Below are 68,361 nucleotides of genomic sequence, written 5' to 3'. Positions count from 1 at the left end.
CAATGCATTGCGCAATGGTCGGTAGCCATTTCTGTTTTGGCACTCGCCTTCCCTCTTACACATACAGAAGCCTGAGGGGTATAATACAAACCAGAATCAATGAGTTAGCCAGCTAACTTGCCTAAATATTCAGAAATAACTTTAAAAACAAAAAGATATGATAGACATTGTCATGGTCTAATTAACTCAACAACCAAAAACATATCTAAGTTCACATTTCTTAATGAACCAGATATTCAATAGCTATTTCGGGTTGTTTATCAAAGTTAGCTGACTAACTCATTGCTTTGTAGTTTACCCCTCTGAACCAAAGAGGTTGTTAGCCTGAAATTACCTGAGTCCCTGCCATCCTCTCGCTCTTCCTCCTCCCCCTCATCGATTTCTCTCTCCTCCTCCTCCTCTTTGACAATCACATTGAGTTCCACTGTTTGATTGCAGTCACCCAGCTTCACTGACAGCATCTCTGGAGCCCGCTGTGAGCTTCTCTGGGCCGGAACACCACAACCAGAACCTGGTTCAGACATGGTAGGCTGGATAGATCTAAAAGAGGAGACCGAAAGAGTTGAGTGTGAGACTTTCAAACCTAGATTGTGTTACATTTTGGTATTTTCCAGAGCTATATCTAAGCTAGCTAACCACACATCCCGTCCAGCAGGAACACTTTTTCCATAAAAAAAAAAAGATCTGACAGCATCAGACAAGCTAAATTAATGAAGTTGATTTGATTAAAACATAGTATATGTCTACAGTGGGGAGAACAAGTATTTGATACACTACCGATTTTGAAGGTTTTCCTACTTACAAAGCATGTAGAGGTCTGTAATTTTTATCATAGGTACACTTCAACTGTGAGAGACGGAATCTAAAACAAAAATCCAGAAAATCACATTGTATGATTTAAGTAATTAATTTGTATTTTATTTGAATAATTTTGCAATAAAATGCAAATGAATTACTTAAAAATAACACAATACATTAAGCATACCAGAGAGTCCTGTAACGTGATTCTTTTTTTTGTCAAGCCTTTATTACAGCAAAGAAAACAGTCACATTCATTTGTGAATGCAATTACCCGAAAATGGAACAGTTTATTTATTGTTTAAGCTAATTATTCAAGGCTTGCTTTATTTTATTTTAACTAAAATGCTTGATTGCATTTCAAATCATGAATGACTTGTATGCTGTGTGATGACAAGAACGAACAAATCATTGATTGACATAGTAGCTTATATAAGCACCGGTACACTACTACCAAGTAGGCGCTATTTTTCAGATGTGGCCCTACCGGAGTAGCACAGTATTGTTGAAACGCACATCCATGAGCTACTTGCTATGGGCGTCACTGCTATTAGCTTCACGACTGACATTTGGACCAGCGATGTCAGCCCCATGAACATGCGGAGTCTGACAGCTCAGTGGGTCGATGAGGATTTCCTACTAAGGAAAGCCGTATTGCTCAAGAATGTGTTGGTTCTCATACCGCTGCTGCCATTTCAAAATGGCATTAGAGAACATGTTTGAAACTTGGAAGCATGAACACTCCTAGCTCCATTCGAACAACTGACTCGAGAAACAAGCTCATCAACTGCGTCTGCAGATACCCTCATGGCCTGCTCAATAAAACCCCACAGTCTGTGTCGGCAGTTAACTTGGAAAAGTACGAGTCTGTGAACAAGCAATTTGGTGGTATTCTCTCTGAGCCTCTTTACGGCGTCGCCACCATGCTCGATGCTAGCTACAAGGACCGCTACTACTTCGATGCAGACAAGAAACAGGGTTTACGTGAAATGTTTGACACAGCTGGACAAGCTGGAAATGGACCCCGTGACAGTGCGCACCGAGGAAGAGAAGCCACGGACAAAACAGAGCTGAAACTTCACTGCTTGACATATATGATGAAATCCAGGTTGAGACGGAACAACGAAAACAGCACAAGTGAAAGAAATAGGTTTTGATTATGTTTTATGGGTAATGGGGAAATACGTAAATGCCCCAAAAAATAACTTCTTGCTCAGTGTGTGCATTTCAACTATTTACTAGAATGCTTAAATGGACACTTTTATAAAAATATCGGTATCGTTTTTTAAAGGCAAGGAAAATATCGGATATTGGCCAAAAATGTCATATCGGTGCATCCCTAATCAAAAACATAGAAAAGTCCCCATGGCAGCCTAAAAAAGTAGCTGAATTTGTCGCTAGACTAAAATCAATAAAGATAGCAAGGGGTCTACAAACTAAATGCAGAAACAAAGTCCCTAACTTGCCAACAGCTTCTGCATCACGCAGAACATCATTGATAGACCCAACTTTTCTGAATAACAAGAAACTATATTGGACCTTCCTTAGAACATCTTGGTTCTGTTAACTGATTGACTGGGTCAGCGGCGAGACCATGCTCTTGATCAATCAACCATCCCTTAAGCTTACCATATGCTTCCCAGTAGAAACACTTGAGAAATACTGCTCCAAACATCTTAGATGTAACATTGCACGACTAATACTTCTTCAGTAAAAACTCAAAGAACATATTTCTTGATTTATTTTAGATTGATTTGGACTATTTTGAGGAAGTGTTACTGTACACATGGAGTAATACCAAACATTAGAAACACCGTCATAATATTGAGTTGCACCCTCAGAACAGCCTCAATTCATCAGAGCATGGACTCTACAAGATGTCAAAAGCGTTCCACAGGGATGCTGGTCCATAAACATCTCTCCGGGAAGAAGAAGTGTTTCATGATTAACAACTCATGGTGTAATTGTAACATAGAGGAACTCAAGTCCTTTTGTTCACCTGACCTAGAATTCCACACAATCAAACGCTGACCAAATTATCTCCCAAGAGAATTCTCATTGGTTATTATCACAGCCGTGTACATCCCCCCTCAAGCCAATACCATGACAGCCCTCAAGGAACTTCACTAGACTTCATGCAAACTGGAAACCATATATCCCGAGGCAGCATTTATTGTAACTGGGGATTTTAACAAAGCAAATTTGAGATCAAGGCTACCTAAATTCTAACAGCACTTGCGCTGGCAAAACACTGGATCACTGCTCCTTTAACTTCCGCGATGCATACAAGGCCCTCCCCCGCCCTCCTTTCGCCAAATCTGACCACAACTCCAATTTTTCTCCTCCATTCCTATAGGCAGAAACTCAAACAGGATGTACCCGTGATAAGGACTATTCAATGCTAGTCTGACCAATCGGATTCCACTCTTCAAGATTGTTTTGTTGGATTTCTGATTTATCTAGAGTTATGCACAAAATGTATTTATTCATAATATAATAAAATGTACCATTCAAAGGAGTTATATCAACATCCATTTATGGAAAATGATCCGACGAGTTTAATGAAGTACAATATTATTTTATCTTGCGAAATATGCACATTTTTGGATTACATTGTTGGAAACTGATAATTGACTTATAAAATGTTACAAATAAACATACTAAAACATGTTTAAGGAAATGTTAGCAGACTTAGAATTTTGTTTAGCAATATCAAAAAAGTTAACGGTTAATAGGCTTAGTAGCACAAATAATATTATAGCATTGACAATATTGTTAACAGCATTAAGAGTAATGGTTACGAGATAGCTATGGAAACAGTAATACAAATAAAACATTTATGCTACTGTTAATATAATTATTATTATTATATAGGCCGCTAAGGTCATAAAAAATATTGAATGTAACAAACAAAAAACTCCAAATAGTAATATTAGAATAAACGTTAGAAAACATTAAAAACCCATTGTTATTTAGCCCATTCGTATTGCAGAATGTTCGTTATGTTTGACATTGGACATGCATATTGAACTGTACGTTGTGTCACAGTAAGGGGGGGTCCATTCTACTCAGGAGCACCTTTAGTTTTTAAATCCACAGAGGTAACACCCCTTTTGTGGGCCTTAAAGAGTGGCCAATCAGCATAAATCCAAGAGGTTTTTTCTCCATATTAGACACAAACTTTTGGGTCAAACTCTTCCGTTTTGTATGCTATGGACTTTGGTTTGTTGGCTGGACCCTGGTTTTATGGACACACAATCTATGTACGGTACAATATTTATGTCCAATATGAAACAAGTGGATTTAAATTGATTGGCGTCTCTTTAATATTAACTCTAAGAATAAAATTGCTATAGTTAATTTTTACACGTTTTTTGAGATGCAAAGTCAAATTGAAAACAGTATTGGTATTGTTGAATTTGATTTTCATAATATCAAGCTAGGACTGGTGGTTTGATTAGCTAAAGTAGCAAGTCCGTTTGGTTACCACAGCAACTACTGTAGCTATTTAGTAAACTTGCTAGCTACTTCCGTGGATGTTGAACACATTTCTACCGGACAATTGTGTTAAATTATAGCCATGGTATAAAAGAGAATCAACTATAGCCATGGTATTAAAGAGATAATCAACTATAGCCATGGTATAAAAGAGATAATCAACTATAGCCATGGTATAAAAGAGATAATCAACTATAGCCATGGTATAAAAGAGATAATCAACTATAGCCATGGTATTAAAGAGATAATCAACTCGGGGCTCTATGCGTTCTCTGGAATATAGGTCAGTTTTATCAGTTCAACACCTTCCACGTCATTCATTATTTTACTTAGAAAACAACCCTCGTTGATCATCCCTTAAGTACACCACGGGTATGATAAGACCAATATGTTTACTGGTCTAATTACTTTGGTAACAAGTTTATAATAGCATAAGGCACCTCGGGAGTTTGTAGTGTTTTTTAAAAATTACCTTTATTTAACTAGGCAAATCAGTTAAGAACAAATTCTTATTTACAATGACGGCCAACAACGGACGACGCTGGGATACAGCTGGATTCGAACCAGGGTGTCTGTAGTGACGCGTCTCGCAGTGAGATGCAGTGCCTTAGACTACTTCGCCACTCTGGAGCCCATGGCCAATATACCGCGGCTAAGGGCTTGTGTCCAGGTAGTTGTGCACAACTTCAGGAGTTTGAGTCGACTCTGACTCCCTGTGGTTGGAGTCTTAGGAGTCGACTCTGACTCCCTGTGGTTGGAGTCTTAGGAGTCGACTCTGACTCCCTGTGGTTGGAGTCTTAGGAGTCGACTCTGACTCCCTGTGGTTGGAGTCTTAGGAGTCGACTCTGACTCCCTGTGGTTGGAGTCTTAGGAGTCGACTCTCGCCCGACTCCCAAAACAAGCTGAAATGGATACGCACACACCACCTCATTATTGCAGTCCTACATGGAAGACTACATTTGCGTTCTAGCGGACTGACATGAGCACGATACTGCCCATTTGCTCATCACTGCAGCCTATAAAAAAGGCCTAGGTGATGTGTAGGACTAGAATATTTCAGGGATATATCTGCGGTGCGCAGCCTAGACGGATCCCATGGGATGAATTTAATCCCAGGCCCCGTCGCTGCAGGAGGCCTTTAGGTACGCCGTCATTGCAAATAAGAATTTGTTGTTAACTGACTTGCTTAGTTAAATAAAGCACTCTACGCTGATAACACTATGTTCCTATGTTACAGCTCTATTCTGACAGGTATTACTAGAGATGAGGGTCCTCTAATTAGTATCTCAGCATGTGGTTATTCCAGAGGACTATTATTTTACATGTTACACCTCTATTCTGACAGGTATTACTAGAGATGAGGGTTCTCTAATTAGTATCCCAGCATGTGGTTATTCCAGAGGACTATTAATTTCCATGTTACACCTCTATTCTGACATGTATTACTAGAGATGAGGGTTCTCTAATTAGTATCTCAGCACGTGTGTTACTCAAGAGGACTATTCACAGAGGATTAGTTTTTCCGAACTGCCCCCTGTAATTCTAATATATTTTTTTTTTTACATTGGAGTTATGACGGAAGCCCGGCGGTTTTTATTGTAGGCGTGAAGATATTTTAACGTCACGTCTAGACGATAACAGGCTACACTGATAACTCGTGCTTGTCTGCCAAATGTATAGGTCTTCCTCATAATATTTAAAATCGATGAAATGTGATCCTATTCATTATTGTAGCGATCCATGGTAGATGTCCTTCCTAATAACAACGCCCCCAATCTGGCTGACTTGAGTTGCTGAACCGTATTTGCACTTGATTGTGTTTATGGATGACAAGTGAACTTGCTATTTTCAAAAGCTTTAGCGGTGGGGCGCTGCTTTGAGATCTATTGCCTAGGACAGGGCTCTCCAACCCTGTTCGTGTCGAGCTACCCTCCTGTAGGTTTTTCGCTCCAACCCTAATCTAGCGCATGTGATTCAATAATTAGCTGCTTTTTAAGCTGGATCAGGATAGTTACAAATTGGGGTTGGAGCAAAAAACCTACAGAAAGGTAGCTTTCCCGGAACAGGATTGAGAGCCCTAACCTAGGACATCAACAGCCAGCCATGGTTTCATTAAATAAGCTATAGGCAATACTTCTTTATTGCATATTTAGGGCTAATTAAACTGATGCATTTCTCAATGTTCAGCTTCAATACACTGACACCATGAAGAATAGCTTAACCCTAGTCATTGACAGCCTAATATATACTTTTGGTGAATTTACGATGCATTGCTAGACAAGACAAATAACCAAGATACATAGCCCATGCAAACGGTTCTGTCGGCCCCGATCCTCTTTCTAACTCACTGGCTCCTCTTTCTCTTCACTATGAAAAACGCTAGAGTGTGTTTGGTCTTCGGTCTGCTGCGTGTATAAGAGCTCAGTCTACTCGTCGATAGCCCCTGCTTTAGTGAACAAAGAAAATGCAAACACAGTACTGCACGTGTGACCGATGTGAAATGGCTAGCTAGTTAGCGGTGGTGCGCGCTAATATCGTTTCATTCGGTGACGTCACTCGCTCTGAGACCTTGAAGTAGTTGTTCCCCTTGCTTTGCAAGGGCCGCGGCTTTTGTGGAGCGATGGTTAACGATGCTTCGAGGGGGCTGTCGTCGATGTGTGCAGAGGGTCCCTGGTTCGAGCCCGGTCGGGGCGAGGAGAGGGACAGAAGCTAAACTGTTACACACGGTCGGAACTAGAAGCACAAGCATTTCACTACACTCGCATTAACATCTGCTAACCATGTGTATGTGACCAATAAAACTTGATTTGCGATAGCCTACATCTTTTGGATTACCATGCATGGTTCTGGCTGTGCCCCCCCCCCCCCCCTCCCTCTTTGCCACACCACACCTCCTCTGGCCTTACTGCATACGTACACAACGACTCTTATACTGAAGGATTCCAAAAAATCCGTGACCCGGAAGTATTTAGTTATTCTTCAAATCGGTCACATACACATATTTAGTGGATGTTATTTTGGGTGTAGCGAAACGCTTGTGTGCCTACTTCACAGCGCCATTATTTTGATAGAAACACGAAAGTTGTTACAAGTAGACATTCCTTCTTAAATTTGCTTGAAAACGTTATGGAAAAGGGTTAGGGATTCACTGTTTTCATAACCGGTAGTCAGATTAGCAACGGTTAGTCCAGCCAATGTTGCTACCTAAAGTAGCTAAATAGATTAACGTTACTGTAGTTATAAAAACATATTTCGTTAAACCATCTGTGGCTAAACAATGAGCTGGTGGTTAGCTAGTTAGCCAATTCATCGCCACAGTCAGTTTACTCACAATGAGACGACAGCTGGCTAACTATTAAGTAAAAGTCACTTCAACTCAACCGTTACCCCGAAATTAAATTAGTTTGTTAGCTAGCTATCGACACAAACGGGTTGGACGGGAGATGTGTAGCTAGCTAACGAGTGGCTAACAGCTCGCTAGTTAGCTAACTGGGAGAACAACAAAGCCAGGCCGCGGCAACCACTGCCGTTTAATTGTGGAATGCGTTAGTTTACAGACCGTGCTACAAGCTCAAGTTTAACATTCGAAATTCGCAATATGTTACCTTGAACTGATTCCCTGTAGCTAATTATTTAGCCGAGAAGAATTTGATGAAATGGTGAGGTCTCGTAGAGCATGCGGAAACATTCATCCACTTCCCGAGTGCGTTTGGTCTGGATTATGAGATGCGGCAGAAAATGTTCGTGAGCGTCGTATCAGCGTGGTCGTTGTGCATGTGTTGCTGGCCTCTGGCGGAAATACGTCTTCTTCTTCGATGTGGTTTAACGGCGGTTGGCATCCAATACATGTTGCATTACCGCCACCTACAAGACTGGAGTAGAACTTCCTTATACTTTGTTTGAAAAAAATTAACAAATACCCTTTCATATAACACGCACTCACAAAAAATTATAATATATATATTTTTTAAATAACACCACCCTACTCCACTATTTAAATCTATTTACTCCTACCTCAGGTCAACAACCTGAAAGGATGGGACACCACCACTTAACACACCCTGTAACTCTTCTGATGTCAAGTGTCACACCACCCAAATACCTCTGCAGCTAAGCCACCAAAACTTCAATTTTCTGTGATTTACGTTCCATCCCTGCAGTACAGTTGATAACCATTGCTATAAATGCTAAAAATCCAATCTTACTGAAACATATCACTTGTTGGCCTATCCCTCTGTACTGGTATAGATCTATTACTTACACCACTCCTCTCAGGATCCCTCCCCTTGACCCATCTTCCTCTACTTTCTTCACTACCTCAGCACACAACAACTGCTGCACCAATCTAACCCTGGAAACCTCAACCTGCCTCTCTCTCACCGGACATTTCTGATCCCCAGCCCCATGGGCACCCCTACAATAAACACATACCACTACTTTCCCCAAAGCTACACATTCCTTTGTCTCATGCACTTCTCACACCTAGGAACCTCCCTCCTACACACTGCTGCCACATGCCCATAAGCTTGACACCTGTAACAATGTATTGTATTCAGCACAAAAGCTTGTACAGGATAACTTATATATCCTAACATCACTTTGTCGGGCAAAGAATCAACATCCAAACTCAAAAGAACAGACAACTTCTGTTTCACCACTCACACCACGCTGTCTGCGTCGCCAAACGACAAGCATCACAAACACCCGGAATCTTCCCTTCAATTAGTCCACTTTTACATTTACTGATACCCCAGTAATCACTCCTTTCAATGGCATTCTTTTCTTGAGAGCAAAAACAATTCACATTTCCTGCCCCCATTCATTTAACACGGAGCGCCTTCTCCTTCTGACCAGCACAAACACAAACAATTATCACAAGACCACTTTTGGTTACCCTCACCTATTCCACAGCACCCAACTCTGTTTTCACCCACCCTGAAACCACAAATGGATCAGCCAAAAGGCAAGAGTCCACTTCTTCCAAAAACTTCACTCCTACTATCACAGACTCATCGTTATCCTGACCCTCGGTGCCTCGGGCTCCGAGAACTTCACCACACCTACCACCTCTGATACTACGCCCTCATTCACTTCCATTTCTCCTCCGGTCTTCAGCTCACTCTGCTTACACTTTCTATCATTCTTCTTTAACAAACCATCTCCCTGCCGGAGGCAGCAGGTAGCCTAGTGGTTAGAGCGTCGGGCCAGTAACCGAAAGGTTGCTGGATTGAATGCCCGAGCTAACAAGGTAAAAATCTATCATTCTGCCACTGGGTAGGCCCCTGAACAAGGGTAGGCCAACCCGGTAGGCCATCATTGTAAATAAGAATTTGTTCTTAACTGACTTGCCTAGTTAAATAAAGCTTCTTAGACCTCTTTTTCCCCCTCTATTCCTCCTCCGTATTCCAAGTATACGTCTCCTTATGATAATAGTGCACTTCTCCTGACATACAGCTTGTTCTTGCCTTCTCAAGGGACACCATTTAACCGGCTGTCACAATCTCCGTACAATCAGCACGAACCCCTCGGGATGTAACGCTAAACAGTGCATCCCCCTTATAAAGCAGCTGCTTCGTCTCGATGTTCTTCTTTATCAAAAGCTACTGCGATGCTTTTCCATTTCTAACAAGCACGCTCTTCCAACCGCCATCCACCGTCTCGCTCTTCCAACCGCCATCCACCGTCTCGCTCTTCCAAACGCCATCCACCGTCTCGCTCTTCCAACCGCCATCCACCATCTCGCTCTTCCAAACGCCATCCACCGTCTCGCTCTTCCAACCGCCATCCACCGTCTCGCTCTTCCAAACGCCATCCACCGTCTCGCTCTTCCAACCGCCATCCACCGTCTCGCTCTTCCAAACGCCATCCACCGTCTCGCTCTTCCAACCGCCATCCACCGTCTCGCTCTTCCAACCGCCATCCACCGTCTCGCTCTTCCAAACGCCATCCACCGTCTCGCTTCATGCGCTTGATACGTCTGACGGAAAGAAGTCAGGCAAAACAAAAAAAATATGCAACGACAAACGATTTTACTGAGTTACAGTTCTTATGAGAAAATCAGTCAATTAAAATGAATTCATTAGGTCCTAATCTATGGATTTCACATGACTGGGAATACAGATATGCATCTGTTGGTCACAGATACCTTAAAATAAATGGGCCTCAGGATCTCGTCGCAGCATTTCTGTGCATTCAAATTGCCATCGATAAAATGCAATTGTATTCGTTGTCCGTAGCTTATGCCTACCCATACCATAACCCCACCCCCACCATGTGGCACTCTGTTCCCAACGCTGACATTAGCTATTCCACACAACGCCATACATGTGGTCTGCGGTTATGAGGCCAGTTGGATGTACTGCCAAGTTCTATAAAATGACATTGAGGCGGATTATGGTAGAGAATTTAACATTCGATTCTCTGGCAACACCTCTGGTGGACATTCCTGTAGTCAGTATGCCAATTGCACAATCTCTCAAAATTTGAGACATCTGTGGCATTGTGTTGTCTGACAGAACTGCACATTTTAGTGGCCTTTTATTCTCCCCAGCACAAGGTGCACCTGTGTAATGATAATGCTGTTTAATAAGCTTGATATGCCACACCTGTCAGGTGGATGATTTATCTTGGCAAAGGAGAAATGTTCACTAACAGGATGTAAACACATTTGTGCGCAACATTTTTGAGAAATAAGCTTTAGTACTTATTGGGAAATTTAATTTTAATTTTATTTCAGCTCATGAAACATGGGACCAACACTTTACATGTTGTGTTTTATATTTTTGTTCAGTGTAGATTTTTTCAACCAAAACAAAACAGCTATTATTACATTATATTTATATCTGCAGTGTGATGTTATATTATTACAACAGTGTATAGCATCTGTTATCCTTTATTATCATAATGTTACTATACTGACTTGTCATCGATAAAGACAATCTACCAACATAATACACTTTCAATGAGGAAGAGGAGCCACACAGACAGTTGGAACTGTTTGTATTTATAATTCAGTTGAAGGATAGTTGACAACATCTTACACACTTTACAAGCAGATCACATGACATAACAATACACTCATATGGTTGACTTTGGATGTCAATTAGAGGTCTTCATATACCTGAATATACCCGAGACCTGGGCCCGTTCGGGGTGGAAATTCTAACTTGTCCCTTGGGTCAGGGTGGTTCCTGTTTGATTGTCATCGGATCTCGGGTCTATGTAACTACAGCTGATAGATCCGAATGGACCAACGGCTCTGCATAGTCTATAGCATATATATTTTACGCTAATCAGGTGAAATTATTGACTTATAGAAGGCCTAGCCAACATATGAAGACCTATTAGTTAGCAACTTGGCTGATATCTGGACCCGTGAAGACCTCTAATGTCAATACAAACCAGCCCTTCTACTGATTTGAATTATGTATTCAAAAAAAATATTTACAACTGAATTCTACTGGAGTCTATGGACTTATTTTGTATTCAATAGAATAGCCCATAGGGCCCATGGACAAATGTAGTGCACTACAGAATAGGGTGCATGGTCAAATGTAGTGCACTACAGAATAGGGCCCATGGTCAAATGTAGTGCACTACAAAATAGGGCCCATGGACAAATGTAGTGCACTACAGAATAGGGCCCATGGTCAAATGTAGTGCACTACAAAATAGGGCCCATGGACAAATGTAGTGCACTACAAAATAGGGCCCATGGTCAAATGTAGTGCACTACAAAATAGGACCCATGGTCAAATGTAGTGCACTACAGAATAGGGCCCATGGTCAAATGTAGTGCACTACAGAATAGGGCCCATGGTCAAATGTAGTGCACTACAGAATAGGGCCCATGGTCAAATGTAGTGCACAACAGAGGGAATAGGGCGCCATTTGGGACACTCAGCCCCAGTATATACTATATATAGACTCAGCCCCCAGTATATACTATATACAGACACAGCCCAAGCCTTCTCAGATTTTCCTCAGATGCTGTACTGCTCATTTAAACAGGAAGGCTCCAGGGCAGGTTTTATTTTGGACAAACTTATCGACGACCTTGTCGTGAAAGTCTGACCTGAGTCCTTGAATGAAGTCCTTCTCGACAGAGAGCACGGACAGTGCATTTAGCCTGCCATTGTTCTGTTGCCAAGCGACCGCGGATCCCGAGGTGTTCCGAGAACACGGCAACACCTGGATTCTTTTCAGAGTGGGGAACCTTCTATCAGACTCGGCGGTCTGCATGGGAGTGGTGATGATGATTTTGAGAAGAGAGACCGTCTCTGACAAAACATCCTGGAGGTTGAGCTCGCTGATTGTTTTCAGTAAAGACAGAGCTGTTGTACCCCTGTGGAGCTCCGTGTGTTGGTACAGAGAGGTCAATTCATCTTTCAGCTTCCCAGTGTTAACCACCGGCCATAGCTTGGCAGCACACTGTAGGGCTGAGCACGGGAAACAGCCTACGAACTTAGAGAAGAGCGTGGGATTCACCAGTTTGGCTGCGATTAAATGGTCACTACTTTGAGAAAACCTGTGATGCACATGTGTGACGATGATGTCACATGCCTTTCTCATGACCGCTGCTGTTGTCTTTGTGTCTCTTTTGTCGTTGTCCGACATGGGACCTACGTGTGCTGTGGCCTCAGCTCTCCCCTGTTGGGCCTGAACGTACTTTTCGAAACTATCAACTGCCTGTTCGATGTCCGCCACGACAATGTCCCTTTTGTGTATATTGACAGTGAGAACATCCACCTCTTGCATGACCAAATAGAATAATTCCAGTAGTTGTAGGAACGTGGGGTCCCTGAGTTTGGCTGACAGGCCATAAGCCTCTCTGATAGAGTCCTGGTCCCACATCGGCTGTGTCCTAATATCTTCCACACACTTCTGAAGAGCAACGCGATTCTCCCAAACCACACTGACTGTTTCTCGCTCACAGTTCCACCCTGCAGCTGTAGCTCTCTTTGGCTGATCTTGGAAGAAGGTCTCGAACAAAGACAAATCCGCAAAAAACACTTTGAGTTGGGTCGCTGTCGCCGAGCAGATCTGCTGGAGTGTGACACGTAGCGGGTGAGCGTAGCAGTGCACAAAGTTAGCGTTGGGATAGGTGCGTTTCAGGTGAGTTTCCAGGTCGCGTACGTCGGCCCCGTCCACTGCTGCCGCCGAGACCCCGTCGTACGTCTGAGCGATCAGCTTGTGCTCCAGTTTCAGTGGTTCCAGCGAGTCCTTGACTGCGTTGGTGAGACCGGCTGCCGTTTTATCCTTTAGGTCCACAAACTCCCAAAACCTCTCGGTGACGGTATTGTCTGGAAGCATGTACCGTAGCACGACAGAGACCTGCTGTGGCGTACAGGAGTAGATTGTTAGCCCAAGAAGCTGATCTTGGGCCAGTATGGCGTTTTCCACACTTATGGTCAAGGTTGGGAGTGGAGACGCTGATCCTAGATCTGTAGCTAGGGGTAATGTCACCCTGGAGGAGACCTCCCCTGTCCACGGCATGCCGTCCACCTGCACCGCTACGAAGCTAGCCGCCCACACCTCCTTGGTAATTGCCTCTTTGTACACCTCGTGCATAAAGTCAAACAGTTTGTTTTGTACATAGCCTCTTGGGTGCTTAAAGAAGCCGTGAGCATCGTAATGCCTCTGGAGTCTCGAGTCTCCCTCGCACATCGTCTCAAAGATGCACTTAAACATGGATGTGTTTAGAGAGTCCGGCTCGACCCGGCCACTCCGCCACCACGTGGCAGCCATATGTCTCCCACACAGCACGTAGCATTTGACCATTCTACCCAGCACGTACCTGTTCTCCTCGGTTTGTCTGTTGTGTATCTCAATGGAGCTTGGGTTTACGCTGACCAGCTGACCAGCGGCGTTAGTCTTCCCTAGAAATCCCAGTTTCATGCCGTTTTCCAGATGAGTACAACAACTCTCGTGTTTCGAAATCCTTTCGGAGAGGTGCTTCAGGTCCTTGAAACCCACCGTCGACCAAGTTCCCTCTTTGCCGAATAAAAGGCACGGGAAGCAGTACAGCGCTTTTTTGGAGACGCTAGCCGTCAGCCACGATTTCTTATGGAACCACGAGGGGTTGAATGAACGGGTCGGGTCCTTTCCCTTTGTTCTGTGTTGGGGAAGTGTTATTTCTACATCAGGTGGCTGGTGGGGACCGAGACTTTTTATCTGGAGTTTCTCCTCCTGCGACAAAGTGTAACGGTTAGTAAGGAGAAAATCCACATGGTTACTGATTGATGTTGGTTTTCTGGCCTGGTTCAAGCTCTCATCACATATATCTTTATGTTTACTAGGATCCCCATTAGCTGACACGATGATGAAAGAAAATTGTGGGAGGACTGGTGGGAGGATTGGTGAGAAGGAGCTGGAAGTCTTTTTCCGTTTGGGAGAACACGTTACACCGTGGCTGCGGTCTTTACAAGTGTGTCTTCTCAACTCCTCTGGCTCATAGAAACTAGTGAAGCAGTCCATGCAGTGGTGACGTTTCTCTCTTGAGTTCCTCCCTCTGTGTTGTTGCTGGTTTCCTGCTACTGTGGTACTGGGCTCGCTGAGTGAGCCTGAGTTGGAGCTCTCTCCTGTGAGAATATATTAACAGATTTTAAAAAAATGATTTCACCTTTATTTAACCAGGTAGGCTAGTTGAGAACAAGTTCTCATTTACAATTGCGACCTGGCCAAGATAAAGCAAAGCAGTGCGACACAAACAACAACACAGAGTTACACAAGGAATAAACAAACACACAGTCAAAAACACATTAGAAAAAAAGTCTATATACAGTGTGTGCAAATGAGGTAAGATAAAGGAGGTAAGGCAATAAGTAGGCCATAGTGGCGAAATAATTACAATTTAGCAATTAAACACTGGAGTGATAGAAGATGAATGTGCAAGTAATATAGGATTACAATCAGAAAAGTAAAAAAATAAAAATGCATTGATTATTTAGAATTCAGGTGTGATTAAAACACCAAATGATACAAAGGCATCTCCCCAATTAAATGACAGTGCCTATCAGAATGTATGAGTTTATAGGGGAAGTTTACCTAAAATACCACATTTCCCCAAGTGATTCCATACATTGAAACTAGTTAGGTGGAGTTCTCCCCCTCTCTCTCCCTGCAGTCTAGAACTGGAAAGCTGCTAAAAGGGTCACGTTACTCGTCTTTCTGTACGACTAACTCTGCTCTGTTGTCAAAGAGTGATTGTGAAATCTGCGAATTGTGGACAGATTCTTTGATTTATTGAAAGCGTATGGCCAAATCAGCAAGTTTTTTAAACCAAAACCAATGGTTTTGAGTCAGGAAATTTGTACTTTCCCACCTAAAACGATTGCGATTATTTTATGTGGCCGACTGCAACAACAGCAGAGATGGGTAACAACTGTGCATGTGCGCTCTCGTGGGGCAAACTCTGACCAGTGGAGGCTGGTGGGAGGAGCTATAGGAGGACAGGCTCATTGTAATGGCTGGAATGGAATAAAGGGAACGGTTTCCATATGTTTGATAACGTTCCATTTATTCCATTCCAACCATTACACGCTGTCGTACACGTCGATCCAGAGCATCCCAAACATGCTCAATGAGTATGCGGGCCATGGAAGAACTGGAACATTTTCAGCTTCCAGGAATTGTGTACAGATCCTTGCGACATGGGGCCGTTTATTATCATGCTGAAACATGAGGTGATGGCGGTGGATAAATGGCACGACAATGGGCCTCAGGATCTCATCACTGAAGTCTTTCGTCGTTTTCTCAGCTTTTAATTTCCTTAAAACTGGTAAAACGGATGACATTTGGACATTTTGCATATGACCAATCTTTCCACTGTTTTGAAGTTATGGCGTTTCATCCCCGGTCCCTAAACGAAACAGACAACTTTACTGGTGTTAACTAGATTACTAATGCATTCATTCTAACGATGTAAGACATTATTCTGGTGAGCATTACTTTATTTAGTTTTCTGGGGCAACAAGTTATGACAGAAGAGAAGCTGCATGTATCAAACTATAGTTGACAAAACAAATGGACTACCAAATGTCAGAAATTATAATATGGCCTAACAAATGTCAGAAATTATAAGCAGAAACTTGTCTAAATTAGGGGTGAAAGTAGCCAGTAGTAAATGAATTATGGCTGGCTAAATTATAGGGTAATTATTATGGTGGATCTAACTGCGCAGGTAGCCTACTCTTAGCCTACTAGTAACCACCAGCTGTGTGTGTGTCTGTGTCTCTAAATTATAGGGTAATTATTATGGTGGATCTAACTGCGCAGGTAGCCTACTCTTAGCCTACTAGTAACCACCAGCTGTGTGTGTGTCTGTGTCTCTAAATTATAGGGTAATTATTATGGTGGATCTAACTGCCTACTCTTTGAAGTGATTTGTTTGAAAATCAGATGAAAACGGCATCACACAACACCCATGATATGTGAAACTGAGCACAGACCGCAAAAACTACAGTGTACGGGAGGAGATGTTTACATGCCACAGTATCCTGTCTTAGATCAACTCAACCCTGGCATCTTATCCGGGTTTCTCATAACCCGGGATACAAGCTTTTTTCAGGTTATTGTAAAACGGGATATGGGTGTTTATACTCAAAAACAGAATAGCTGAGTATCCTGAATAATAACGGGATATGGGTGTTTATATGTAAACATGGTCAGTGGCTAAATCAGAGTTGAACATGTCATGTAAAATCCCTTGAGAAAACATTTTAAAATGCATCTTTTGAATTAAACGAAGATTTTGGCCGTTTGGCATCTCGAAAAACATACTACGGGACAATGAACACTGAGATCATATGCAAATACTCCACTAGACAAATATTTATGGATGTTATTAGTCAGAAGTTTATAAATCAATGAGGAGTTAACAGGGTTTTTCACATTTAGGATCAATTGAGTCAGATTAAAATCAATGCATATACTCTTTAACCCCCTTGCATAAGACAAAACAATCCCCATCAAAATCCATCTATTTAAGACAGAGATTGCTGTTTTTCTGTTGTTGTATGGGCTGCGTCTCAATCTACTGCATCAGCCAATGGCAGCCTTCTGCTTCTGCGGTGGAAGGTGGGCAAGCTACAGTGGTGTTTGTCAGACCACGAGACATGCCGAAAATTGGTCTTTCTCGCGAAAATGTTGGAACGGTTTGACCTAAAAATTACTATGACCACTATGGAATGATGAGACTCTCACGAACACGATAGTTCACAAGCGTCACGGAACTCGCCTGAAGTCAGTACCGCCGATCTGCCCAACTTCTGTCTGTAGTGTCCGAACAGCTTGGGGCTACACACTTGTTTTGTTCTAGGACGCCCACAAGACTCGTCTGAAGGTAGCCCGGTAACAGTTTTTTAAAAATTAACGTAGGTAGTCTAGTGCCAAAAATATGGGTACAAAAACGTTAAATTATCAAATGATTGTTATCTGTTTTTCCATGTCACGTGACCCTTTTATGTAGCTTTCCAGTTCTAGGCTGCAGGGAGAGAGAGGGGGAGACGGCTAACTCCACCCAACTAGTTTCAATGTATGGAATCACTTGGGAAATTTTAGGTCAAATGTATTATTTTGTCATTGACATCTCTCCATACCCCACATCCAACCTAACTGACCTGGAGGAGCCATATCAGCATTTCTCTCCTCTTCTACTTGGACCTCTCTCTTCTCCCCCTCTTCCTTATCTTCTTTGATTTCGCTCTCTTCTTCTTTAACATGTCCCTTCTCCTCCTTTTTGACAATCACATTGAGTTCCAGTGTTTGACTGCAGTCCTCCAGCTTCACTGAGACGCAGTCCTCCAGCTTCACTGACACAGTCTCTGGACCAGGCTGTGAGCTTCTCTGGACTGGAACGCCACAGCCAGAACTCAGTTCAGACATGGTGGACTAGAGGTGGGTCAGTAGAACCAGAGGCGGTATAAAAAGGTGAGTTTCACAAACAAACAGGTTATATACCACATTTGGGAAAGGGGTGCAATGCAAACGTGTGTACGCTGAAGTGGTAGTAAACAAAGCAAGCTAGCCATTTTACATTTGAGTAATTTAGCAGATACTCTTATCCAGAGCAACATACGAGTGCATAACTTTTCGTAGCCAACAGCAATAGCTAAATACTATATTACGGACAAAACACAATGCAAAGTGTTAGCTGGCTAGAAAGATACCAACCTATTTAGCTGCAGTCACTTTCCAACCCAAGACAATGGCTAGTGTAACGTTAGCTAGCTTACAAGCTAGGATAACACGCCCTCTAAAAGGCTCAAGAGTTTGTCTGAGACATGCGTTATTTAAATAACCCATTAAAGGTCCAAATTAAAATGTAAATCACATTTAAACGACTGTCTTAGCTACCTGAAATAATTGCTTGATTGGATGAGAATATCGGTGGAAAACTACTTGACGCCAGCTAGCAATAACTTCCGGGTGACGTCATGGGGGGGGGGTCCTTCAACATAAGAGTCCTGTCCTGTAAAACGTGTGTAAATGGGTAATGAAGGCGAAATAAACGATTGGAAATATATGCACAATTATAATCGTATACTGGTTATCAAACATGTATTTCTCCACTTATGATCAGATCTGTGTTTAGCCTTCTCCTATTATTTTGGAATCGCCTACTATTCAACACACTAGCAGACATATATTATATATATATATATATATATATATATATATATATATATATATATATATATATATTATATATATATTATATATATATATATATATTATATATATATAATATATATATATATATACATATATTATTTATTTAACCTTTATTTAACTAGGCAAGTCAGTTAAGAACAAATTCTTATTTACAATGATGGCCTACCAAAAGGCAAAAGGCCTCCTGCGGGGATGGGGGATGAGATTAAAAATAAAAATAAATGACATAAAAATATAGGACAAAAACACACATCACACATCACGACAAAAGACAACACAACGCTACCTAAAGAGAGACCTAAGACGACAGCATAGCATAGCAGCAAGACATGACAACAACATGGTAGCAACACAACATAGTAGCAGCACAAAACAGGGTACAAACATTGTTGGGCACAGACAACAGCACAAAGGGCAAGAAGGTAGAGACAACAATACATCACGCAAAGCAGCACATATCAACACATAGTATTTGATACTTTAGTGTGTATGTGTGTAGCCTTCTCCTACTATTCAACTCATTAGCAGACATAGTATCTGATACTTTAGTGTGTATGTGTGTAGCCTTCTCCTACTATTCAACTCATTAGCAGACATAGTATCTGATACTTTAGTGTGTATGTGTGTAGCCTTCTCCTACTATTCAACTCATTAGCAGACATAGTATCTGATACTTTAGTGTGTATGTACTGTGTGCTGTAAATGGTGTGTGTACTGCCCACCCCTTCTTAAGCCACATTGTGTTTAGACTAGCACTCTATCCTCCCTTCCTTCCTCTCACAGGTCTTCGTCCTGAATGGCACCCTGCGCCCTAAGTAGTGCACTATATAGGGAATAGGGTGCCATTGGCCATAGGACTCTGGTTAAAAGTAGTGCACTATATAGGGAATAGGGTGCCATTTTAGGAACGCGGTCGTAGTCAGAACAGTAGGAACACCCAGGTTGGTCACAGGACAAACCCAAAAGACTAAAGAAAAGGGACAATGAGCTGGACACACACACATCGGAGGAGATCAGCTATCTTCGTCTCAGTTACTAAGAGAACTCTTTGGACACACATCGGAGGAGATCAGCCATCTTCGTCTCAGTTACTAAGAGAACTCTTGAGGGGAGCTACTGATCTCTCAGTGAAGAAACATACACAGCATGCACACACACACTCTCCTCCTCCTCCTCCTCCTCCTCCTCCTTCTGAAGCCAGGTGAGTGTGTGTGTGTGTGTGTGTGTGTGTGTGTGTGTGTGTGTGTGTGTGTGTGTGTGTGTGTGTGTGTGTGTGTGTGTGTGAGAGAAAATGAGGGAGAGAGGCGTGATACAGAGCAGTAGATCATGAAAGAGATTTAGTCTTTAGAACAGTGACAATTAGATCACCAGGAAACTATTGTTAAAAAAAAAATCATATATCATACTTCTTGTATTTTTTTAAATTCTATTTTCTATTATTATCATTATCATTAGTATTATCATCATTATTATTATCACTGCATTGATGAGAAAGAGTTATCAAAGTAAGAATTTCACTGTACTGTTTTACAGCTGTTGTATGGTGTTTTACAGCTGTTGTATAGTGTTTTACAGCTGTTGTATGCTGTTATACAGCTGTTGTATGCTGTTTTACAGCTGTTGTATGCTTTGCACGGGGCGAATAAACTTTGAAACTTGATTTCAGATTGCTGATGTCATGTATGTTTAGGATTATATTACACTGAGATTGAGGTTGAGCGAGATAGAGATGGCGGTTGAACAAATACACACACACACACACACACACACACACACACACACACACACACACACACACACACACACACACACACACACACACACACACACACAGTGCTATCATGACTGTACATGTATTGCCTATGTCAGTAAAAGTAAATGAGATCATAATATCCCAGAGGACCACTGAACAATCAATGTTCATAGAGAGGAATGAGGTAATTGGCTGATAAATGGTCACAGAGAGGCGATTGGCTAGGTCAGGGACTCCTTCCTTCCTGTCAGGAACTCCTTTCCTCTCCTCATTTTTGGAAATGAAGTGTGTGTGTGTGTGTGCATGCGTGTGCATGCGTGTGCTGTTGCTGTGTTTGGATGTTGGCGTTGTCAGCATTCTCTGTCAATGACAATGGTGAGGTCACCTCCCTTTCTTCCTGTTCCACCAGCACCCTCCTCCTCACCTCTCCTCCTTCTCTCTCTCTCTCTCGCTCTCTCTCTCTCTAAAAGTGTGTAGTCATGCTTCTGTAGCAGAGGTCAGTCGGACTTATGCTGTTTTGATGAGGAAGCCCTGACTTCAAAATCAGTGTCACCCTCGGACCAAGACGGAGTTTCCTATTTGCGTAATTGTTAAGAAGTTGGTTTCCTGATACTTCCAGGCTCTCCACTCACAGACATAATATCTCTCCCCTCCCCGGTCCGTTTCTCCCTCCAGGCGTGTGTGAGTCCTGTTCCCTGGTGGTCAGTCCTGCTGGGCTGGTGGTGAAGTATGGAGCCCCTGCTTCGGCCAACTGCACCTCTGATACGGTCACCTTTATGGGCTGGGAGTCGAGCCAGGGAGAATCTCAGGTCTTTAGCCCTGGGGTAAAAGAGCTGACTTGGAGAGTAGACAGCCTGACTGACTGGAATATAAAGCCTCAATGCTTTGAGATGTCTGAGGAGGGAGGCCAGTGTGCCAGAGTGCTGAATGTTACTGTTTACAGTGAGTAACTTCCCTCTTATGTTTGCTCTCTGACTCTCTCGTGTCTCCCAGTATCTTTTGTCTGTGCAGAAACCTGTTAGTGACACACTGACCAGAAACCTGTTAGTAACTGACCAGAAACCTGTTAGTAACTGACCAGAAACCTGTTAGTAACTGACCAGAAACCTGTTAGTGACACACTGACCAGAAACCTGTTAATAACTGACCAGAAACCTGTTAGTAACTGACCAGAAACCGGTTAGTGACACACTGACCAGAAACCTGTTAGTAACTGACCAGAAACCTGTTAGTGACACACTGACCAGAAACCTGTTAATAACTGACCAAAAACCTGTTAGTAACTGACCAGAAACAGGTTAGNAGAAACCGGTTAATAACTGACCAGAAACCGGTTAGTAACTGACCAGAAACCGGTTAATAACTGACCAGAAACCTGTTAGTAACTGACCAGAAACCTGTTAGTAACTGACCAGAAACCGGTTAATAACTGACCAGAAACCTGTTAGTAACTGACCAGAAACCTGTTAGTAACTGACCAGAAACCTGTTAGTAAATGACCAGAAACCTGTTAGTGACACACTGACCAGAAACCTGTTAGTAACTGACCAGAAACCCGTTAGTAACTGACCAGAAACCTGTTTGTAACACACTGACCAGAAACCTGTTAGTAACTGACCAGAAACCTGTTAGTAACTGACCAGAAACCTGTTAGTAACTGACCAGAAACCTGTTAGTAACTGACCAGAAACCTGTTAGTAACTGACCAGAAACCTGTTAGTAACTGACCAGAAACCTGTTAGTAACTGACCAGAAACCTGTTAGTAACTGACCAGAAACCTGTTAGTAACTGACCAGAAACCTGTTAGTAACTGACCAGAAACCTGTTAGTAACTGACCAGAAACCTGTTAGTAACTGACCAGAAACCTGTTAGTAACTGACCAGAAACCTGTTAGTGACACACTGACCAGAAACCTGTTAATAACTGACCAGAAACCTGTTAGTAACTGACCAGAAACCGGTTAGTGACACACTGACCAGAAACCTGTTAGTAACTGACCAGAAACCTTTTAGTGACACACTGACCAGAAACCTGTTAATAACTGACCAAAACCCTGTTAGTAACTGACCAGAAACCGGTTAGTAACTGACTAGAAACCGGTTAATAACTGACCAGAAACCTGTTAGTAACTGACCAGAAACCGGTTAATAACTGACCAGAAACCTGTTAGTAACTGACCAGAAACCTGTTAGTAACTGACCAGAAACCGGTTAATAACTGACCAGAAACCTGTTAGTAACTGACCAGAAACCTGTTAGTAACTGACCAGAAACCTGTTAGTAACTGACCAGAAACCTGTTAGTAAATGACCAGAAACCTGTTAGTGACACACTGACCAGAAACCTGTTAGTAACTGACCAGAAACCCGTTAGTAACTGACCAGAAACCTGTTTGTAATACACTGACCAGAAACCTGTTAGTAACTGACCAGAAACCTGTTAGTAACTGACCAGAAACCTGTTAGTAACTGACCAGAAACCTGTTAGTAGCTGACCAGAAACCGGTTAGTAACTGACCAGAAACCTGTTAGTAACTGACCAGAAACCGGTTAGTAACTGACCAGAAACCTGTTAGTAACTGACCAGAAACCTGTTAGTAACTGACCAGAAACCGGTTAGCAACTTACCAGAAACCGGTTAGTAACTGACCAGAAACCTGTTAGTAACTGACCAGAAACCTGTTAGTAACTGACCAGAAACCTGTTAGTAACTGACCAGAAACCTGTTAGTGACACACTGACCAGAAACCTGTTAGTAACTGACCAAAAACCTGTTAGTAACTGACCAGAAACCTGTTAGTAACTGACCAGAAACCTGTTAGTAACTGACCAGAAACCTGTTAGTAACACACTGACCAGAAACCTGTTAGTGACACACTGACCAGAAACCTGTTAGTAACTGACCAGAAACCTGTTAGTAACTGACCAGAAACCTGTTAGTAACTGACCAGAAACCTGTTAGTAACTGACCAGAAACCTGTTAGTGACACACTGACCAGAAACCTGTTAGTAACACACTGACCAGAAACCTGTTAGTGACACACTGACCAGAAACCTGTTAGTAACTGACCAGAAACCTGTTAGTAACTGACCAGAAACCTGTTAGTAACACACTGACCAGAAACCTGTTAGTGACACACTGACCAGAAACCTGTTAGTGACACACTGACCAGAAACCTGTTAGTAACTGACCAGAAACCTGTTAGTAACTGACCAGAAACCTGTTAGTAACACACTGACCAGAAACCTGTTAGTGACACACTGACCAGAAACCTGTTAGTAACTGACCAGAAACCTGTTAGTAACTGACCAGAAACCTGTTAGTAACACACTGACCAGAAACCTGTTAGAGACACACTGACCAGAAACCTGTTAGTAACTGACCAGAAACCTGTTAGTAACTGACCAGAAACCTGTTAGTAACACACTGACCAGAAACCTGTTAGTAACTGACCAGAAACCTGTTAGTGACACACTGACCAGAAACCTGTTAGTAACTGACCAGAAACCTGTTAGTAACTGACCAGAAACCTGTTAGTAACACACTGACCAGAAACCTGTTAGTGACACACTGACCAGAAACCTGTTAGTAACTGACCAGAAACCTGTTAGTAACTGACCAGAAACCTGTTAGTAACTGACCAGAAACCTGTTAGTAACAGACCAGAAACCTGTTAGTAACTGACCAGAAACCTGTTAGTAACTGACCAGAAACCTGTTAGTGACACACTGACCAGAAACCTGTTAGTGACACACTGACCAGAAACCTGTTAGTAACTGACCAGAAACCTGTTAGTGACACACTGACCAGAAACCTGTTAGTAACTGACCAGAAACCTGTTAGTGACACACTGACCAGAAACCTGTTAGTAACTGACCAGAAACCTGTTAGTAACTGACCAGAAACCTGTTAGTAACTGACCAGAAACCTGTTAGTAACTGACCAGAAACCTGTTAGTAACTGACCAGAAACATGTTAGTAACTGACCAGAAACCTGTTAGTGACACACTGACCAGAAACACACTCTGTTCTTTTCAATGGTGTGTGTTTCCCTTCCTCCACAGAGCTTCCAGACAGAGTCTCCATCAGATATTTAAGCCACTCTGGTCCCGTGGTTGAGGGGCATCAGTACTCTCTGCATTGTGTTGTCCAGAACATCGCTCCTATTGAGCACCTCAGAGTGACCTTCTTCAAAGTCTCTACCAATGGTGAACAGACAGTGTTATACACACAACCACTGAACAATGACATTCAACAACGGAACAATGGCATTAGGGAACCGGTGAATGAGAGCTTTTCCCTGCAGTTCTCCCCCACTAGTGTTGATGACGGGGCCCAGTTGTGGTGTTCAGCCATGTTGGATCTGGGACCAGAGGGACCCCAACCTCCTCCTGTAATGGAATCAGACCACCTCAACATCAACGTGCACTGTGAGTCCATCTGGTTAGTCGTGACTTGATTGGTAATGTCTATCTGTACAGATCAGTACTGTGGTTATGATGGTTGTAAAGATGACGGGGATCAAATGATGGGAATGTAATTATGAGGTCATGATGATGATGATGATGAAGTTTCGTATCCTTTCTCTCCTCCCCAGTCGCTCCTGAGTTCTCCTGTTCTGCCAAGCTGCAGGTGCGAGCGGGGGAGGGGCTAACGTGTGATGTCAGAGGCAATCCCCTCCCATCGGTCACCTGGCTGAGAGACGGACAGGTGCTGACCCCGCCCACACACCTGAGCAGAGAGGATGCTGGGGATTACACCCTCATGGCTTTGAACCGTATCGGAAAAGCCAATCACACAGTGGAGGTGGAGGTCCTACATGGCCCTGCTGCTAGAGGTGTGTTTGTTTGTGTCTGTCTGTCTCTGTCTGTCTGTCTGTCTGTCTGTCTGTCTGTCTGTCTGTGTGTGTGTCTGTCTGTCTGTCTGTCTGTGTGTGTGTGTGTGTGTGTGTGTTAGAAACTGATTTTTAAGGTGTTGTTCGACGTCTGTTCCCCTCCTCAGGAGCTTCCTGTCAGGCTGCTGGGAGTGCCACGGTGGCTGTGCTGCTCCTCCAGCTCATTCATTGGCTGTAAGACCACTTCCTGAACCCACTGATTGGCTGTATTGAATGATTCCTTTATTTATTTAACGGTTGAGTTATTAATAACTGACCAATCAGGACATCGATCTCTGTGCTGGAGCTTTGTGGTGATTTGACAGTGATCTGTGAGGGCAGTCTTCAATAGATCTGGAATCAGATCTGTGTTAGTAGAAAACCCTTTTTGCCTAAATGTGAAATTAGCTGTTTTGAAATGTGTTATTTTGAAGTAGTGCTATTGAACAGGTCTATAATTAAGCAATAAGGCCCGAGGGGGTGTGGTATATGGCCAATATACCACGGCTAAGGGCTGTTCTTATGCATGACACAACGGTATAAATGTTGATTTCAAACCCTAACCTTAAATGTTTATTACTAATAAACTATATAAATGTTTAGGCCTAATCCTAACCCTAAGTGTTTATTATTAATAAACTATATAAATGTTTAGGCCTAATCCTAACCCTAAATGTTTATTACTAATAAACTATATAAAATGTTTCGGCCTAATCCTAACCCAGTCTCTAGCAACAGATCTGCCATTATCCTTTTTGCAATGTGTTATCAATGTCTTCTGTGACTAATAAAAGTTCACCCACAAACTGTCATTGGTTTAACATATTTGTTATCAGGTTGGCTGCGATGATGATGATGATGATGAGTGTGGGTGGATGTAGCCGTAGGTGACGTAGCCGTGCCATGTTATGCATTTTCAACCAGATCCGCAGGAGGAGTCCTCGTCACTATTTACCACAGGGTTTGTGCTATCTGGGATCCTTGGGATGTCCCTAACCTAAACCCTAAACCTAACCACTACCATTTTAAATGTCGACTTCAATGTTGTAGTGCGGTACGGACGTCCCAGGGATCCCAGATAGCATGGGCCGTTACCACAGCCGTAAAGTAAAAAACCATGCATATTGCTACAATTCTCTTCTTAAAATCAGATTTAAAACCTAAATCTAACCACACTGCTAACGTTATGACTAACCCAAACCACACCGAACGCACACTGCAACTGCCTCTGCAACGCAGTGCTGCAAGGCAAACGCAGCGTTCCATTGGAAAGGAATGTCATTCTGGTGGACCAAAACGCCATGACGCTGTCGGCGTGCGATGGAAGCGGCTAGGCAGAATGATGGAGACGACAGGGTCAGTCCTGGTATAAGTAGAGCTACTGCAGGACATGTTGTCAATGATGGCTCCAGACACTGATACCAGACCTGTTCAGAAATCTTCTTCTCACACAAATGTGTCGTTTAAAAAAAAAAAATCACCTTAATAGTTAATCAGATTGACTTGATAACCTTTTTAATGAAGCCTAGGTCAAAGGTCATCAACCTGACTGCGTTTGTGGAAAGAAGAACTGCCAAGTTCATTGTGGAAGCAGCAACAGAGTTTTTAGAAGTAACAGATGTTACTGTTGTCGTGATCGTTGATATGTTGACTCCTAATAATACCAATGATGGAATGTTACTGTCGCCGGGATCGTTGATATGTTGACTCCTAATAATACCAATGATGGAATGTTACTGTCGCCGGGATCGTTGATATGTTGACTCCTAATAATACCAATGATGGAATGTTACTGTCGTCGGGATTGTTGATGTGTTGACTCCTAATAATACCAATGATGGAATGTTACTGTCGCCGGGATTGTTGATATGTTGACTCCTAATAATACCAATGATGGAATGTTACTGTCGCCGGGATTGTTGATGTGTTGACTCCTAATAATACTAATGATGGAATGTTACTGTCGCCGGGATTGTTGATATGTTGACTCCTAATAATACTAATGATGGAATGTCTCAGTATGACGATAAGTAGAGTTATGGTTTTTGTTATCCTTCAGTGGAATGCCAGAAGCCTTTTTGCTAACTGTTCAGGAGTTTAAAGAAATGTGTAATAGATTTAGAGATCAAACCTGATGTGAAATGTGTTCGAGAAACATGGCTTAGACCACATCTTGATTGCATTGTTCCTGGTTATTGTTTAATCAGATCTGATATATCAACTGTTCCTAAGGGAAGGTCTTGTATATCGACATATAACTGTCCCATCTGATATATCAACTGGACAGGGTGGCGGGTCTGCTACGTTCCTGAGGGAAGGTCTTGTATATCGACATATAACTGTCAAATCTGATATATCAACTGGACAGGGTGGCGGGTCTGCTACGTTCCTGAGGGAAGGTCTTGTATATCGACATATAACTGTCAAATCTGATATATCAACTGGACAGGGTGGCGGGTCTGCTACGTTCCTGAGGGAAGGTCTTGTATATCGACATATAACTGTTCCCATCTGATATATCAACTGGACAGGGTGGCGGGTTTGCTACGTTCCTAAGGGAAGGTCTTGTATATCGACATATAACTGTCAAATCTGATATATCAACTGGACAGGGTGGCGGGTCTGCTACGTTCCTGAGGGAAGGTCTTGTATATCGACATATAACTGTCCTATCTGATATATCAACTGGACAGGGTGGTGGGTCTGCTACGTTCCTAAGGGAAGGTCTTGTATATCGACATATAACTGTCTCGTCTGATATATCAACTGGACAGGGTGGCGGGTCTGCTACGTTCCTAAGGGAAGGTCTTGTATATCGACATATAACTGTCCTATCTGATATATCAACTGGACAGGGTGGCGGGTCTGCTACGTTCCTAAGGGAAGGTCTTGTATATCGACATATAACTGTCCCATCTGAAAAACAATGTGTGATGGTGGAAAATCTACAGTGCAGGTTGTAATATTAAGTTACAACATTTTTTTTTACAACCCATGTCGTCAACGATCTGTAGCGATGTTTGACAAAATATCAGGAGGATTGGTCTCTAGGGAGATATGGTCTGGTGACTTTAATGCACCTAGTAATATTAATTAAGTTACAACATTTTTTTTTACAACCCATGTCGTCAACGATCTGTAGCGATGTTTGATGAAATATCAGGAGGATTGGTCTCTAGGGAGATATGGTCTGGTGACTTTAATGCACCTAGTAATATTAATTAACCTGTCTAGGACTGGGGTGCCGCTAGCGGCACACCCCCCCCACCCCCACTGAAAAGGCAGAGCCGCGAAATTCAAAAAAAATATTTTTTTTAAATATTTAACTTTCACACATTAAAGTCCAATACAGCTAATGAAAGACACAGATCTTGTGAATCCAGCCAACATGTCCGATTTTTAAAATGTTTTACAGGGAAGACACAATATGTAAAGATGTAAATCTATTAGCTAAAAACACATTAGCATAATCCACCATCTTTACTTTGTCCACCAACAACAGTAGCTATCACCAATTCGGCTAAACTAAGATATTGATAGCCCCTAACCAAGAAAAAAACTCATCAGATGACAGTCTGATAACATATTTATGGTATAGGATAGGTTTTGTTAGAAAAATGTGCATATTTCAGGTAGATGGCATAGGTTACAATTGCACCCACCGTCACAAATGGACTAGAATAATTACAATGAGCAACGTGTTTACCTAACTACTAATCATCAAACATTTCGTAAAAATACACAGCATACACTAATCGAAAGACACAGATCCTGTGAATACAGACAATATTTCAGATTTTCTAAGTGTCTTACAGCGAAAACACAATAAATCGTTATATTAGCATAGCACATGTGCAAACATTACCCCAGCATTGATTCTAGCCAAAGAGAGCGATAACGTAAACATCGCCAAAATATATTAATTTTTTCACTAACCTTCTCAGAATTCTTCAGATGACACTCCTGTAACATCACATTACAACATACATATACAGTTTGTTCGAAAATGTGCATATTTAGCCACCAAAATCATGGTTAGACAATGAGAAAAGTAGCCCAGCTGGTGAGAAAATGTTCGTGCGCCATATTAGACAGTGATCTAGTCGTATACATAAATACTCATAAACGTGACTAAAAAATATAGGGTGGACAGCGATTGATAGACAATTTAATTCTTAATACAATCGCGGAATTACATTTTTTAAATTATCCTTACTTTTCAATACAGTTTGCGCCAAGCGAAGCTAAGTCAAAAAAAATGGCGTCCTAAGCCACTAACATTTTTCGACAGAAACACGATTTATCATAATAAATTGTTCCTACTTTGAGCTGTTCTTCCATCAGAATCTTGGGCGAAGCATCCTTTCTTGGGTATAATCGTCTTTTGGTGGAAAGCTGTCCTCTTGCCATGTGGAAATGCCAACTGCGTTCGGCATGAACTGGAAGCGTGCCCAGAGATTCACAGCGTCTCAGAAATAAATGTCCCAAAATCGCACTAAACGGATATAAATTGCTATAAAACGCTTTAAATTAACTACCTTGTGATGTTTTTAACTCCTATAACGAGTAGAAATATGACCGGAGAAATATAACTGGCTTCACTAGTGCTTGGAAAAACAGTGGGTCGGTATCCTCCGCGCGCATGACGCACCAAGAAAAGAGCTCCTACATACAGGGTTTTTTCATTTATAGTGCCTGTGACTGTGCAATCGACACCATTCAAATCGTCATCACGTAAAGGCATCCAGGGGAAGACGTAAGCAGTGTCCATATACTCATAGGAATAACAGTGGCCTTAAAACTGACTCCAGAACAGAGGCCAAAATTTCTGAAATCTGACTCCATGTCAGGGAAATTGCTGTAGAATGAGTTCTGTTCCACTTAGAGACAAAATTTCAACTCCTATAGAAACTATAGACTGTTTTCTATCCAATAATAATAATAATAATATGCATATTGTACGATCAAGAATTTTGTAGGAAGCCGTTTCAAAAATTACACGATTACCATAAATAGTGACAACAGCACCCCCTAGCCTTAACAGGTTTTAAGTTACAACATTTTTTTTTACAACCCATGTCGTCAACGATCTGTAGCGATGTTTGACGAAATATCAGGAGGATTTGTCTCTAGGGAGATATGGTCTGGTGACTTTAATGCACCTAGTAGTTTATGGGAAAGCACACATACAGATGCTAATGCTCTTGAATTATTTGTTACTTTTATTTCTTATTTTTTTTACTTAACACGTAGTTTTTCTTAAAACTGCATTGTTGGTTAAGAGCTTTTAAGTAAGCATTTCACTGTAAAGGTCTACACCTGTTGTAATCGTCGCTGGCGACAAATACAATTGGATTTGTTTTGATTAAATGGTACTATTGTGGAAGATATGATGGATACAAGAGCATTAGTGTGTCATAACGATGGATGTGGTGCAAGAGTTGATGTTGTTACAGGGGTTACATCCTGCCTGGACCTCACAACTGGCTTCTAACTAACAAGCATTTCGCTACCCCCCCCACAATAACATCTGCTGAACACGTGTATGTGACCGATACAATTTGATTTGAACTCTATTGCCATCTATGTGTGAATGTGATGTAATGGATGAATATGCCGTTGGAAGCAATAATTTCCTGATTTTGTGATGTTGACTTTGATGTCAATATTCCAGATAGTGTTACCATTCAGAAGATGGTGATTTCACAAAGCAGACTGGGAGAAGTTTGGTGGTTATTGCTTAAAGTCTGTTTGGACAGTTAGTCTTTAGCGAGACTGGTTGATGTACACTACCGTTCAAAAGGTTTGGGGTCACTTAGAAATTTCCTTGTTTTTGGCTGGCCTTCTAGGCAGAGATGCAAAGCAAAAGCCATATCTCAGACTGGCCAATAAAAATGTAATATTAAGATGGGCAAAATATCAGAGACACTGGACAGAGGAACTCTGCCTAGAAGGACAGCATCCCGGAGTCGCCTCTTCACTGTTGACGTTGAGACTGGTGTTTTTCGGGTACTATTTAATGAAGCTGCTAGCCACGTCACGGCCACGTCGCGGACACCGACGTCTTGCTTCCAGACAAACTAAACACCTTCTTTGCCCGCTTCGAGGATAATACAGTGCCACCAATGTGACCCGCTACCAAGGACTGTGGGCTCTCCTTCTCCGTGGCAAACGTGAGTAAGACATTTAAAAGTGTTACAGCGGACATATTCAATTTCTCCCTATCCCAGTCAGCTGTCTCCACATGCTTCAAGATAGCCACCATTGTTCCTGTACCCAAGAATGCAAAGGTAACTGAACTAAATGACTATCGCCCCGCAGCACTCACTTCTGTCATCATGAAGTGCTTTGAGAGACTAGTCAAGCATCATATCACCTCCACCTTACCTGTCACCCTAGACCCACTTCAATTTGCTTACCGCCCCTATAGGTCAACAGACGATGCAATTGGCATCACACTGCACACTGCCCTATCCCATCAGGACAAGAGGAATACCTATGTAAGAATGCTGTTCATTGACTATAGCTGAGCATTCAACACCATAGTACCCTCATCATTAAGCTTGAGGACCTGGGTCTCAACCCCACCCTGTACGATGGGGTACTGGACTTCCTGGCGGGCCGCCCCCCAGGTGGTGAATGTAGGAAACAACATCTCCACTTCGCTGATCCTCAACACTGGGGCCCCACAAGGGTGCGTGCTCAGCCCCCTCCTGTACTCCCTGTTCACCCATGACTGCGTGGTCATGCACGCCTCCAACTCAATCATCAAGTTTGCAGACGACACTACAGTGGTAGGCTTGATTACCAACAACGACGAAACAGCCTACAGGGAGGAGGTGAGGGCTCTCGGAGTGTGGTGTCAGGAAAATAACCTCTCACTCAACGTCAACAAAACAAAGGAGATGATCGTGGACTTCAGGAAAAGGCAGAGGGGGCAACCCCCTATCCACATCAACGAGCCCAATCTAAATCAATGGGACAGCAGTGGAGAAGGTAGAAAGTTTTAAGTTCCTCGGTGTACATATCACTGAAACTCTGAAATGGTTCACCCACACAGACAGTGTGGTGAAGAAGGAGCAACAGCGCCTCTTCAACCTCAGGAGGCTGAAGAAATGTGTCTTGTCACCTAAAACCCTCACAAACATTTACAGATGCACAATTGAGAGCACCTTGTCGGGCTGTATCACCGCCTGGTACGGTAACTGCACCGCCCACAACCGCAGGGCTCTCCAGAGGGTGGTGCGGACTGCACAACGCATCCCCGTGGGCAAACTACCTGCCCTCCAGGACACCTACAGCACCCAATGTCACAGGAAGGTCAAAAAGATCATCAAGGACAACTACCCGGTTGTATATATTGTATTCTATACTATCTATTGCATCTTGCCTATACCGCTCTGACATTGCTCATCCATATATTTATATATTTTTATTCCTTACTTAGATTTGTTTGTATTAGGTATTTGTTGTGGAATTGTTAGATATTACTTGTTAGATATCGCTGCACTGTAAGAACTAGAAGCACAAGCATTTTGCTACACTCGCAATAACATCTGCTAACCATGTATATTATATTAATACAATTTTATTTTATTTTATTAGCAACACAGGTGTGAGATTTTAAATGCTTATGTTAATGTGTATAAGAAAAGAGATACTGTTGACTCTTCTTTGGATGTCGATTTGAGACGTGTTCAGGGCTTAACAGGCTGTGGATATACAGCCCCAGGTCAGCATCAGTTGATTTTACCAGACAATCAACATCTGTATGTGCCTTACTAGTGGAGGCAGGTGAGATGCCTTTTGGATATACGGCTTAATTTTTTATTATTATACTATGCTCATATTCTCTGTCTGAATTTAATAGTTTAGAATTTGGTCAATCTAATAGGAGTGACCCACTATTGGTGGTATTCATGTTATTATGGAGAATTGAGAGAATGTGTGTATTAGTGAGATTCTGCTGGGTCCCAACACATTTGGGTGTGGAAGGAAATGAAATTCTAGACCAGTTAGCCAAAAGAGTTTTGAAATGAGGTATAATTGATATTAATGTTCCACTGGGTAGAGGTGAGACCAAATGTAAGATCAGAGACATTTTGATAGATGTGTGACAGAAGAGATGGGACTCTGAGCCCAAGGGCCGGCATTCATATGCCCTCCAAAGAAAGGTTGTGGACCAAGATGCAAAGGAAGAGGTGGTGTTTGCTCGATTGCGCTTTGGACATTGTACATTGAACTCGTCATTACATCTGTTTTGCAAGCATGTGAATGGTTTGTGTCTCGAGTGTATGGTCGATGAAACGATGGAGTATGTGTTGTTATATTGTTGTAAGCGTGTTTAAGAGAGGGACAGATTGAAATATAGGGTCATTGAGGTTGGATGAGGTTGGAAGAGATTTTGGGGATGTGGGAGGGTCTATTAGAAGCTAGTAGGCTCTTTTTTATTTTCTCAGAAATACTGAGTTAGGTAGGAGGATTTTGAAATGTTGTAAACCGTGATTTATCACACACTCCAGCACAGTAGGTGGCGGCATGCACCTTTAACGTTGGTTTGCGACCGCCATTACATCATCGAAGAAGTGGCCATAGGAAAGCGGAAGTCACGTCGCTTCCGGCCTACTCTGGCGATTCTTCACCAAATATTCTGTGCTGGGCATACTTTATACTCTCGATCTTTAAAGTACATCGATAAACTGACCTCAGAGCAACGACAATCCAATCTCAACGAAAGTAATGGTCATCCCGTGGAAACGTTGGACTTGGCCTTCTACCTCTGGTGAGTTAGCATGCTATCGTTAGCTAACCAGCTAGCTGTAAGTTAATAAATAGGCAGCGCCAACTCAATTAATATTTGTGGTAAACTTATGTGACTTTGCTGGACGCGTCTTTATTGAATAGTGGAAGGTTTATTTGTGTCTTAATCAAGTAAAGTTAACGTTTTTTAAATGTTGTATTATACACGTATGATAATAATGTTCTAGAGACGATTTGATGAATTACGTCACGAAATGAGATGCGTTCCCTTAAAATGGTTCCCTACAGACACAACTTTTTAGATATTAGAACATGGCTACACAGAATACAGTAGATGGTATTATATAAATAACATCCATGGTGCTCTCTTTATAACACCCTAAAATACTGCCTAAAACACCCTAAAATACTGGATACATTCAGTAACATAATTAGAATATTCATGTTCAATTTGGGGTAGGTGTTGCTCAATATTAGACTAAAGGAGTCTAACGTTACTCAATAGTCCAGGAACCTTACATCTTCTGTTTTTAAAGGGTAAATTGTCTCTGGAAGCCAAAAAGAGACAAATACTACATATACATGTGAATCGATGCTCAATTGCGGTACGGTTCTAGAAACAAATCTCTAGACTTTCATATCACATCAAAATAATTTCACAAATGCGAAATACATACTTACTGTTTTAACCGGTTACGTTTGTGTCTTCCGTCTTCCCGTTTACACACAGGTGTTCGGAGATGCATATAGCTAATTGGCGCATGTAGTCCACGCTGTCTTCCGTATGTTTTCTGTAAACACATGCTGTGACATGGCGATATGGCCGTGTGGGAACACAAACCCTATAAAGGTGTGCATCAATTTAACCTTTTTATTTTATTATTTCTCGCTGATATGAAAGATAAGGTCCTTATGCTTCCAAAACCTTACCGCAAGTGTTGTGTGTTAATGTTCAGACCAAGCATCGGGGCTATTAACAAAACTCCCCTGTACAGAAGATGCCTTCATCCAATTACTCTTATGTGTAATGCAACTGAGAGTCAGGATCAAGGGCTAGGGTAGGTGCAACTAAGACCCCAAAAAATGACAAGGGTTTCAGTAGGAGGACTAACTGGTGTCTCCAAGTGGCCACACACCTCTTCAATGTGTGCTCAGTTACTAAGTCATCTCATTGCACTTTGACTCAACGAAAGGCCATCATCTTCAAGGTGTTTTTTTTTTAAAGCTTTCCTAGCTTTGCCATTGAGGAACTGAAGCAAGCACTTGTAGTTTTTTTTGGTTTGGAACCCAGCCCTGCATCTCCATCTTCACCCTGCATCTCCAAGATGCTTATATGAATGACATCAGAGCGGTATTTATTCTAATCCTTAACGTCTCAGAACACATTGAGTCCTCTTGATCTACAGCATTCCCCTTACTCAGACGACACAATGCGCAGGTAGCCTAGTGGTTAGAGCGTTGGACTAGTAACCGGAAGGTTGCAAGATCGAATCCCCGAGCTGACAAGGTAAAAATCTGTCTTTCTGCCCCCAAGGCAGTTCCTAGGCCGTCATTGAAAATAAGAATTTGTTCTTAACTGACTTGCCTAGTTTATAAAGGTAACATTTAAAAAAATTAGCAGGAGGGATGGGGGTAAGATCTTGTTGTGTGTGTGTGGTGCTCACGTTTTATAGCGTCTATCAGTTGAACCTCATACAGCGCTGAGCTCTGACATCATGTATAGAATGTTACTGTACAGCCACTGCGTTCCAATGTATTCCCTTATCAGTGACCTAATCTGCCATTTTCAACCCGTTTACGGGCTACAGTGTAAAGTGTTGAAATCAATAGCCTCTAAATATAAATGTTATATAAACATACAATCTACATAAAAAGCATCCATTGATATTACAACAGCATGTTGGTTTCACATCAAAAGTTGAAATGCTGTGGAAATATTCAATCGGTAACGTGTGATCAGTAAGCATCAAAGTATTGGATGTATATATTTTGACACTATATTTCTTCTACTACAGGTCATCAAAAGTGTATGGACTTCCTGCTGCCTTCTTCTACAGGTCATCTAAAGTGTATGGACTTCCTGCTGTATTCTACTACAGGTCATCTAAAGTGTATGGACTTCCTGCTGTCTTCTACTACAGGTCATCTAAAGTGTATGGACTTCCTGCTGTCTTCTACTACAGGTCATCTAAAGTGTATGGGCTTCCTGCTGTCTTCTACTACAGGTCATCTAAAGTGTATGGACTTCCTGCTGTCTTCTACAGTTAATTTACTTCCTGCTGTCTTATATTACAGGTCATCTAAAGTGTATGGGCTTCCTGCTGTCTTCTACAGTTAATTTACTTCCTGCTGTCTTCTATTACAGGTCATCTAAAGTGTATGGACGTCCTGCTCTCTTTCCATTGACTGCATTGCCGTTGTTGCCACATGAGCAGGACAACATGAGTCGAAAGAGGGACAAGCTGTTGGATGGACTGGAACAGAGTTTATACACTCTAACCAAGGACAACTTATGTTACCTGTGCGTTCGTTGTGGAATAGGCTCCAAGGATAGGTTCAAAGGTAAAGAAAACAGTGAACGCACGCTGCGGCGTCAAATCATGGAGGAAATCTGGGAAAATGAGGATTCAAAGTCTTGGTTACTCCAACTGAAAGAGGACATCCGAGGTGTACAGGAGGATGCTAGACATGTAACCATGAGCTCCAGTGCATCGAGCAGCGTGTCCTCGAGTCCCAGCCAGTCTGATGGTGATGGGGACGCTGCAGACTGCCATGAAGCTGGGAAGCCTCGACAGTTGGAAGTGACTCAGCGAACACACACTGGACAGAATCCTTACAGCTGTAATCAGTGTGGGAAGACATTCACTCAGTCAGGAAGCCTGGCAACTCATCTGAGAACACACACTGGAGAGAAACCTCATAGCTGTGATGTATGTGGGAAGACTTTTAACGTAGCCTTCAATCTGAACCGACACCAGCGAATACACACTGGAGAGAAACCCTACAGCTGTGAGAAGTGTGGGAAGAGCTTTTCTCAGTTAGGACTACTGGCCAGCCACCGTCGTTCGCACACAGGTGAGAAACCGTATGTCTGTGATCAGTGTGGGCAGAGCTTTGTCAATCCGGGATCCCTGTCAAAGCACAAGCGAAAACTACATGCAGGAGAGAAGCCTTATAGCTGTGCGGATTGTGGGAAGAGTTTCTTTGAATCACATACCCTGGCTAACCATCGGCGGACACACACAGGAGAGAAGCCTTATAGCTGTGATCTATGTGGGAAAAGTTTCGCTCTGTCAGGAACCCTGATTAAACATAAGCTGACTCATACAGGAGAGAAACCGTACTGTTGTGACCAGTGTGGGAAGAGCTTCCGTGAATCAGGAAGGTTGAAAGTTCACCAGAGAATGCACACTGGAGAGAAACCTTATGGCTGTGATCAATGTGGGAAGAAATTTGGTCATTCGCAACACCTGAAAGAACACCTGCGAACGCACACAGGAGAGAAGCCATTTAGCTGTGCTCAGTGTGAGAGGAAATTCACTCAACCACAACACCTGAAATCACACATGAGAACACACACTGGAGAGAAGCCGTTTGTCTGTGATCAGTGTGAGAAGAGATTCGCTCATTCACAACAATTCAAAGCACACATGCGAATGCACACTGGAGAGAAACCTCATATCTGCGATCAGTGTGAGAAGAAATTTGCTCATTCACAACACTTGAAGGATCACATGCGAACACACACAGGAGAGAAGCCATACATCTGTGGAGAGTGTGGAAAGAGCTTTGCTAGAACAGGAACATTGAAAGTGCACCAGAAATCACACGCAGCAGGTGAAGTGTGTACAGATCTGCCTCCCCAGCAGCAGTTCCAGAACCCTCAAATAAATCTGAACAGCCCAAAGTAACAGAACCCTCGATTAAACTCTGAACAGCACAAAGTTCCAGATCCATCTCCCTCCCCCGGGATCAGTTACAGAACCCTCCATAAACTCAGAAAAGTTCCGCTGCCGGACTCCTCTAGCACTAGGCAATTATGACACCTATCTGTTATATATATGCGGTAAAGAGGTCAATGGAACTCGACCAAAACTATAGAAATGCCATGGGGGAAAGATCCCGAATCTCCTCATGGTCACCTCACTATATGTTGAGGTAGAAATCAGAGTATAATGCTTGTATGGATGTCAACCCCCAACACATGTTCATGTCATCATCACCAAATCAACTGCATTATAGTAACAAAAGGACTTTGACTGCCATCAACGATTTGTGTATGCTACAAGCTCATGAGAACAGGAGTTAGCATTTTAGCAGTTACATCTTCTTAAAACAGGAAAAGGGACAACTTCAAAAATGTTATGCAGAGGAAACAGACAAATATATCGAAACCGGACTTCAGTAACCACTCTGTGGGCCTATTATATTACATAAATCATATAACTGATTTGACGAATATATCCACTTGGTTAGATCAGATGTGTTGAATGTGAGCCAATGACGACGTCACAGCGTCCTGAGTTCCATTGACCTCTTTTCCCTCATCTCTGCCTGAATCCAGCTCTACAGATTCTGAATTCAGTTTTAATAGATGAAATACTAACTTTTTATTGTTTTCCCCAATAGAAAATGTTTTTTTTTTTTTTAATTGAGGTGTGGTCAGAAATTGAATAAAATAGCCTCATGTACTTTTATCTGCTTTAAGATGACTTAAGACACTGTGTACAGAAACATTGGTTCATTCAAATCATTGAGTTACATGGAGTGTGCGTGACCTTTTATTGTTTTGACTCCTCAGTTCAGTCACAGTTAAATCTTGGTACCACACCTAATATTTATTAATGCATTTTATACTTGTACATTTCCCTATGTGAATCACACCGTTGTTGTAAAAGAACCACCTCATTCTATGTGAAGACTAGATACCTGTTAGAGATGACATCAACTACCACCACCCTGAGGCATATAACACAGAGAGAGAGAGAGAGTTCGGCCATGTTTTAGAACAGCTACCATGTTAATGCCTTTATTCAGCTATGGGAGAAGGAGGAGCTCTCAGAACGTTTAGACAGAACTACACTGGGAGAAGGAGGAGCTCTCAGAACGTTCAGACAGAACTACACTGGGAGAAGGAGGAGCTCTCAGAACGTTTAGACAGAACTACACTGGGAGAAGGAGGAGCTCTCAGAACGTTCAGACAGAACTACACTGGGAGAAGGAGGAGCTCTCAGAACGTTTAGACAGAACTACACTGGGAGAAGGAGGAGCTCTCAGAACGTTTAGACAGAACTACACTGGGAGAAGGAGGAGCTCTCAGAACGTTCAGACAGAACTACACTGGGAGAAGGAGGAGCTCTCAGAACGTTCAGACAGAACTACACTGGGAGAAGGAGGAGCTCTCAGAACGTTCAGACAGAACTACACTGGGAGAAGGAGGAGCTCTCAGAACGTTTAGACAGAACTACACTGGGAGAAGGAGGAGCTCTCAGAACGTTCAGACAGAACTACACTGGGAGAAGGAGGAGCTCTCAGAACGTTCAGACAGAACTACACTGGGAGAAGGAGGAGCTCTCAGAACGTTCAGACAGAACTACACTGGGAGAAGGAGGAGCTCTCAGAACGTTTAGACAGAACTACACTGGGAGAAGGAGGAGCTCTCAGAACGTTCAGACAGAACTACACTGGGAGAAGGAGCTCTCAGAACGTTCAGACAGAACTACACTGGGAGAAGGAGGAGCTCTCAGAACGTTTAGACAGAACTACACTGGGAGAAGGAGGAGCTCTCAGAACGTTCAGACAGAACTACACTGGGAGAAGGAGGAGCTCTCAGAACGTTCAGACAGAACTACACTGGGAGAAGGAGGAGCTCTCAGAACGTTCAGACAGAACTACACTGGGAGAAGGAGGAGCTCTCAGAACGTTCAGACAGAACTACACTGGGAGAAGGAGGAGCTCTCAGAACGTTCAGACAGAACTACACTGGGAGAAGGAGGAGCTCTCAGAACGTTCAGACAGAACTACACTGGGAGAAGGAGGAGCTCTCAGAACGTTTAGACAGAACTACACTGGGAGAAGGAGGAGCTCTCAGAACGTTCAGACAGAACTACACTGGGAGAAGGAGGAGCTCTCAGAACGTTCAGACAGAACTACACTGGGAGAAGGAGGAGCTCTCAGAACGTTCAGACAGAACTACACTGGGAGAAGGAGGAGCTCTCAGAACGTTCAGACAGAACTACACTGGGAGAAGGAGGAGCTCTCAGAACGTTCAGACAGAACTGCACTGGACCAACTCAACAGTACAGTAATACGGCTCTGACACCACCCAGTCCCCCCTTTTTATTTATTCTTATCATTAATGCCCATGACATTTATACATGTACATTACTTTTGTTAATAGCACAGTTCTTGTTAAGTTCTCTTGGTAGAGATGTTACCTTAAAAGGTAACAGGCTTATCCTGTTTTAGGTCAGTGAGTTGGCTTTTATGAAACAGCTAAATTGTTTATTTGACACTTTGCCAAATTAAATCTCTTCAAATGCAATAGTGTCCAAATTAAAATAGCCAAAAAAAGGGCGCTAAAACATGATGCAATAGATCTTCGGGCTCCACTGGGAAGAGGTGAGGCTAAATGTAAGATCAGAGCCTTTTTGATAGATCTGGAAGAGAGTGTTACTAGGTCAACGGGGGAATGTCCTCCTAGGGCTTATTCAGATTATTTTGGTGTGTCCTCTGGGGCAGAAGAAGTGTGCTTTGCGCCTCAAAAAGACATTTGAATGTAATGTTTTGTGCACGGATTTCCAACGCAGGGTGCCTGTCAACGAGGTTATCTCTAGGGTTGCGCATGCAGATTATTAATTCTTATTTAACTAGGCAAGTCAGTTAAGAACAAATTCTTATTTTCAATGACAGCCTAGGAACAGAAGGTTTAACAGTGCCTTGTTCAGGGGCAGAACGACAGATTTTTACCTTGTCAGCTCGGGGATTCGATCTTGCAACCTTTTGGTTATTAGTTCAAAGCTCTAACCACTAGGCTACCCAGCCGAGGAAGTAGGTGAAGTGATTGGTGCACGTCAACTGACGGGTATGGTGGATGGAGTAAGGAAATTGACTTCATCCATACTACTGTTCTTCGATGAAAAGTCTCTCCCTTCTCATGTAAAGTTAGGATTTGTGATATATCCTGTAAGAGCTTTTGTGCACAAACCCCTCTAGTGTCATAAATGCAAAAAGATTTGGTCACGTGTCAAGTGTATGCAAACGGGAAGAATATCGTATGCCAGCTGAGGTAATGCTACAACTGTAAAGGGCGAACATTCACCTTCATTTCCCGGATTGTCCAGTTAGGGGGAAGGAGTCAGAGGTGGCAAGAGTGAGGGATGTCCAGTGTGTCTCCTATCTGGAGGCGGTGAGAAGAGTGGAAGGGGCGAGTGGCGTTGAAGACGCAATGGTAATAGAGCCTGCACCAGTGAATGTTTCTCGGCAACCAAGGGATCCTGATATATTGCACGTGAAAAAGTTGGTCTTTGTAGCATTTAGTGCCTCCTCATAAACTACGCAAGACATAACAAAGAAGAAATCAGAGAACATTTTAGTCATTGTTTGGGCATACAGAACGTTCTTTTGTGACTCTGGAGTTTACAGCCGAGGCCTTGCAAGAAATCCTATCACAGAATGTTCTGTCCTCACAGGCCACTGAGCCGTTGTCAGGATGTGACTTGAATTGGACTGTGACAGACGGAGTAGGATAGGTTTTTAATGTTTATTTTCCAACAATTGAGTTTTTTTCCTTCTATCGTTTACCACTCGTACAGTAGGTGGCGGCATGCACCTAACACTTGTTTGCGGACCGCCATAATAACGTCGAAGAAGAAGAACAACAACAATGCCAGTCAAAGCGGAAGTTGCTACCTTGCAAGAGAGTAGCTGAAACGTTCGTGCTTGTAGCCTACTATAAATATATCCTATTTTCAATCTCCAAAATGCAACAGCCACAGGACAACTTTGTTTGAAAGTCATAAAGGATCATTAGCCCAAACCGACGAGATAAAGCTAGCTAGGTACCTCATTTTCCACGTGGAAAAAAAGGAGGACAGGGACTTGCTAGCTACGTTAGCTTGCTAGCTAGCTGGCTTTTCTACAAGGAATTTGGTGAGTTAAATAGCTAGCTTCTGTTCAACAACAGCTGTAGGTGGATTAATATTTTTGTGCACTTAAGAGCGACGAATGTTGACAGTCTAGATATGACGATATCGTCAATAATTCCAGTTTAGTGGTTCGTGAACAAACACGGCAGTGTAGGCCCGGCCCTGGCCATTCTGCCGCCCTAGACGAGACGACAACAAAAAAGCCGCCCTCCAAAACTAGAATAGTGTAGTCAGTGTCTGCGTGGTACCGTTTGTAAAACATACATTTCCATTGTGTTATTAGTCCTGATTCCTGTGACTAATCATTTTGGCTGTTTAAGCTCTGAATATCAGCTACCCAATTTTTATCAGTGAGCCTATTTGCAATGAGTCAATCTATTTACACAGCAGGAAATGCTCAACTATTGTATTTTTTTTGCTCTGATCAGTTCGTCAAAAACCATTAAGGAATATAAACTTGTAATCACTGATTATCATGATTTAGCCCGCAGGGTGGGACTCCTGGACAGCAGGTGTGGGTAGCCTGATTTTTAGGATGTAGTATTTGTTAAAATGTCATTCACACTGAATAGCTTTTTTTATTGCCTCAATTTTGTTTAGACTATTTGATCGGAGAAGCGTGCATGCATGATGTAAAAAGTGTGTTTCACGACATTGTCATAGATTTATGTAGATTATTTTTTGACGGAACGTTGATGGAGCGCCATAGCGGTGCATCTCTCTAACAGCACAATGGAGAAGCACGGACCAGCTAAATATTTGGCGAAAATAATTTATTAGTTTGTCTGCCACCAGTAAGAATCATAAATCTGGATGTCATTAGGTGAATGCACCAATTTGTAAGTCGCTCTGGATAAGAGCGTCTGCTAAATTACTTAAATGTAATGTAAATGTAAATAAATTACTCATTATAAATCTTAAAATGTGTCAGTTTCACAACTAAGCCGCATAAAACAGATCTTCGATGTCCCAATACCATGGCAACGGGTTTGAGCTATTATACGAAACAACAATAGATGCATAAATTCGTTCTTTTAAATATAAGTTATGATGTAAAATTCTCTCCGGAAATAATTCTCAGTGTATATATGGAGTTTTGAACAGACAGACCGGTGCAGAGTCTGCCATGCGGACACAGAATCAATAGCGTGTCTCTTTGGTATTGTCCTTTAGGGCTGGGCAGTTTGGCTCAATAGCGTGTCTCTTTGGTACTGTCCTTTAGGGCTGGGCAGTATGGCTCAATAGCGTGTCTCTTTGGTCCTGTCCTTTAGGGCTGGGTGATATGGCTCAATAGCGTGTCTCTTTGGTACTGTCCTTTAGGGCTGGGCAGTATGGCTCAATAGCGTGTCTCTTTGGTCCTGTCCTTAAGGGTTGGGCAGTATGGCTCAATAGCATGTCTCTTTGGTCCTGTCCTTTAGGGCTGGGTGATATGGCTCAATACTCATATCTCCATTTATGTTCAAATTTATTGGCGATTTACGATTTATCTTGATATTTTGAAATGTTATTCTCCAAATAAGCTTTGTTGTACAATGTTCAAGGTAAAATACACTGCATTTAAAAACGGTCAGCAATCATCTAATCAATCCCGAGCTTGTGAAATTATACCAAGACTGAATATATGCCTTCGACAACCATAAGACCCACTAATCATTTAATCAATATATATATATATATATATATATATATATATATATATATATATATATATATATATATATATATATATATATATATATATTTTTTTTTTTTGCTATCACTGATCTGGCTTTCAGGTCTGTCTATACAAATTCCCTTTTTTGTTATAACTTTAGCTTGAACCATGCACATTCACTAATAATGTAGCAGGCATTATAGAACATTAACACTGGTCTCATAAACAATCTCTCCAGCACAAAGCCCACGTGCTAGTAGTGAGTAGCCAGCTCATATTTATATTTACAGGTTTTGAATCTATTTGCTAACAAGGCAGAACAGTTGAATTGTTATGAACACAGCCTTTCAGTCAGTCTCCAGCTGTTTGAACAGCATGCTAGCCTGTCCACTTTGTTCACATGTTGAAATCAAGTGGCCTACCTTCTCTCAGAATGAGAACGATTTGCCAATTCCTTATATAATTGTTTTATTCTTATTGCACATTCATAAAACACAGACTAAACAGCGAGTATAAGTCTTTATTTGACTGAAATGCTGCTAGCGGTACGTGGTACTGTAAAGCGCTCGCGACAAAATGAGCAGTTTTGCATCTGTTTTAGTAGTGTCTGATCTGCTTGAAATGTGAGGAGTTGTAACACAAACAGGGTTAGAGAGGTCAACTTCTCCTCTATCACAGTAACATAATAGTGTCTGATCTGCTTGAAATGTGAGGAGTTGTAACACGAACAGGGTTAGAGAGGTCAACTTTTCCTCTATCACAGTAACATAATAGTGTCTGATCTGCTTGAAATGTGAGGAGTTGTAACACGAACAGGGTTAGAGAGGTCAACTTTTCCTCTATCACAGTAACATAATGTCTCCGTGTGTTTCAGTGTCCATATGACCGAGTGTTGGACCAAACAGCGAGTTGGAACTGCTTTGTCAGCGACGAAGAAGTGATCTCTCATCTTTGTTGTTGTGAGTGGGAGGGACTTGGGAGAAAGAGGTCCAGAGAGAGGTTTCACTCTCGACCAAAATAAGCCCAATGTGTTTCTATGTGCTTATTTTGAACCTAAGCTTGTCGCCTGTCTTCACTTTGGGACAACAACTCCTGTTGTTAGGGAGGAGACGTGAGCATTTCGTCATTATATACAGATATCTGATGTAAATGGGGAAAGTGCACACAGTAGAGAAGGACCAAAAAGACAGGATGAGAACAAGAGGACATGAACTTGATTCTGCAATACAGGCACTTGTAATCTTTCGCAGAAACATACATTAGAATAAATACAATTTAATGTGATATATCGCCCAGCCCTACTGTCCAGTAGGTGTGTAGTTTCTGGAGTCAGGTTCAGGAATAATATCAGGGTGTTGTTGGACCTGCTCACTGTGTTGCTGGGAGACTTGAAGGACCACCGTCAGTCAACAGGAAATATCATTGTGCTCTTGGGTTAAATGTTTATTTTTTGGGGACGTTTGGTCAGAAATATTGCAGATGGCGGGGTTCAAGTCCCTAGTGAGACACCATGGGAGAATGGAAGGATATATTGCGAGAGGAAATGGTAGAAGGATGATTTACTGGGAAAGGTTGGTTCTGATGCTGTCTGAAGGGTGGAATTAATTATTGTTGGAAAAATTATATACGCAAGTGTACAGTATAAATGTTTGAGGTCCTCCAATCGGATGTGAGGGTGGGGTTATTTAGATCCTCCAATCAGGGGGGGGGTAAGGATGGGATTATGGATGTCCTCCAATCAGGGGTGGGGGTGGGAATGGGATTATTGTATGTTTTATATTTAGCTATTTATGTTTTGTGTTTCATGCTGTGACCGGTGTCTGCTGGTCCTGGTAGATTCATGCTGTGAGCGTTGTGTCTTCTGGTCCTGGTAGATTCATGCTGTGACCGGTGTGTCTGCTGGTCCTGGTAGATTCATGCTGTGAGTGGTGTGACTTCTGGTCCTGGTAGATTCATGCTGTGAGTTGTGTGTCTTCTGGTCCTGGTAGATTCATGCTGTGAGTGGTGTGTCTTCTGGTCCTGATAGATTCATGCTGTGACCGGTGTGACTTCTGGTCCTGGTAGATTCATGCTGTGAGTGGTGTCTTCTGGTCCTGGTAGATTCAGGCTGTGAGAGGTGTGTCTGCTGGTCCTGGTAGATTCATGCTGTGAGCGGTGTGTCTGCTGGTCCTGGTAGATTCATGCTGTGAGTGGTGTCTTCTGGTCCTGGTAGATTCATGCTGTGAGTGGTGTCTTCTGGTCCTGGTAGATTCATGCTGTGAGTGGTGTCTTCTGGTCCTGGTAGATTCATGCTGTGAGTGGTGTGACTGCTGGTCCTGGTAGTTTCATGCTGTGAGTGGTGTGTCTACTGGTCCTGGTGTAACGGATGTGAAATGGCTAGCTAGTTAGCGGTGGTGCGAGCTAGCAGCCTTTCAGTCGGTTACGTCACTCGCTTTGAGACCTTGAAGTAGTGGTTCCCCTTGCACTGTAAGGTCCGCGGCTTTTGTGGAGCGATGGGTAACGACGCTTCGTGGGTGACTGTTGTTGATGTGTGCAGAGGGTCCCTGGTTCGCGCCCGGGTCGGGGCGAGGGGGACGGTCTAAAGTTATACTGTTACACTGGTAGATTCATGCTGTGAGTGGTGTGTCTGCTGGTCCTGGTAGATTCATGCTGTGAGCGGTGTGTCTGCTGGTCCTGGTAGATTCATGCTGTGACCGGTGTGTCTGCTGGTCCTGGTAGATTCATGCTGTGAGAGGTGTGACTGCTGGTCCTGGTAGATTCATGCTGTGAGAGGTGTGACTGCTGGTCCTGGTAGATTCATGCTGTGAGCGGTGTGACTGCTGGTCCTGGTAGATTCATGCTGTGAGTGGTGTGTCTGCTGGTCCTGGTAGATTCATGCTGTGAGAGGTGTGTCTGCTGGTCCTGGTAGATTCATGCTGTGAGCGGTGTGACTGCTGGTCCTGGTAGATTCATGCTGTGAGAGGTGTGTCTGCTGGTCCTGGAAGATTCATGCTGTGACCGGTGTGTCTGCTGGTCCTGGTAGATTCATGCTGTGACCGGTGTGTCTGCTTGTCCTGGTAGTTATGGGTGCGCTCACATCCATGCCCGCCTGGGCGTACCAAGTCCCGCCCTTGAAAAATCCCTTTGGGCCTGGGCGGGACCTTGCCGATGTCTCTGGGCGAGTGGGGGCACGAGCACCCACTGACCAGAGCACCCACTGACCAGAGCACCCACTGACCAGAGCACCCACTGACCAGAGCACCCACTGACCAGAGCACCCTCTGACCAGAGCACCCTCTGACCAGAGCACCCTCTGACCAGAGCACCCTCTGACCAGAGCACCGTCTGACCAGAACACCCACTGACCAGAACACCCACTGACCAGAACACCCACTGACCAGAACACCCACTGACCAGAACACCCACTGACCAGAACACCCACTGACCAGAACACCCACTGACCAGAACACCCTCTGACCAGAACACCCTCTGACCCTCTGATGTGTGCAGCCATTTGTATTGTTGTTTTAAAGAAAATAAGAAAATCTATCTACATACAGTATCAGTCAAAAGTTTAGACACACCTACCCATTCCAGGGTTTTTCTTTATTTTGACAATTTTTTTCTACATTATAGAATAATGGTGAAGTCATCAAAACTATGAAATAACACATATGGAATTATGTAGTAACCAAAAAGGTGTTAAACAAATCAATAGTCAAAATAAAGAAAAACCCTTGCATGAGTAGGTGTTTTTAAACTTTTGACTGGTACTGTGTAAGAAAAATGGGCACTGCTTATCATGGGGTGACTTCAGCGCTCACTTAAATAGCCCATATGCCACTTGGGTGACAGAAAATGTCATTGTTTTTGGGCAGAATTATGTGAGCTGTTATGTGTTGTTGGAGGTGCGTCTTGTTCAGTTTAGCTCAGAATATACCGCCTTCATCAATTAGCCACACTTGTCGACCGCCTAATCCTGGCTAATGGGGCTGGGACCGACTATTACCCCCAAAAGTTCCCGCCCAACTTTGTCGGTGAACGTTAGTCTGATAATGACCTGTTTTAAAAAGACGATTAGCTCAAATCAACCATACAGTTCAATTTGCATGTCGCCTTTAAACTACGTTCTGAATAGCTGCAAAAATAGCAGCAGAGTTTTGTAATTGATTTGGTTGCGGCCATGTTGAAATGACGTCATTAGTCGAGATCTGAGTTCCCTTCTTTAGATCAGGAGACTGATAGCCCCAAGACGCTAATGTTAAGCAAGACAAACTCATTTGCACGATTTCACTAAATATCATCAATATCATTTTGGTGGGTAAATTAGAGCTTGTTTTGTGAAAACAAATCGTATTTTGTTGGCCTCTGGTACATTTTAAAGCCAGATTATATTTTCTATTTGCAACTATCAGGGAATAACTCTGATCACATTTTTTTCACACGTTTTACAGTGTTAATTTCATCAACTGTTGTATGATATGAGATAAAACACAGGAACATTTTTATTCTGCACTGGGCCTTTAAAGGATTTCTGTAAGAGTAGAGCAATGTAGGTATGAATTGAACAATCAAAACACATTTTATTTGTCACGTGGCAATTACAACTGGTGTAGACTTTAATTTAAAAATAAAATAGTAACATGAGGAATAAAATACAATACACAAGAATTGCGCTATATACAGGGAGTACCAGATCGATGTGGAGCTATATACAGGAAGTACCAGATCAATGTGGAGCTATATACAGGGAGTACCAGATCAATGTGCAGCTATATACAGGGAGTACCAGATCAATGTGGAGCTATATACAGGGAGTACCAGTACCACATCAATGTGGAGCTATATACAGGAAGTACCAGATCAATGTGGAGCTATATACAGGGAGTACCAGTACCAGATCAATGTGGAGCTATATACAGGGAGTACCAGATCGATGTGGAGCTATATACAGGGAGTACCAGATCAATGTGGAGCTATATACAGGGAGTACCAGATCAATGTGGAGCTATATACAGGGAGTACCAGATCAATGTGGAGCTATATACAGGGAGTACCAGATCAATGTGGAGCTATATACAGGGAGTACCAGTACCAGATCAATGTGGAGCTATAAACAGGGAGTACCAGATCAATGTGGAGCTATATACAGGGAGTACCAGTACCACATCAATGTGGAGCTATATACAGGAAGTACCAGATCAATGTGGAGCTATATACAGGGAGTACCAGATCAATGTGGAGCTATATACAGGGAGTACCAGATCAATGTGGAGCTATATACAGGGAGTACCAGATCAATGTGGAGCTATATACAGGGAGTACCAGATCAATGTGGAGCTATATACAGGGAGTACCAGATCAATGTGGAGCTATATACAGGGAGTACCAGATCAATGTGGAGCTCCAGAAGACAGCTGGCGTGTGCTGTGTGGAGGCATCAACTCGTGTACTCTGCTCCAGAAGTTGTGACTCGTGGGATTATGGTGGTGCTTGAATGAACGGCCAATCATATTGCTCAACTACAAATAGCATGACATTTACGTGTGTAGTCTTCAAAGGTAGACTGCGTCAGAGCAGGAAAATGTTGAACTGGAATGCAAAAATGAGCGGAGAAGTTACTGGCCCTGTCGTGCGAGTGACTGATGAGATCCACTGGCCTGACTGACACGTTTTTTACGGGCCCAGCGTTCATGTCGGGCCCGGCACGCAAAATAAAATGTATGATTGTGCCATAAAACAACAGGCCAAGTGTTAGCAGGTGGGCTACAGTCATTGGACCGTATCCCCAACGCTATAGACCACGTCTCGTTAATGAATCATTAATCAGAGGTTTTAAGTGTCCAAATTCATCAATATGCTGAAATTAGTTGTGATTTTGTTGAAGACCAAGACATTCCTCTCTACACACACACACGACACACACACGTCACACACACACACACACATCACACTTGTTCAGATTACTTGTATTTTGCTAAAATACTACCTTTTTTAAAAAAGGACTTGGACTTCCTGCTGTCTTCTTCTACTACAGGTCATCTAAAGTGTATGGACTTCCTGCTATCTTCTTCTTCTACAGGTCATCTAAAGTGTATGGACTTCCTGCTGTCTTCTTCTTCTACAGGTCATCTAAAGTGTATGGACTTCCTGCTGTCTTCTTCTTCTACAGGTCATCTAAAGTGTATGGACTTCCTGCTGTCTTCTTCTTCTACAGGTCATCTAAAGTGTATGGACTTCCTGCTGTCTTCTTCTTCTACAGGTCATCTAAAGTGTATGGACTTCCTGCTGTCTTCTTCTTCTACAGGTCATCTAAAGTGTATGGACTTCCTGCTGTCTTCTTCTTCTACAGGTCATCTAAAGTGTATGGACTTCCTGCTGTCTTCTTCTTCTACAGGTCATCTAAAGTGTATGGACTTCCTGCTGTCTTCTTCTACTACAGGTCATCTAAAGTGTATGGACTTCCTGCCGTCTTCTTCTACTACAGGTCATCTAAAGTGTATGGACTTCCTGCTGTCTTCTTCTTCTACAGGTCATCTAAAGTGTATGGAATTCATGCTGTCTTCTTCTACTACAGGTCATCTAAAGTGTATGGACTTCCTGCCGTCTTCTTCTACTACAGGTCATCTAAAGTGTATGGACTAACTGCTGTCTTCTTCTTCTACAGGTCATCTAAAGTGTATGGGCTTCCTGCTGTCTTGCCATTGACGGCATTGTCATTGTTCCCACCAGCAGGACAACATGAGTGGAGAGAAGGAAGCATTGCTGGAAGAAATTGAACAGAGTTTACACCCTCTAACGGAGGATCATTTGCGATACCTGTGTGAACGCTGTGGAATAGATGGCTCCCAAGTTACAGGAAAGAACCATCGCTCGTTGCGACGTAAAATCATGGAGGAAATGTGGGTAAATGCAGATTCGGTCAAATCGGAGGAGCAGGGAATGTCTTGGTTACTCCGACTGAAAGATGACATCAGAAAGATACAGGAAGAATCTAGTGTGGCACCCATGAGTCCCAGCCAGTCTGATGATGATGATGATGATGATGATGATGCTACAGACTGCGATGAAGAATGGAACGTGGAGAACAATGATGAAGAGGGAGATTCAGATTCGATGTCATCAAGTAGGAACAATGGTGTGTATTAGACTACAGTCTGCTTCTGTAACAGTTCATTGATTGGTAAATATTTATTTATTGAGCCATATTTCCTGAACGTAACTATTCAGTGTTGTATAGCAGCTCATCTGTGTTGGATGGGGAAGATACTTAAACACTAGTTCATTGTGAAATACTTTGGTACATGTGAGGAACCTTAACTTCATGGCTTTGTTTCACAGGGGACAACCCTAACGGTCGCTCGCTCAGTGGGAGGGTCTTATCATCTGGGAAAACTCCAGGGTTGAAAGAGATCCAGCGACCTTATAGCTGTGATGTATGTGAGAAAAGTTTCCCACATTTAGGAGACCTAAAGAGACACCAGAGAATACACACAGGAGAGAAACCATATGGCTGTGATCAATGTGGGAAGAGTTTCCGTCAGCCAGGGCAACTGACTAAACACAAGGTAATACACACTGGAGAGAAATCTTTTCGCTGTGATCAATGTGGGAAGAGTTTTGCTCGAGCAGATTCCAGGACTGAACACAAGCGAACACACACAGGATGGAAATCTTATGTCTGTGATCAATGTGGGAAGAGTTTCACTACCTTAGGAGCACTGACTATACACCAGAGAATTCACACAGGAGAGAAACCTTATGTCTGTGCTGTATGTGAAAAGAGTTTCCGTCAGTCAGGACAACTGACTATACACAAGCGAACACACACAGGAGAGAAACCATATAATTGTGATCAATGTGAGAAGAGTTTTGCTGAAGCTGGTTCCCTGACTGAACACAAACGAACACATACAGGAGAGAAACCATATGTCTGTGATCAATGTGGGAAGAGTTTCACTACCTTAGGAACACTGACTATACACCAGAGAATTCACACAGGAGAGAAACCATATGTCTGTACTGTATGTGGAAAGGGTTTCCGTCAAACGGTACAACTGACAAGGCACAAGAGAACACACACGGGAGATAAATCTTATAGAAGCTTTGATCAATGAGGGGATTCGATCATCTCGCCTGGGTTGCCTCGGTACGAAGTGTTTGCATCTGGTGAAAGGTGGATTGCGTTCGTTTTGGAACCAGGAAAGCCCATGGCAAAGTCGGCTCAAAACAAAAGTGACATAGATTTAAGCTCGTGAAGTAATGACTGTGATTCTTTTTTTTTTTCAAAAGCAAGAAGTGATTGCTTTTGATAAAATCATCTTATCTGCCTTCTCAATGAAAACTCATTTGATGTTTTATGGAGAAGATATGTATGTTTCTGATGCACCGTGGTGGCTTGTTGACAACATGACCGAGCGATGCAGATTACTGTTACATTTCAGAAGGGCGCTCCTCCAACGCTTTCGCCCGTTTTACGTCACGGGCCATAGACGGGGGGGGCGTGGCTTAGCATGATCCAATCCGCCCACTGACTTTACACAAGCTAACACACACACTGGAGAGAAGCCTTTCCAATGCTCTGTGTGGATAGAGTTACACCAACATAAGGCTTTTTTGAAATCTCAGGAGAGAAACCAAACCTCTGTGCTATATGTGGAAACAGTTTTCCGTCAGGCATTACACAACTGACTAGACACATGCTAACACACAGGGGAGAGGGCTGTGATCAATGAGGGAAGAGTTTTGCTCGAGCGGATTACCTGACTGATACTCACAGTTGAAGATGCATCAGCGAACACACACTGGAGAGAGAGACATTATAGATGTGTGGTCTGCTGTGAGTTTAGTTTATTAGGATCCCCATTTAGCCACAGGATTTTGGATCCCCATTCTTCACGGTTTTGGTACCGTGAATAAACTCCGTGGTGTGTCTGCTGGGGTATCTACAGTGTATTTGGAAAGTATTCAGACCCCGGGGGAGAAGGACCTTGGCCAGGGCGGTGACCAAGAACACAATGGTCACTCTGACAGAGCTCCTCAGTTCCTCTGTGGAGATGGGAGAACCTTCTAGAAGGACAACCATCTCTGCACTACTCCACCAATCAGGCCTTTATGGTAGAGTGTCCAGATGGAAGCCACTCCTCAGTAAAAGGCACATGACAGCCCGCTTAGAGTTTGCCAAAAGGCACCTAAAGGACTCTTAGACCATGAGAAACAAGCATCATGCTGTGGGGATGTTTTTCAGCAGCAGGGACTGGGAGACTAGTCAGGATCGAGGGAAACATGAACGGAGCAAGGTACAGAGAGATCCTTGATAAAAACCTGCTCCGGACCTCAGACTGGGGCGATGGTTCATCTTCCAACAGGACAATGACCCTAAGCACACAGCCAAGACGACGCAGAAGTGGCTTCGGGACAAGTCTCTGAATGTCCTTGAGTGGCCCAGCCAGAGACCGGACTTGAACCCGATCTAACATCTCTGGAGAGACCTGAAAATAGCTGTGCAGCGACGCTCCCCAGCCAACCTGACAGAGCTTGAGAGGATCTGCAGAGAAGAATGGGGGAAACTCTCCAAATACAAGTTGGTGTCATACCCAAGAAAACTCAAGGCTGTAATCGCTGCCAAAGGTGCTTCAAAAAAAGTACTGATTTAAAGGGTCTGAATAGTTATGTAAATATGTCATTTTTTAAACTTTATTTGTATACATTTGCAACAACAACAAAAAATTAAATTATCAGGTTTTCTTTCATCATGGGGTATTGAGTGTAGATTGATGATAAACAATTTAATCAATTTTAGAATAAGGCCGTAACGTAACAACGTGGAATAAATCAAGGGAACAGAATACTTCCTGTTCTGAAGTGTAATTACAAATACATTATACAAGTGGTGAATTCAACACACAAATATTTCTGAAGACAAGAAGTAGTCCATTTCTCCTCAACTCTCAACCATACAAGACTATCATCCATGTTGTTGATGTTAGTTATATATGCGTGTAGTTAAAGGGCAAGGCGTGCTGCTTTGTTTTGAGCCAGGTTTGCTGGGTCTTTTCTGCACCTGATCATATGAGTAGACAGTCATCAAGATGGGACAAGACCAGAGTCTGGACAACTAGTACAGTTGATCTTTGTGTCAGAAACACAGAACATATTTTTATAACAGACACACCTCTTTCCATCTTCACAACAACTTAGTCAATATGACTAGACCATGTTAACTTCTCCCCATCTTCACAACAACTTAGTCAATATGACTAGACCATGTTAACTTCTCTCCATCTTCACAACAACTCAGTCAATATGACTTGACCATGTTAACTTCTCTCCATCTTCACAACAACTCAGTCAATATGACTTGACCATGTTAACTTCTCCCCATCTTCACAACAACTTAGTCAATATGACTAGACCATGTTAACTTCTCTCCATCTTCACAACAACTCAGTCAATATGACTTGACCATGTTAACTTCTCCCCATCTTCACAACAACTCAGTCAATATGACTTGACCATGTTAACTTCTCTCCATCTTCACAACAACTCAGTCAATATGACTTGACCATGTTAACTTCTCTCCATCTTCACAACAACTCAGTCAATATGTCTTGACCATGTTAACTTCTCCCCATCTTCACAACAACTCAGTCAATATGACTTGACCATGTTAACTTCTCTCCATCTACACAACAACTTAGTCAATATGACTTGACCATGTTAACTTCTCTCCATCTTCACAACAACTCAGTCAATATAACTTGACCATGTTAACTTCTCCCCATCTTCACAACAACTTAGTCAATATGACTTGACCATGTTAACTTCTCTCCATCTTCACAACAACTTAGTCAATATGACTTGACCATGTTAACTTCTCTCCATCTTCACAACAACTTAGTCAATATGACTTGACCATGTTAACTTCTCTCCATCTTCACAACAACTTAGTCAATATGACTTGACCATGTTAACTTCAACTTGTTCAATGGATACACACCCTTCACGCAACAACCCCAGTTGAGGTTTAGGTCTAAGAGAGAAAGGTTTGAGCCAAACACAATGCTTTTAGATGTATTTAAGTCCAGTGTATTCTGTAAGTCCTTGCTAAGAGTCTCCGTGAGCTCCCTGGCTGTTGGTGCTGATGTGTGGAGTCTGCAGTCGTCAGCAATACATCGTCATTTTAGCTTCTTGTAAGAGAAATGGCAAATCATTTGTAAACATAGAGAAGAAGTAAGGTGTGTTGGTTTGATGGCATGTTGAGGGTTTCACTCTGTGAGGGGTTATATTTACTTTACGACCTACTGTTAGTGCTTTCATCTTAAGATGGCGGAGAGACAGTCACTTTAAAAACGGGTTCATATTGTGGGCTCATATTGTCAATTAAAATGATGTTATAATGTAGAATGTTTTGCCAATGTTATAAGGTACAGTTTTCATGTTGGAATTTAATGTTATAGGTAGGAGTTTTCATGTTGTAATTCAATCGGTAGAGTTCATGTTTTTAATTCAATGTAATTAAAATTTAACGCATATGTGCTTTTAGTTTAATACATGCCACTGTATTTTTTGCTTTTAATGAGAATAAATACGAAGCTCCTATGAACTTTGGCATTCTTTTTTTCCCACTTATTCTTCAGAGAACAACTAAAAATGCAACAAGTTTTACCTGAAGTAAGATTAGCAACACGAAACATCATCCACGTAGACACACAATAGTTTCGTATCTCCTATTGGGGAAAGACTAATGAACTGACTGCACAGTCACTATGGGAGCTCTGTCTACAGCGCCCGGTTAAATTGTGCATACAAGCAATTATTTTTTTAAACTCTGCAAACGGTTAACCTCGTGAGATATACACTGCTCAAAAAAATAAAGGGAGCACTTAAACAACACAATGTAACTCCAAGTCAATCACACTTCTGTGAAATCAAACTGTCCACTTAGGAAGCAACACTGACAATACATTTCACATGCTGTTGTGCAAATGGAATAGACAAAAGGTGGAAATTATAGGCAATTAGCAATGCACATTTGTGGCCTGCTGGGGGTCATTTTGCAGGGCTCTGGCAGTGCTCCTCCTTGCACAAAGGCGGAGGTAGCGGTCCTGCTGCTGGGTTGTTGCCCTCCTACGGCCTCCTCCTCGTCTCCTGATGTACTGGCCTGTCTCCTGGTAGCGCCTCCATGCTCTGGACACTATGCTGACAGACACAGCAAACCTTCTTGCCACAGCTCGCATTGATGTGCCATCCTGGATGAGCTGCACTACCTGAGCCACTTGTGTGGATTGTAGACTCCGTCTCATGCTACCACTAGAGTGAAAGCACCGCCAGCATTCAAAAGTGACCAAAACATCAGCAAGGAAGCATAGGAACTGAGAAGTGGTCTGTGGTCACCACCTGCAGAAGCACTCCTTTATTGGGGGTGTCTTGCTAATTGCCTATAATTTCCACCTTTTGTCTATTTCATTTGCACAACAGCATGTGAAATGTATTGTCAATCAGTGTTGCTTCCTAAGTGGACAGTTTGATTTCACAGAAGTGTGATTGACTTGGAGTTACATTGTGTTTTTTAAGTGTTCCCTTTATTTTTTTGAGCAGTGTAGATTTTTTCTGTAAAGTGGGTAACATAATACTATCATCCTAAATTGAAAATGTTGATTTATTTGTACATATTAGATTATTTTATATTATAAACTATCACTCAAATACAGTGCCTTCTGATAGTATTCAGACCTCTTGACTTTTTCCACATTTTGTTATGTTACAGCCTTATTCTAAAAATGGATTACATTGTTTTTTTCCTTATATAATTTCCACACAATGCCCCAATAGACAAAGCAAAGCCTGGTTTTTAGACTTTTGCTAATTTTCTTTTTTAAGCGGAAATATCACATTTACATAAGTACTCAGTACTTTTGTTGAAGCAGCTTTCGCAGCGATTAAAGCATCCAGGCTTGGGTGTGATGCTACAAGCTTAGCACACCTGTATTTGGGGAGTTTCTCCCATTCTTCTCTGCAGAAAGGCAATTCCTTCGACCTCATGGCTTGGTTTTTGCTCTGAAATGCATTGCCAACTGTGGGACCTTATATAGACAGGTGTGCGCCTTTCCAAATCATGTCCAATCAATTGAATTTACCACAGGTGGACTCCAATCAGGTTGTAAAAACATCTCAAGGATGATCAATGGAAACACGATGCATCTGAGCTCAATTCTGAGTCTCATAGCAGAAGGTCTGAAGAGTTATGTAAATAAGATATTTCTGTTTGCAAAAATGTCTAAAAACCTGTTTTTGCTTTGTTATTATGGGGTGTAGATTGCTGATTTTTTTATTTTATTTAATCCATTTTAGAATAAGGCTGTAACGTAATAAAATGTGGAAAAAGTCAATAGGTCTGAATACTTTCCGAAGGCACTGTACTTTCCCAACCCTTGTCGGTTTTGATATCTCATGTCAAATTAAACAAGTTAAATACCAAAGCAATTTATTTGTTTCCTCACCCCATTTCGGGCAGCCTTCCAGAATCTCCATCTGACATTCTAGAATTTAGATGACTGTCTTCAACTAATTCTCTTCTAACCAGTGATGTAAAAGTTATTCTCAGATTCCGTGTGGCTTTTGAGTAGTGCTAGTTTGATTTCAAGGTGATATTGATAGAAGTGATGAACAAAAACGTGTAGCGTTACACTTATCGTGATGTGGACCCACTTGAATCATAATGCAACACATTGAAATGCATCCTGCCTGTCTTCTGCAGGTTGTCCTCTAACCAGTGATGAAAGAAATATCTCCAGTTTCCATGTGGCTAGGGAGGTGACTGAGAACCCAATGACCACTCTGACAGAACTACAGAATTCCTTTGCTGGGATGGGAGAACCTGACAAAAGGACAACAGTCTCTACAGCACCTCAACCAATCTGGGCTTTATGGGAGAATGGCCAGATTGGCTTCCATCTTCAGGAGTGGCTTCACTCCTGTGAAAAATGAAAAAGTCACATGACAGCAGGCCTGGAGTTTGCAAAAAGGCACTTGAAAGACTCAGAGCATAATTCAAAATATTCTGTGGTCTGATGAGACAAAAATGTAACTCTTCAGCCTGAATGCAAAGCGCTATGTCTGGAGAAAACCAGGCATAGCTCATCACCCATCTAACACCATCCATTCCTTGATGCATGGTGGTGGCAGCATCATGCTATGGGGATGCTTTTCAGTAGCAGGGACTGGAAAACTGGTAAGGATAGAGGGACAATGAATGGAGCCAAATACAGGCAAATCCTTGATGAGAACTTACTTCAGAGTGCAAACGACCTTAGGCTGGGGCGGAGATTTACGCTCCAACAGGACAATGACCCAAGCATACAGCGAAAACAATGCTGGAATGGCTTCAGAACAAGAATGTAAAAGTCCTTGAGTAGCCCAGCCAAAGCCCAGACTTGAATACCATTGAAAATCAGTGGAAAGACTTGAAGATTGCTGTTCACGCTGTGCCCCATCTAACTTAACAGAGCTTGAGAAGATATGCAAGGAAGAAAGGGAGAAAATCCCCAAATCCAGATGTGCAAAGCTGATCCAGACATACCCAAGACGACTCAAAGCTGATACAGACATACACAAGACGACTCAAAGCTGATCCAGACATACCCAAGACGACTCAAAGCTGATCCAGACATACCCAAGATGACTCAAAGCTGATCCAAATATACCCAAGACGACTCAAAGCTGATACAGACATACCCAAGGTGACTCAAAGCTGTAACCACCACCAAAGGTGCTTCTACAAAGCATTGACTCTGGGGTTTGAATACTTATGTAAATTTGACATTTCCGTATTTAATTTTCAATAAATTAGCTAAAATTGCTAAAAACATGTTTTCACTTTGTCATGATGGGTTATTGTGTGTAGATGGGTGAGACAAACATATATTTAATCCATTTTTAATTCCGTCTGTAAGACAACTAAATAAGTCAAGGGGTGTGAATACTTTCTGAAGGCACTGTATAAGTGTAGAATAGATAGTGGATTTTCCCCTGCCTGTAATTCTAAATCGATACTCGATTGCTTTGGCCTGTGTGACTGAACGCAACAACGGCAGTCAAGGCGGAAGTTGCTACCCTGCTAAATATGGATGCTGAAAGAGTCGTGCAGGTACTAGCCTTTACGCAAGATATCCTCCGAAATACATCAGCCACAGGACAGCTTTGTTTGGACGTCGTAATGGACCATTAGCCTTAACTGGATATAGCTAGCTAGCTACCTCATTTTCCACGTGGAAAAATACTTTAGCAAGCTATCTGGGATTTTCTACAAGGAATCTGGTGAGTTGGCCAGTTTCTGTGCACTTAAGGGCGACTAATGTTTGCAGTCTAGCTATTTATGACGACAATGTTACTAATTAGAGTTTTGTGAAGTGCAAACAAACACGGCAGTGCAACTATCACCCCGAAGTTATGTTCCCGCCTAACTAGTCGTCGGTGCATGTTAGCCTGATACTGTTCCCTTTTAAAAGATGAATAGCTCAAATCAACCATACGGTTTTATTTTCCAGTCAATGCCTTTAAACGACGTTATGAATTCCTGCCAAAATACCAGAGTTTTGTAGTTGATTTGGTTGCGTCCATGTTGAAATGACGTCATTAGTCGAGATCTCAGAATTCCCTAATTTGGCTAAAAATAATTCTGCAGTTTTTACCTGATAAAAAGCACGTTACCATTGGCAATGAATGTTGAAAGTTGCATTTATATTTATAAAACTTAAGTTGAAAATGATGCTGGCATTGCTTCCTGTTCACGAGACATTTTGATAAATAGCCAAATGTCATAACACAGTTTTAATGTCACTCCATAACCAATACGCAGGAACAGTGAAAACCTAAACATACAATTTGCTATCTAAAAAAAATTATAATGTTGGCACTGGAGGGGATGGCTTCCGTTTATGGGCTACTAACCATTTGTAGTATTTTCTTCCGGCTTGTTCAACACATTTTGTAAATATTGTTTCTGCCACCAGCGCTTATGACCATAAAGTGCTTATACACTGCTCAAACAAATAAAGGGAACACTTAAACAACACAATGTAACTCCAAGTCAATCACACTTCTGTGAAATCAAACTGTCCACTTAGGAAGCAACACTGATTGACAATAAATTTCACATGCTGTTGTGCAAATGGAATAGACAAAAGGTGGAAATTATAGGCAATTAGCAAGACACCCCCAAAAAAGGAGTGATTCTGCAGGTGGCGACCACAGACCACTTCTCAGTTCCTATGCTTCCTGGCTGATGTTTTGGTCACTTTTGAATGCTGGCGGTGCTCTCACTCTAGTGGTAGCATGAGACGGAGTCTACAACCCACACAAGTGGCTCAGGTAGTGCAGTTCATCCAGGATGGCACATCAATGCGAGCTGTGGCAAAAAGGTTTGCTGTGTCTGTCAGCGTAGTGTCCAGAGCATGGAGGCGCTACCAGGAGACAGGCCAGTACATCAGGAGACGTGGAGGAGGCCGTAGGAGGGCAACAACCCAGCAGCAGGACCGCTACCTCCGCCTTTGTGCAAGGAGGAGCACTGCCAGAGCCCTGCAAAATGACCCCCAGCAGGCCACAAATGTGCATTGCTAATTGCCTATAATTTCCACCTTTTGTCTATTCCATTTGCACAACAGCATGTGAAATGTATTGTCAGTGTTGCTTCCTAAGTGGACAGTTTGATTTCACAGAAGTGTGATTGACTTGGAGTTACATTGTGTTGTTTAAGTGTTCCCTTTATTTTTTTGAGCAGTGTAGATTTTTTCTGTAAAGTGGGTAACATAATACTATCATCCTAAATTGAAAATGTTGATTTATTTGTACATATTAGATTATTTTATATTATAAACTATCACTCAAATACAGTGCCTTCTGATAGTATTCAGACCTCTTGACTTTTTCCACATTTTGTTATGTTACAGCCTTATTCTAAAAATGGATTACATTGTTTTTTTCCTTATATAATTTCCACACAATGCCCCAATAGACAAAGCAAAGCCTGGTTTTTAGACTTTTGCTAATTTTCTTTTTTAAGCGGAAATATCACATTTACATAAGTACTCAGTACTTTTGTTGAAGCAGCTTTCGCAGCGATTAAAGCATCCAGGCTTGGGTGTGATGCTACAAGCTTAGCACACCTGTATTTGGGGAGTTTCTCCCATTCTTCTCTGCAGAAAGGCAATTCCTTCGACCTCATGGCTTGGTTCTTGCTCTGAAATGCATTGCCAACTGTGGGACCTTATATAGACAGGTGTGCGCCTTTCCAAATCATGTCCAATCAATTGAATTTACCACAGGTGGACTCCAATCAGGTTGTAAAAACATCTCAAGGATGATCAATGGAAACACGATGCATCTGAGCTCAATTCTGAGTCTCATAGCAGAAGGTCTGAAGAGTTATGTAAATAAGATATTTCTGTTTGCAAAAATGTCTAAAAACCTGTTTTTGCTTTGTTATTATGGGGTGTAGATTGCTGATTTTTTTATTTTATTTAATCCATTTTAGAATAAGGCTGTAACGTAATAAAATGTGGAAAAAGTCAATAGGTCTGAATACTTTCCGAAGGCACTGTACTTTCCCAACCCTTGTCGGTTTTGATATCTCATGTCAAATTAAACAAGTTAAATACCAAAGCAATTTATTTGTTTCCTCACCCCATTTCGGGCAGCCTTCCAGAATCTCCATCTGACATTCTAGAATTTAGATGACTGTCTTCAACTAATTCTCTTCTAACCAGTGATGTAAAAGTTATTCTCAGATTCCGTGTGGCTTTTGAGTAGTGCTAGTTTGATTTCAAGGTGATATTGATAGAAGTGATGAACAAAAACGTGTAGCGTTACACTTATCGTGATGTGGACCCACTTGAATCATAATGCAACACATTGAAATGCATCCTGCCTGTCTTCTGCAGGTTGTCCTCTAACCAGTGATGAAAGAAATATCTCCAGTTTCCATGTGGCTAGGGAGGTGACTGAGAACCCAATGACCAGGACCGCTACCTCCGCCTTTGTGCAAGGAGGTGCACTGCCAGAGCCCTGCAAAATGACCTCCAGCAGGCCACAAATGTGCATGAGGTCAGAGACCTGCATCCGACCGCAATGCACTACAGAGGTTAGTGCGTATGGCACAGCACATCCAGGACCTCTGTACCAGGCTGTATCAGAGGAAGGTCTTAAATTAAAGACTCCAGCCACCTAAATCATAGACTTTTCTCTGCTGCCGCGCGGTACCGGAGCGCCAAGTCTAGGTCCAAAAGGCTCCTTAACAGCTTCTACTTCTACTTGTGTTCGTCCTCCTTTACAACATTTTTTTATTTTCTTCTTCTGGAGAAGGTGTCTCAAGATGAACATTTTCACGATTTCACTAATATCATCAAAGTCAATAAATCGTCGCAGTTTTTTTTTTACCTGATTAAGTAGAATCCTGTTGAAAACAATAAGTTGATATTCATACTGTTGCTGCTTCCTGTAATTATAGCAAAGTGTCAAAACACCGGTTTTAAATGTCCAAATTCATCGTCAATATGCTGAAATGACTTGTGATATGTTGAAGACCAAGACATTAAAAATGACTCCCTACAAACACGTGTCACTCTTGTGCTCAGATTACTTGTATTTTAGTTACGACACAATTTAACAAAATACAAGTATCTTAACTACTCCCTGAACTACTCTCACTCTCTGTGAAACTGGAAACACTTATCTCCCTCACTAGCTTTAAGCACCAGCTGTCAGAGCAGCTCACAGATCACTGCACCTGTACATAGCCCATCTATAATTTAGCCCAAACAACTACCTCTTTCCCTACTGTATTTATTTATTTATTTTGCTCCTTTGCACCCCATTATTTCTATCTCTACTTTGCACATTCTTCCACTGCAAATCTACCATTCCAGTGTTTTACTTGCTATATTGTATTTACTTCGCCACCATGGCCTTTTTTTGCCTTTTACCTCCCTTATCTCACCTCATTTGCTCACATTGTATATAGACTTATTTTTTTCTACTGTATTATTGACTGTATGTTTGTTTTACTCCATGTGTAACTCTGTGTTGTTGTATGTGTCGAACTGCTTTGGTTATCTTGCCAGGTCGCAATTGTAAATGAGAACTTGCTCTCAACTTGCCTACCTGGTTAAATAAAGGTGAAATAAATAAATAAAACTCACGCACCAACATTTACCAAGCGGTCACTCCAGACTGAAATGTATTAGCTTTTTCTAATGTTAACTATAGTGCGCACAAATTAATCACTCACATCAATATTGTATTGAAATCAATGAAACTGGGACAATCGCTGTGGCAGCACCTACCATTTGCTCTCTTCTAAAAGACAAACCAACACATTCCTGGGTATACTACATATATACCTGTTGATAGATGAGAACCTCATACCCAGCCTTATTGTGTTGTGATGTATCATTCTTCTATTACAGGTGTATGGACTTCCTGCTGTCTTCTTCTTCTACAGGTCATCTAAAGTGTATGGACTTCCTACTGTCTTCTTCTACTACAGGTCATCTAAAGTGTATGGACTTCCTGCTGTCTTCTTCTACTACTACAGGTCATCTAAAGTGTATGGACTTCCTGCTGTCTTCTTCTAAAGGTCATCTAAAGTGTATGGACTTCCTGCTGTCTTCTTCTAAAGGTCAACTAAAGTGTATGGACATACTGCTGTCTTGCCATTGACTGTATTGTCAGTGTTCCCACCAGCAGGACAACATGAGTGGAGAGAAAGAAACATTGTTGGAAGAAATCAAACAGAGTTTACACCCTCTAACGGAGGATCATTTGCGATACCTGTGTGAACGCTGTGGAATAGATGGCTCCCAAGTTACAGGAAAGAACCATTGCTCGTTGCGACGTAAAATCATGGAGGAAATGTGGGTAAATGCAGATTCGGTCAAATCGGAGGAGCAGGGAATGTCTTGGTTACTCCGACTGAAAGATGACATCAGAAAGATACAGGAAGAATCTAGTGTGGGACCCATGAGTGTCAGCCAGTCTGATGATGAAGAAACGGGTAAGAAGAATGGGGTCGCGGTAGGGGCCCGTGTGGGTCACAGGATAAAAAATAGCAACGATTAAAAAATAAAAATACATTTTATAAATAGAATTCTGGGATGTAAGAGCGCTGTCAGTGTAAATGACTGAAACCAAATAAAATATGTAGAAAAAAAGAATGGAGACATATATATATACTTTTGAATAATAGGCTGTAATCTATGAAGAACTTTGAAAGAGAAAAATCTCCCAGACAATCAGGCCGTTTGATAGGGTTCTAAAGTTTGAGCAAAAGAATACAGCATTAGCCATGTCACAATGGGTAGAATTTTAGCAAATGGTCTTAAACTGCAACATGTTCTTTCAGTTCCATGGCAATGTGTGTGTGTATATATTTTCACTGCTCAACCGTTATTGGTTGGTTGTGACTCGATACATCTGTATTGGTGGGTCAAGAAGCAACATTTTTTTTGGCTACAATCTGCTTCTGCAACAGTTCATTGATTGGTAAATATTTATTTATTGAGCCATATTTCCTGAACGTAACTATTCAGTGTTGTATAGCAGCTCATCTGTGTTGGATCGGGAAGATACTTCAACACTAGTTCATTGTGAAATACTTTGGTGCATATGAGGAACCTTAACTTCGTGTCTTTGTTTCACAGGGGACAACCCTAACGGTCGCTCGCTCAGTGGGAGGGTCTTATCATCTGGGAAGTCTCCAGGGTTGAAAGGGATCCAGCGACCTTACAGCTGTGATGTATGTGAGAAGAGTTTCACTCAATCAGGAAACCTACGAAGACACCAAACAGTACACACAGGAGAGAAACCTTACAGTTGTGATCATTGTGGGAAAATCTTTTCTAGTTCAGGAGCCCTGACTATTCACAAGCGTCTACACACTGGAGAGAAACCTTACAGCTGTGATCAGTGTGGGAAAAGCTTTTCTAGTTCAGGAGCCCTGATTATTCACAAGCGTCTACACACTGGAGAGAAACCTTACAGCTGTGATCAATGTGGGAGGAGCTGCAAAGATGCCACAGCCCTGAATGAACACATGCGTACACACACAGGAGAGAAACCTTTTAGCTGCGATGTTTGTGGAATTCGTTTTTCTCGACAAAGCAACCTGAAAGTACACATGCGCAGACACACAGGAGAGAGGCCTTACAGCTGTGATCAATGTGGGAAGAGCTTCACTCGGTCAACGGACCTGACCAAACACAGACGCGTTCACACCAGCGAGAAACCATACAGCTGTGACCAGTGTGGGAAGAACTTCACTCGGTCAGGAAACCTGGCGAGTCATCAGAAAACCCACACAGTCAGAGAGAAAAACGAGGCCGGCGGCGGGAGAAGTCAGGCAGGTGGAGAGGGAACCCACACAGGAAAGATACAGGAAGCATCTACTGTGGTACCCGTGAGGCCCAGCCAGTCTGATGAAGATGCAGGTAAGAAGAATGGTGTGTATTAGTCTACAATCTGCTTCTGTAACAGTTCATTGATTGGTTAATATTTATTAATTGAGCCATATTTGCTAAACGTAACTATTCAGTGTTGTAGAGCAGCTCATCTGTGTTGGATGGGGAAGATACTTCAACACTAGTTCATTGTGAAATACTTTGGTACATATGAGGAACCTTAACTTCGTGTCTTTGTTTCACAGGGGACAACCCTAACGGTCGCTCGCTCAGTGGGAGGGTCTTATCATCTGGGAAGTCTCCAGGGTTGAAAGGGATCCAGCGACCTTATAGCTGTGATGTATGTGAGAAAAGTTTCCCACGTTTAGGAGACCTTAAGAGACACCAGAGAATACACACAGGAGAGAAACCATATGGCTGTGATCAATGTGGGAAGAGTTTCTGTACATCAGGACAACGGATTATACACAAGCGAACACACACCGGAGAGAAACCTTATCGCTGTGATCAATGTGGGAAGAGTTTTGCTCGAACTGATTACCTGACCGAACACAAGCGAACACACACTGGAGAGAAGCCTCATAGCTGTGATAAATGTGGAAAGGGCTTCACTCGGCCTAACTGCTTGGCTGCACACAAGCTAACACACACAGGAGAGAAGCCCTACCTCTGCTCAGACTGTGGGAAGAGCTTCTATACACCAGCAAAGTTGAAAGAGCACGAGCGTTCACACACAGAAGAGAACCCTTACGGGTGTGGTCTGTGTGGGAAGATCTTTGCTTGTTCGGATTCCCTGACTAAACACAAGCGTGTACACACTGGAGAGAAACCTTACAGCTGTGATCAGTGTGGGGAGAGCTTTGCTCGTTTGGGAGCCCTGACTATTCACAAGCGTCTACAAACTGGAGAGAAACCTTACAGCTGTGCTCAATGTGGGAAGAGCTGCAAAGATGCCACGGCCCTGAATGAACACATGCGTACACACACAGGAGAGAAACCTTTCCCCTGCTATGTCTGTGGAATGAGTTTTTCTCGACGAAGCACCCTGAAAGTACACATGCGCAGACACACAGGTGAGAAGCCTTACAGCTGTGATCAATGTGGGAAGAGATATGCTCATCCAGGTGATTTGAAAATACACATTAGAGTACACACCGGAGAGAAACCATACAGCTGTGACCAGTGTGGGAAGAGCTTCACTCAGTCAACAAACCTGACTAAGCACAGACGTGTTCACTCTGTAGAGAAACCCTAAAGCTGTGATCTATGTTGTATGAACTTTACTCAGTCAACAAACCTGACTAAGCACAGACGTGTTCACTCTGGAGAGAAACCATACAGCTGTGATTTATGTTGTATGAACTTAGCTTATTTGTATCTTATTTCATGGGCTCATTGTCAATTAAATCATGTAGAATATTTTATCATTGTTATAGTAAGAGTTCATGTTTTTAATTCTATTTAATTCAAATTGAATCCATATGTGAATACATACCACTTTATTTTACTTTGAATAAAATGAAATACAAAGATCCTTTATAAATAGCTGTTATGAACTTTGGCATTCCTTTTTCTTCACTTTGACCCTGCTGGTTATCTATGAACAGTTGAACATCTTGGCCATGTTCTGTTATAATCTCCACCCGGCACAGCCAGAAGAGGGCTGGCCATCCCTCATAGCCTGGTTCCTCTCTAGGTTTCTTCCTAGGTTCTGGCCTTTCTACGGAGTTTTTCCTAGCCACCATGCTTCTACGCCTGCATTGCTTGCTGTTTGGGGTTTTAGGCTGGGTTTCTGTACAGCACTTTGTGACATCAGCTGATGTAAGAAGGGCTTTATAAATACATTTGATTGACTTGACCTGTTCTTCAGAGAACAAGACAAAATGCAGCAAGTTGTTTCCTGAAGTAAGATTACAGCGACACAAAGCATCATGTGTTTAACGAAGGTGTTTCATCTCTTTTTGGGGAAGTCTAATGAAGGGGCTGCTGCACAGTGACTATGGGACCACTTTCTATACTGATCCTATGTAGAATTAAACAAGTTAAATAACAAAAAGCAACTGATTTGGTTTTCCTTCCCCGTTTCAGCAGCCTTCCAGAATCTCCATCCCATGTTTCAAAAATGTAGGTGACTTGTCTTCAGCAAATTCTCTTCTAACCAGTGAAATAAAAAATTATTCTCATATTCTGTCTGGCCTTTGAATAGTGTTAATTTGATTTCAACGTGATGTCGATAGGAGTAATTAACAAAAAAGTGTTGTGTTACACTTATCGCGCTGGCGACCCACTTGAATCAAAATGCAACACTCAAATGTAACTGGCTGTGTTCTACAGGTTTCCCTGTTTTTGAATCCAAAATAGGTGACCTACGTGATTCATGTAGATCCGATGACAAAAGTTTGGGGCTGGTGGGGGGCTTTGGATCACTACTGGCTGTAAGCTGGGGGATCACTACTGGCTGTAAGCTGGGGGATCACTACTGGCTGTAAACTGGGGGACCACTACTGGCTGTAAGCTGGGGGATCACTACTGGCTGTAAGCTGGGGGATCACTACTGGCTGTAAGCTGGGGGATCACTACTGGCTGTAAACTGGGGGATCACTACTGGCTGTAAGCTGGGGGACCACTACTGGCTGTAAGCTGGGGGATCACTACTGGCTGTAAACTGGGGGATCACTACTGGCTGTAAGCTGGGGGCTTTGGATCCCTACTGGCTGTAAGCTGGGGGATCACTACTGGCTGTAAACTGGGGGATCACTACTGGCTGTAAGCT

At 42.4% G+C, this 68,361-nt stretch overlaps 5 protein-coding genes across 7 annotated transcripts; 4 read left to right on the top strand and 1 right to left on the bottom strand.

Moving 5' to 3' along the window:
* Positions 1 to 11,278: 11,278 nt before the first annotated feature.
* LOC129843478 (uncharacterized) lies at positions 11,279 to 18,180 on the bottom strand. Its single transcript, XM_055912211.1, has 2 exons — positions 17,916 to 18,180; positions 11,279 to 14,876 (listed from the first exon to the last, which is right to left on the bottom strand). Exons 1-2 carry the CDS (start codon positions 18,178 to 18,180, stop codon positions 12,295 to 12,297), a joined length of 2,847 nt encoding a protein of 948 aa, XP_055768186.1. The 3' UTR covers positions 11,279 to 12,294.
* On the top strand, positions 18,118 to 26,408 carry LOC129843498 (vascular cell adhesion protein 1-like). Its single transcript, XM_055912251.1, has 6 exons — positions 18,118 to 18,225; positions 19,753 to 20,170; positions 21,398 to 21,664; positions 24,788 to 25,153; positions 25,321 to 25,560; positions 25,725 to 26,408. The coding sequence occupies exons 2-6, from the start codon at positions 20,116 to 20,118 to the stop codon at positions 25,793 to 25,795; spliced, it is 999 nt and encodes a 332-aa protein (XP_055768226.1). The 5' UTR covers positions 18,118 to 18,225; positions 19,753 to 20,115; the 3' UTR covers positions 25,796 to 26,408.
* A 7,778-nt stretch (positions 26,409 to 34,186) lies between these two features.
* Positions 34,187 to 39,053, top strand: LOC129843489 (zinc finger protein OZF-like). Its single transcript, XM_055912231.1, has 3 exons — positions 34,187 to 34,378; positions 36,372 to 36,593; positions 36,722 to 39,053. The coding sequence occupies exon 3, from the start codon at positions 36,798 to 36,800 to the stop codon at positions 38,265 to 38,267; it is 1,470 nt and encodes a 489-aa protein (XP_055768206.1). The 5' UTR covers positions 34,187 to 34,378; positions 36,372 to 36,593; positions 36,722 to 36,797; the 3' UTR covers positions 38,268 to 39,053.
* Positions 39,054 to 40,351: 1,298 nt separating this feature from the next.
* LOC129843494 (zinc finger and SCAN domain-containing protein 12-like) lies at positions 40,352 to 55,741 on the top strand. 3 transcript variants are annotated; one of them, XM_055912243.1, is made up of 4 exons: positions 40,352 to 42,507; positions 45,032 to 45,116; positions 50,804 to 51,274; positions 51,478 to 55,741. In XM_055912243.1, exons 3-4 carry the CDS (start codon positions 50,878 to 50,880, stop codon positions 52,251 to 52,253), a joined length of 1,173 nt encoding a protein of 390 aa, XP_055768218.1. In that variant the 5' UTR covers positions 40,352 to 42,507; positions 45,032 to 45,116; positions 50,804 to 50,877; the 3' UTR covers positions 52,254 to 55,741. The 3 variants fall into 3 exon arrangements, with proteins under 3 accessions (XP_055768218.1, XP_055768219.1, XP_055768217.1); XM_055912244.1 differs by lacking the exon at positions 45,032 to 45,116 and having other exon boundaries at positions 50,869 to 51,274; XM_055912242.1 differs by lacking the exon at positions 45,032 to 45,116.
* A 986-nt stretch (positions 55,742 to 56,727) lies between these two features.
* Positions 56,728 to 67,077, top strand: LOC129843484 (zinc finger protein 665-like). Its single transcript, XM_055912221.1, has 4 exons — positions 56,728 to 59,454; positions 63,600 to 64,186; positions 64,833 to 65,630; positions 65,834 to 67,077. The coding sequence occupies exons 2-4, from the start codon at positions 63,886 to 63,888 to the stop codon at positions 66,841 to 66,843; spliced, it is 2,109 nt and encodes a 702-aa protein (XP_055768196.1). The 5' UTR covers positions 56,728 to 59,454; positions 63,600 to 63,885; the 3' UTR covers positions 66,844 to 67,077.
* Positions 67,078 to 68,361: the final 1,284 nt, after the last annotated feature.

The sequence above is a fragment of the Salvelinus fontinalis genome, unplaced genomic scaffold (assembly GCF_029448725.1).
Source record: "Salvelinus fontinalis isolate EN_2023a unplaced genomic scaffold, ASM2944872v1 scaffold_0144, whole genome shotgun sequence".
Taxonomy (NCBI): domain Eukaryota; kingdom Metazoa; phylum Chordata; class Actinopteri; order Salmoniformes; family Salmonidae; genus Salvelinus; species Salvelinus fontinalis.
Note: the sequence above shows the minus strand (reverse complement) of the source record. Positions and strands in the feature narration are given on the sequence as shown.

Coding starts and splice junctions, on each gene's coding strand:
- LOC129843478 (XM_055912211.1), bottom strand. CDS start 18,180: ATGTCTGAACTGAGTTCTGGCTGTGGCGTTCCAGTCCAGAGAAGCTCA. Junction 14,877..17,915: donor TGCTGATATGGCTCCTCCAG/GTCAGTTAGGTT, acceptor ATATTCTCACAG/GAGAGAGCTCCAACTCAGGC.
- LOC129843498 (XM_055912251.1), top strand. CDS start 20,116: ATGCACACACACACTCTCCTCCTCCTCCTCCTCCTCCTCCTCCTTCTG. Junction 25,154..25,320: donor CCTCAACATCAACGTGCACT/GTGAGTCCATCT, acceptor TCTCCTCCCCAG/TCGCTCCTGAGTTCTCCTGT. Junction 25,561..25,724: donor ACATGGCCCTGCTGCTAGAG/GTGTGTTTGTTT, acceptor TCCCCTCCTCAG/GAGCTTCCTGTCAGGCTGCT.
- LOC129843489 (XM_055912231.1), top strand. CDS start 36,798: ATGAGTCGAAAGAGGGACAAGCTGTTGGATGGACTGGAACAGAGTTTA.
- LOC129843494 (XM_055912244.1), top strand. CDS start 50,878: ATGAGTGGAGAGAAGGAAGCATTGCTGGAAGAAATTGAACAGAGTTTA. Junction 51,275..51,477: donor GTCATCAAGTAGGAACAATG/GTGTGTATTAGA, acceptor TTTGTTTCACAG/GGGACAACCCTAACGGTCGC.
- LOC129843484 (XM_055912221.1), top strand. CDS start 63,886: ATGAGTGGAGAGAAAGAAACATTGTTGGAAGAAATCAAACAGAGTTTA. Junction 64,187..64,832: donor GTCTGATGATGAAGAAACGG/GTAAGAAGAATG, acceptor TTTGTTTCACAG/GGGACAACCCTAACGGTCGC. Junction 65,631..65,833: donor AGATGCAGGTAAGAAGAATG/GTGTGTATTAGT, acceptor TTTGTTTCACAG/GGGACAACCCTAACGGTCGC.